This window comes from Crinia signifera, chromosome 6 (assembly GCF_055691185.1).
Source record: "Crinia signifera chromosome 6, ASM5569118v1, whole genome shotgun sequence".
NCBI classification, from domain to species: domain Eukaryota; kingdom Metazoa; phylum Chordata; class Amphibia; order Anura; family Myobatrachidae; genus Crinia; species Crinia signifera.
Window position 1 is genome coordinate 286,824,161 of NC_139222.1, and position 65,552 is coordinate 286,889,712.

Here is a 65,552-nt window from a genome sequence, read left to right on the forward strand (position 1 = left end):
CCAAATTTACCACTAATTTGAAGTACAATGTGTCACGAAAAAACAATCTCAAAACCACTGGGATAAGTAAAAGCAAAAAAAAGTTATCCCCACTTAAGTGAGACATGTCAGATTTGAAAAAAAGGGCTCTGTCAGGAACGCAAAAACTGGCTCTGTCAGGAAGGGGTTAATGAGGAGAGTCACTGCAGCTGAACAGCCTGACACACAAGGCAGAGTGCTAATGGTCTAATTATGTGACAGGTGAGACTGCACACAACACATAAAGAAGACAGGCTGCAGTTACACAGACCCACCAGAGGTGGCTTGTAACAGGTATGATCTAGGAGCAGGGGTCCCCATCAGACAATAAAAATAATTACAGGACCCAAGCAAGTTACTGCAGAAGGTCGTCACATCACACGTCACACGTGTAGGCAGCAGACAGCACATACATGGCAGCATTTTGGAGGCACAGAGTGATGGGAGGAGTCTAATATACCATAACCCATCACATCACAGGTGTAGTCAGCAGACAGCACATACATGGCAGCATTGTGGAGGCACAGAGTGATGGGAGGAGTCTGATATACCATAACCCATCACATGTGTAGACAGCAGACGGAACATACATGGCAGCATTGTGGAGGCACAGAGTGATGGGAGGAGTCTGATATACCATAACCCATCACATCACACGTGTAGTCAGCAGACAGCACATACATGGCAGCATTGTGGAGGCACAGAGTGATGGGAGGAGTCTGATATACCATAACCCATCACATCACACGTGTAGTCAGCAGACAGCACATACATGGCAGCATTGTGGAGGCACCAAATGATGGTAGGAGTCTAAAATAATAGACAATGATTTTCAGACTCCTTGAATCACTGACTGAGATTAGAACAGTCATCAGCCTGATGGTCAGCAACATGGAATCGTGACCCCACGATGAGGAGGCCGGGACCCACAGTTTGAAAACCGCTGATATAGAGGAAATGAGGTCGCTAGGACAGTCCTGAACTCCGTAGTGACAAACGTGTAGGTTGTGGCCTAGTGAAGACTTGGTGTAACCTGCAATCTGGAGGATTTGGCTAGTCATGCAGATAATTAATATTCACATGCCAATTTATGATGATACAATTCACCATTGGTATGTGATACTTAATCTGTTTTTATGATTGTTTCTAAATAAAACTTTTATCAATTTATGCACTATTTATTTATATTAGGTAAAAGCCTGTCAAAATGACAGCATCTGCAATCTACAGTACTTTCACTTTGAGTTGTGACAGGTTTAAGTTCACTTTGAGCTGTGAGTTTTAAGCCCACAAACTCTCCAACCCTACCCAGTCCCCATCTGCCCCTACCTCCAATCTCTGTCTTCACAGCTCCCTCTCTATATTCAGCAAGTTTGAAACATTTGAAACATTTGCGAAAATTGCTTTCACTTTCTGTCATGACATCTTTTAGCACACAAAAGAGTCATTTGGTCAATCTAGTGGCCTCTAGTGGTCACTGGAGGTACTTCACCTCATAGAGGTGAGGAGTAATTTAGTGTTTTATATAAATATATATATATATATATATATGTGTCCCCCCAAGTGGTATATTCAGGGGCACTGAGTGCTGCATATCCTACAATTGTCTGTATGTATGTATATATATATATATATATATATATATATATATATATATATAAACGGTGCCACGGCCCTGGGACCACGCTATTCTTGGTGTGTGTAGTAGTAACCTCCTGGTGCTGATGACGTATAATTCCCAGACAGCTCCCTGTGGATCAGGAAGGCTTTAGCAGGGGCTGATCTCGGAGACGCTGGGCCCAGCTCAGGACAGCCAGGGAGCGGATGTGTGTCGCTCTTATCTGGTGGTCACAGGATACCAGGCAGATGCAGGAAGGATGTTCATTAGCTCCAGTGAATGTGCTGTAAGGACGGTGCTAGACTTACACACAGCGCACATGTTCTGCAGGAGTCCGGATGATCCCCACTTTCCATGGGGCACTGCTGTGCTATAAATACCCTTATCTCTCCATGTGCCAGCGGGGGTAATCCAGCACCGGTCCCCCTGACCTATCCAGGCTGATGCGCGCACTGGACCACCATGGATGAGGACCCCCTGGCACCACAGGAGGCTGGTACCCACAGGGGGGAACCAGAGCAGCATCCAAACACTGGAGAGCCCCGGATACCTGCGGTAATGCCAGGGTAAGTGTAAGCATCATTTACAAGGACATTTTCATATAAAACATGTGTAACCTGCGCACATTACTGTGCCCGCTGCTCAGTGCCGCTCATTAAATGAAACTGAATCTTTTCATGGAAAACGAGTGGTTCGTTGGCATGATGGGCATATAAGGCGCAGGTACCCGCTCAATGGGCCCGATACAGACCAGGTTGTAGTCTAGCACATACTTGCTGATTTTTCTTTACTCCTCTCTGGGAGAAACCCGGAGAGGAGACCCAATAATAGTGTGTCAGGTGGGCGGGGTGAGGCGGATGTCACCAAACCCCACCCCCGTGACAGTCACTGGATCCAAATTGGGGGGTGCGGGGGCTGTGGGGCCAATGTGGGAGGATTGCCCACCTTCCCGGGGGGCCAGGAGGGGGTTCCAATTTTCATGAGCCTCTTGGGAATTCCGGGAGGGTAGGCAAGCCTGGTTTAGCGAATCGTACCCAACAAAGTGCTTGCACAGGATACACAGTCCTGAGTTGGTGATGAGGTCACATCAGAGCTTTGTTCAGCTGGTACCTGCTCCACAGTCCTGAGTAGGCTATGAGGTCACATTAGAGCTTTCTTCAGATGCACAAGCTCCACAGTCCTGAGTGGGTGATGAGGTCATATCAGAGCTTTGCTCTGCTGGTACCTGCTCCACTGTCCTGAGTTGGTGATGAGGTCACATCAGAGCTTTGTTCAGCTGGTACCTGCTCCACAGTCCTGAGTAGGCTATGAGGTCACATTAGAGCTTTCTTCAGATGCACAAGCTCCACAGTCCTGAGTGGGTGATGAGGTCACATCAGAGCTTTGTTCAGCTGGTACCTGCTTCACAGTCCTGAGTAGGCTATGAGGTCACATCAGAGCTTTCTTCAGATGCACAAGCTCCACAGTCCTGAGTGGGTGATGAGGTCATATCAGAGGTTTGTTCAGCTGGTACCTGCTCCACAGTTCTGAGTAGGCTATGAGGTCACATCAGAGCTTTCTTCAGATGCTCTATTTTGGGGGGGATTCCTGCACCTGGGTGCAGGGAAGAAAAAAAGACTGACTATGTCTTTTCTGGGGCACTCTTTATTGTTTAATTGTAACAATTAAACAATAAAGAGTGCCCCAGAAAAGACATAGTCAGTCTTTTTTTCTTCCCTGCACCCAGGTGCAGGAATCCCCCCCAAAATAGAGTTTTCCTGAACTTATTCTGGGAGCACCACCAACCCTGCGATTGACACCATATATGTCCCTAATGAATGTTATGTTGGTTTATATGAAATGATCTGAGATCAATTTCTCTGATTAAGTGCGGACTCACACCCAGTCTTGTATACTTTCTTCAGTTGCACAAGCTCCACAGTCCTGAGTAGGTGATGAGGTCATATTAGAGCCTTGTTCAGAAGCACAGGCTCCACAGTCCTGAGTGGGTGATGAGGTCATATCAGAGCTTTGTTCAGCTGGTACCTGCTCCACAAACCAAAGTGGGCGATGAGGTCATATCAGAGCTTGTTCAGCTGGTACCTGCTCCACAGTCCTGAGTGGGAGATGAGATCACATCAGAGCCTTGTTCAGATGCCCAGGCTCCACAGTCCTCAGTGGGTGATGAGGTCACATTAGAACCTTCTTCAGATGCAGAGTACACAGTCCTGAGTGAGTGATGATGTCATATCAAAGCTTTGTTCAGATACACAGGCTCCACAGTCCTGAGTGGGTGATGAGGTCATATCAGAGCTTTGTTCAGATACACAGGCTCTACAGTCCTCATTGGGATATTAGGTCATATCAGAGCCTTGTTTAGATTCACAGGGTCCACAGTCCTGTGTGGGTTATGAGGGCATATCAAAGCTTTGTACAGATGCACAGACTCCACTGTCCTGAGTGAGTGCTGAGGTCATATCAGAGCTTTGTTCAGATGCACAAGCTCTAAAGTCCTGAGTGGGTGATAAGGTCATATCAGAGCTTTGTTCAGCTGGTAGCAGCTATACAGTCCTGAGTGGGTTATGAGGTAACATTAGAGCCTTGTTCAGATGCGCAGGATACACAGTCCTGAGTGGGAAATGAGGTCATATCAGAGCCTTGTTTAGATTCACAGGGTCCACAGTCCTGAGTGGGTGATGTGGTCACATCAGAGCCTTGTTCAGATGCACAGGCTCCACAGTCCTGAGTGGGTGATGTGGTCACATCAGAGCCTTGTTCAGATGCACAGGCTCCACAGTCCTGAGTGGGTTATGAGGGCATATCAGAGCTTTGTACAGATGCACAGTCTCCACAGTCCTGAGTGGGTAATGAGGTCATATCAGAACCTTGTTCAGATGCACAGTCTCCACAGTCCTGAGTGGGTAATGAGGTCATATCAGAGCCTTGTTCAGATGCACAGGCTCCACAGTCCTGAGTGGGTGATGTGGTCACATCAGAACCTTGTTCAGATGCACAGACTCCACAGTCCTGAGTGGGTGATGAGGTCATATCAGAGCTTTTTTCAGATGCACACGGTCCATGCAGATGTGTCCCGAACCACTCTTATACAGCAATAACCACAGCTTTCACCCACGGAGTGGCTTTTCCCACTGGAGAGTGACACCCAATGCTGTCATGCAATTAAACTCCGCCACCACTTTGTTCTCTGTGGCGAGAGGCACAGGCCTGGCTGCACGTACTGCGGCAGAGACAGCCTCAATTAAATGCATATGATAGGAGACTGGGAGTTTCCCAATGCTATTACATATAAACAGGTCAGCAAAGTCTTTTAAGTCTGAGCCATCCTGCTGAACGATCTGCAGATCATCACAAAGTTATTACTTACTGTCCGACTATCCGAGAAGCAGTCTGGCGTTACTATCCGACTATCCGAGAAGCAGTCTGGTGTTACTATCCGACTATCCGAGAAGCAGTCTGGTGTTACTGTCCGACTATCCGAGAAGCAGTCTGGCGTTACTGTCCGACTATCCGAGAAGCAGTCTGGCGTTACTGTCCGACTATCCGAGAAGCAGTCTGGCGTTACTGTCCGACTATCCGAGAAGCAGAGGGGCGTTACTGTCCGACTATCCGAGAAGCAGTCTGGCGTTACTGTCCGACTATCCGAGAAGCAGTCTGGCGTTACTGTCCGACTATCCGAGAAGCAGTCTGGCGTTACTGTCCGACTATCCGAGAAGCAGTCTGGCGTTACTGTCCGACTATCCGAGAAGCAGTCTGGCGTTACTGTCCGACTATCCGAGAAGCAGAGGGGCGTTACTGTCCGACTATCCGAGAAGCAGTCTGGCGTTACTGTCCGACTATCCGAGAAGCAGTCTGGCGTTACTGTCCGACTATCCGAGAAGCAGTCTGGCGTTACTGTCCGACTATCCGAGAAGCAGAGGGGCGTTACTGTCCGACTATCCGAGAAGCAGTCTGGCGTTACTGTCCGACTATCCGAGAAGCAGTCTGGCGTAACTGTCCACTATATGAGAAGAATGCAGTGGGATATTTGGAGATTGCTCATGGTATTGATTACCTGGCCACCACAATCGTGATTCACGGTGTCAGAGCAGCCAATAGTGAAGTTCATGTCTGATGTCATCATTACATCGTGATGTGATGTCTGGGGAGTTTGGTGCGGGGGTGCTGGTGGAATGTGCAGAGCACAGATGTCATCAGCTTTGGCCTGGGACCTGTGACCTGATTCAGACCTGTGCACTAGGCTGGGTATGTTTGTGGCCTAGCGAACAGGTCAGTGGCGCCTGCAAATAGATGTTTACACAAAACATCGATTTGCATGCTTGCAGGGATATTCGGCGGGCATTCATGCAGGCAGCAGGTGGCGCTTAGATGATGCGAAAAGCTGCGAATTTTGACAATTGCGCACCACAACTCACTTTCTTTCTTGTTCACAAAGTCTACAGTACCTGGGGTAAAGGGAAACGCCATCTATCACCTGAGTACTGCATCATGCACCAGGTGATAATAGAATCCATTTATAGCTGGGATTCCAGGTGGTAATATGCTGCGCATGAGAGCGAGCGTCTGCCACTGGGTAACCTGGGGGGAGAGACACTGAATAAGTCCTCACCTGTATGTATGTGCTGAGCAGATCACACTGTTATATGGATGTACAGGGCAAAGTCCTGCTGTAAAGCACAGTCCACTTTCTGTTTTATACCGTAAGTGTCATAAATACTGTGTCACGCAGGTGTCGGAGAGTTGTCACTGTCACACTGTGAAAGTCACCATCTGTGGACTGAGCCACACCGAGTCCAGGCTTACAGTTACAGATGTGTCCTCACACACACTGCTCCTCACACACTGCTCCTCACACACTGCCCCTCACACACTGCTCCTCCCTCACACACAGCCAACGCTCCTCGCACACACACTGCTCCTCCCACACACACTGCTCCTCACACACACCCTGCCCCTCACACACACCCACCGCTCCTCACACACACACCGCTCCTTACACACACACTGCTCCTCACACACTGCCCCTCACACACACACTGCTCCTCACACACTGCTCCTCACACACACACTGCTCCTCCCACACACACTGCTCCTCACACACGCCCACTGCTCCTCACACCCACCCACCGCTCCTCACACACACCCACCGCTCCTCACACACACACCGCTCCTCACACACACACTACTCCTCACACACTGCTCCTCACACACACACTGCTCCTCACACACACAATGCTCCTCCCACACACACTTCTCCTCCCACACACACTGCTCCTCCCACACACACTGCTCCTCACACACACCCACCGCTCCTCACACACACACCGCTCCTCACACACACTATTCCTCACACACTGCTCCTCCCTCACACACACTGCTCCTCACACACTGCTCCTCCCACACACACTGCCCCTCACACACACCCACCGCTCCTCACACACACACCGCTCCTCACACACACACTGCTCCTCACACACTGCTCCTCCCTCACACACTGCTCCTCCCACACACACTGCCCCTCACACACACCCATCGCTCCTCACACACACACCGCTCCTCACACACACACTGCCCGTCACACACATTGCTCCTCCCTCTCTGCTCCTCACACACTCTGCTCCTCACACACTCTGCCCCTCACACACTCTGCCCCTCACACACACACCGCTCCTCACAAACACACACCGCTCCTCACACACACAGGGGGTTATTCTGTTTGGTACGGTGAAACGTACGTACGGTCCGTCACACTGTGCGTTTTCCGTCCGCCCACAGAACAGCTGCACACGGACGGTCACAAACACCGTCAATGGGGAGTGGCGTACACTTGAGCGTACACCACCGTGCATGGACGGATCTCCCTCTTAGCCACCGATACCTGGCGTACATCTGAGCGTACGCCACAGTGCACGGACGGATCTCGTCCGTTTTTTCCACCGACACCTTCCGTATATCTGAGCGTACGCCACATGCAAACATGTTCTACTATTGTTCAAAATAAGACTTTAGAGTGTGATAGGCAGATGTTGGGATCCTTTGTTAGAGAGATGTGATTGCAATAATGTGCTTGGTGTATGTAAGATACAGAGGGCGAGATTTAGTGGGTTTATTTTTTTCTCAAATCACCCTATATCGCTGTTTTTTAAAATCGAATTTTTGCTGCGAATTCGCATATTTAATGAGGTGCATATTCCGGCATGAAAAGTGCGATAAAGTGCGATATAGGGCGATTTTAGCCATGAAAAAGTGCAATTTTTTTTGTCATGAAAAGGTGTGATTTTGGTAAAATGTGCGATTTTGTGATAAAAATAAAAAATAAAAAAATGGCGTGAGGTCCCCCCTCCTGTACATAACCAGCCCCGGGCTCATTGAGCCGGTCCTGGTTCCAAAAATACAGGGGACAAAAAGCGTAGGGGTCCCCCGTATTTCTGAAACCAGCCCCGGACTCTTGGACCCGTCCTGGTTCCAAAAATACGGGGGACAAAAAATCTGGGGTTCCACCGTATTTTGAAAGCAGCACCGGGCTCCAACAGCCCTCGGTGTCATGCCACAGCCGGGGGACACTTTTTAGATAAAACATGAGCACCGTGGCTGGTCAGCCTTGGATGGGGTACCTGGGGGAGTGGGGACCCCCCCAGTAAAGGGGTCCCCCCCCTAGGCTTCACCCATCCATGGCTGAAGCCCGGGGCTGTCACCGGCGTCCGTGGTCAGCTTAGTGTTCCCGCGGCCAGCGTAGTCAGCGTCCCTGTCAGAATCAGCGTAGTGTTCCCGAGGCCAGCGTAGTCAGAGTCCTTGTCAGAATCAGCGCAGTGTTCCCGCGGTCAGCGTAGTCAGCGTCCTTGTCAGAATCAGCGTAGTGTTCCCGAGGCCAGCGTAGTCAGCGTCCTTGTCAGAATCAGCGCAGTGTTCCCGTGGCCAGCGTAGTCAGTGTCCCTGTCAGAATCAGCGCAGTGTTCCCGCGGCCAGCGTAGTCAGCGTCCCTGTCAGAATCAGCGTAGTGTTCCCGAGGCCAGCGTAGTCAGCGTCCTTGTCAGAATCAGCGCAGTGTTCCCGTGGCCAGCGTAGTCAGTGTCCCTGTCAGAATCAGCGCAGTGTTCCCGCGGCCAGCGTAGTCAGCGTCCCTGTCAGAATCAGCGTAGTGTTCCCGCGGCCAGCGTAGTCAGCGTCCTTGTCAGAATCAGCGTAGTGTTCCCATGGCCAGCGTAGTCAGCGTCCCTGTCAGAATCAGCGTAGTGTTCCCGCGGCCAGCGTAGTCAGCGTCCTTGTCAGAATCAGCGTAGTGTTCCCGCGGCCAGCGTAGTCAGCGTCCTTGTCAGAATCAGCGTAGTGTTCCCAAGGCCAGCATAGTCAGAGTCCTTGTCAGAATCAGCGCAGTGTTCCCGCGGCCAGCGTAGGCAGCGTCCCTGTCAGTATCAGCGTAGTGTTCCCGCGGCCAGCGTAGTCAGCGTCCTTGTCATAATCAGCGTAGTGTTCCCGCGGCCAGCGTAGTCAGCGTCCTTGTCAGAATCAGCGTAGTGTTCCCGCGGCCAGCGTAGTCAGCGTCCTTGTCAGAATCAGCGTAGTGTTCCCGCGGCCAGCGTAGTCAGCGTCCCTGTCAGAATCAGCGTAGTGTTCCCGAGGCCAGCGTAGTCAGAGTCCTTGTCAGAATCAGCGCAGTGTTCCCGCGGCCAGCGTAGGCAGCGTCCCTGTCAGTATCAGCGTAGTGTTCCCGCGGCCAGCGTAGTCAGCGTCCTTGTCAGAATCAGCGTAGTGTTCCCGCGGCCAGCGTAGGCAGCGTCCCTGTCAGTATCAGAGTAGTGTTCCCGCGGCCAGTGTAGTCAGCGTCCCTGTCAGAATCAGCTTAGTGTTCCCGCGGCCAGCGTAGTCAGCGTCCCTGTCAGTATCAGCGTCGTGTTCCCGCCCGTTCATGGCTAGCCGGAGATTACACAGTTAGTGTAGTCAGTCAGCGCTTGTTACATTGTGTGGGAACCGATCATTTTAACCTGCCTGACATGACAGGTGTGAATGTGTTCCTGAAACACCCCCACTATCCACGTCGACCCGAAGCATGGCGAGCACAGCGAGCCCCACGAGGGGACACGGTACCCGACCTCCCGACCTGTTCATACCCCCACTATCCACGTCGGCATGGAGTTGATTTTATAAAGAGTGGCGAGCGCGAAGTGTGGCGAGCGCAGTGAGCCCCGCGAGGGGGTGCAGAATACACGTCAAGTAATCTGCGTGCGCTCGCCACACTTCATAAAATCATCTCCACACTGATGTGGATAGTGGGGGTATGAACAGGTCGGGAGGATGCGTACCGTGTCCGTTCGCCACGCTTCGGGCTGGCATGGATAGTGGGGGTTTGAAATAGAGGCATTTGCCAGTATGTAACATGGAGCACTGGCAAATGCGTCTTTATTGTGCAGGAGACGCACGTGCTACCAAACCCCTAACCCTCTCCCTGAAGCGGACACGGGCAGGCTTGCCGTACCCTGGAATTACTGAGATGCATAAGATTCTGAGATGCTCGTCCATCTCAGACAGATGGAGCGCCTCTCCGCCAGCACCCGCCTGATCGCTTCTCCACGGTGTCCGCCAGCGCTGGGGATCTGGAGGTTACCATCGCTGTGTGAGCTTGCCAGGGACGCCGGGGACAGTACGGTGACTACACTGCCTGACGGGGACACTGCGCTGAAATCGTATCGTAGCCTGCTGCTGTGAAACTGCACAAGTACCAATTTTTGTTAGGCGCTAATTAACCTACCAGTATATTTTAGGAATGTGGGAGGAAACTGGAGCACCCGGAGTAAACCCACGCAAGCACTGGGAGAATATACAAATTAGGGCCATGGTGGGAATGCAACCCATGATCTCAGTGCTGTGAGGCAGTAATGCTAACCATATTAGTCCAGTGGTTCCCAAACTGTATGGCTAGGCACCCTGGGGTGCCTCGGATATTTGCAAGGGTGCCTCAGGTTGGGGGTTTACAACCCAAACAAATTATTTTTGCTCAAAGTGATCGGCTGTCAATCATACAATGTATGGACACTTAGAACCACCGCTGCTCCCCCCCACAGACCTGAACCCGAGGGGGACAGTTCAGCACAATTTACTTTATTTATCCATAAGACACTTTTTGACTAGGGTGCTTTAATAAATGCTGATATTCTCGGGCATCCCGGTCATCCCCGACCAGGGCACCCTAGAATATCAGCGAGGGAACCACTGAATTGGCCAATTCTAGTCCCCTGTAGCGGGGAAACAACAATAGTTATGGCACCGAGCGATATCTGTGGGACAGGGAAAACAGTGTTTGCGATAAAGCTCTGTCCCTGCGATGAATCGCCGCAGCCCTATCATGTGCTGTGTATGCACCGTCGACATCATACCGTCAAAAGGTCGACCCAAGCAAAAATGTCAACGCACCTATGGCCAACACATAAAAAGGTCAACACGTGTTTTCTGGGTTTCTTCCTACCTCACTATGACTTTTTTACGTGTCAACCTTTTCTGTGTCGACTTTTTACTTGTGTTGACATTGTGCATGTTGACCATTTGGCGTCGACTTAATAAACCACACCCACCTTTAACAACACTAAGGGCCCCGCTCCCGCCTGCACGTCTCATCCAGGCCCCCTTCCCACTGAACGCTCTCTCCTGACACACTGCTGCATCTGTGCCTGTCCTTGCCTGTCTACTGGGTGACGTCTCATCCTTGTAGGTGTGTCTCACCTGCGTTCCCTCCCCCCACACGCCTCTCTGCTGCTGTCCCTGACGTAGGTGGGTGTCTCACCTGGCCTGCTCCAGTACAGGAAATACCTTCATTGTGGTGGGACGAGAGTGCAGCTGTCACATCCCACCTCCGCACCTCGCGCCTCCATCAGAGAAAGAAGAATGTGAGGTGCTTTCATCCCCCTCCTAATCCTCTACAGGTAGCAGGTAACATATATATATATATTTCCTACCTCATTGTATAATTCACCTCTCTCCCCCCCCCCCCCCCTTCCCTCGCTCGCAGCCTTTGTCCCTGTACAGAGCAGTCAGAGTAACCTTTAAACTCTTTAAATGGCCTGAGCAGTGACAACTGTCCGCCCTGTGCTACCACTTCAGGGGCCTGCAATGATTTAGCAAGGCAGGCTTTGATATTTCCTAAGACCTACTTGTGGGCCCTGCACCAACCTGGGGGGTGAGGAACGCCTTATAAAGTCCAGATAGGAGCCAGGCAACTATTCGGTGATCTATAACTTTGGTGTAATGTTTAACTGTGCGGTGAGCTGGGGATCTGGTGCCGGGGAGGGGTCTCCAGGTTCTGCCAGACTTGTTGCAGCTGAAATGATTTTGCTTGTTGACACCTGTTGGAGCTGAGTGTGCTGCTCGCTGATTCACACCTTCATGGTGACCAGGCAGCAGTCAGTGCGAGAGATCCAGACCCTGCAGACTGCAGCAGGGAGTTACCCGGGGGGGGGCAAAAGCTTTGGCACCTTGACCGTGGCTCCGGTGATCACCTGTGAGCGCTTCAACGCACCTGAGATGTTTGGTGGGTGGGGGGAGGTGATGTTGACGGTGATTTTGCCAGTGCTGGCACTTTGCACTTGGTCACAGTTGTTATGATTCATAGCCCCAGACGTGTCTGGTTTATGGTCCCCAGCAACTGCAGATTAGTTGCGTACCTGCCGACGGTGCGGCGACACACCGACGCTGCTTTTCCCACTTGTTTTCCACCGACAACTAACAGGCTCGATTAATTTAGCAGAATTTCAGCTAACCAATGCAGGCCTGTCCCATCTGCGGCTGTTGTGAGACTACAAATCCAAGCATGCCTTTACTAACTGGTCTGTAGGAGGGTGTGCTGAGACTTGTAGTCTTACAGCCGCCGGTGAGATGCAGGTTGGCCACGGCAGCTTATAAAGAAGTGGGAAAAGCAGAAGCTGAATTCTGTGGAAAGAGGTCAGATGGGCAGGTGTGCTCGGCACTGATCTCTAATGCACCCTAGGCTGTACTTCCAGGCCCAGCAGCCACTGACTAGGACAGGAATAAATGCCACTGAACTGGTTTTATGCTGAGCATCTGCACTAGACCTGTGTTCTTATTCTGATTATTATTTTGCTAATCATTGGGTTTGTAGACTGCATTTTGGATTGTCGGGTTTGCAATGGCTAGTCTGTCACGTTCCTTATATATATGAGTTAGACCAATACAGCCGGGGTTACTCTGTCACTGGAGAGTACCACCCTAGCTGCAGATGCCTGTGCATGTAACCTACATGAACGCAGGTGGAGTATGCCTAATTGCAGCTTAGTGACACTCGCTGATGACAGGGCATGGCTAAATTGGGCTACTCTGTCCCTTCAGAGGTTAACTGAAAACTCCTGCCGGCCCGGTGTAGCTGACGTGCGGATCTACTGCTCAGATACTCTTCAAAGTTGTCAATACTCAGTAAATTTACTGACAGCCATGACCGGGGAGAGCAGCATGCTTATGATATGAGGTTATGTCGGTTCCTCTCATGTCAAACACTTGCCGACTCTATTGCCCATCCCTCCCCCCCTCCAGGAGAAGCTGTAAGGGGTGTTGCAGTGGGTCGCGCAGCCCCTCACACTGCACAAGCTGGGCATCGTCTGATCAGGCGCTCATTAGATTTGCGCAGGCTAATCCCGGAATCCCAGGTTTGGAAGCTCCAATCCCGGGATTCAAATCCTAAACAAATCTTGGGATCCCACCTCTTCTTCTCCTGGGATTGGCAGCCCTGGCACATATGCCCAAAAGACTGTTTATATCGCAAGGACCTGTTCATCGATGGTCAGTATACACCCGATGAAGCCTCCAATCCGGAACCGCTGGGTGCATTACACATACCGCCACCATAGAACATAGAATTTGGGTGGTTTTTGGCCCAACTAGTCTGCATTTTTTTTAAACTTATTGTTAAGGCGCCCATACACTATGCGATTTTTACCCAATTTCAACCGATTTCTGAGGGATCGGGCCGAGAAATCAGATGACATCAGGCCAAATCGCACGTGTTTGACATCCACTTCATTCTGGTGCGCGGTCCTGTGTGCATCGGGTTGGAGTTGGAGGCGGCACAAGCTGCATATAAAATCGTATGTGCAGCCATCGGCGGCGCGTCGCACCCACGATTTAAGGTGTCCGACTTCCCTGGAGCTTCCCCAGAGTCCTTTTTACATGCGATTAATTGCGCCCACCTGGGGAGCTCAAGGTAAATCGGGATCTGGTCATTAGGAAGACCTTATTAATGTCGACATGCATTGCGTCGACTACTGAAGGCCAACAGACACCTGAAATAGGTTGACATGAGTAGGTTCGGAAGGTGGACACAAGCATTATGTCGACAATCCAGTATTTCATGCCCTTCCATCCACTACAGCATGGGTCTTCAACCTGTGCCCTCCAGATGTTGTGAAACTACATGTCCCAGCATGCATTGTCACATTTTTTCCTATAAGAGCATGCCAAAACGGTCAGGGCATGCTGGGATATGTAGTTCCACAACATCTGGAGGGCCACAGGTTGAAGACTTGTGCACTACAGCATGGTGGGAGAATAAACTAGTGTGCCGAGCACGGCGTGGCACCATGCCCGGAGCATGGTGAGCACAGCGGTACACTTAGACGGTGCCCATGTCGACTGTGTCGACACCTGGGACCCCAAAAAACGTGAAAAACTCCTCTTTTGACTATCCACCTTCCCATTGTCAACCCAATGTTTTTGTCAACCTTATGAACCTGTCGAACTTACCCATGTCGACTTAATTCAGGTGTCGACCTTCAGTCAAGTTGGACTAATGAATGGGGCCTTTTACCTGAAACCCACAACAATCCTGAATTTGCCCATCTCTGCTGACAGCCCACGTAAATCTCTGTAGTTGCCGCCATCTGTGCAGCGTGCCGGTCGCACTTGTACCCGAGTTCTGTATTACACCATTGGCATTGCCAGCTTTGCAGTATCCCTGGCAGTCACGCCCTGTGAGGTGGGGGCGAGACGCTAGACACAACTTTCCCCACGAATCGGATAAAATGCCCAGCGCACAAGGTGATAGGTTAGAAAGAAAGACATTATATTGTTATATTATACCAAGAGGCCGCAATAAAGTCAGTTACAAAAGCCTGTTATATTCTACTGCATGTATACAGGGGTCTATGTACTACACCTGGGAGAGAACTAAAGTAGAGAGAGAGAGATAAAGTATCGGTCAACCAGCTCCTAACTCACTTTTTAAACACAGCCTATTGCATGGCAGTTAGAAGCTGGTTGGTTGGTACTTTATCTCTCATAATGTTGTTCCTCTCCAAGCTATGATTATCACCCTGAAGTTTTATTATAATAGTATATTTCCTGAAGACAATTTCTGCTCTCCTTTCTGTAGCTTGATATACAGTATAAACACCTAGATCTGTTCTCTCACATTCCGAGACTCTTCAGCTTAAGGGGGCTACACAGTGTGTTTGTGAATCAGCAGTGACTGTAGCAAATCTCTATGAAATGTGTGGAGAGAGATCTGTCCTAGTTCAGCAGCCCCCTCTGTGTTTCTTTCTTGGTGCCCCTTTGACAGCTGGAGCCTGGGGCCAGTGCTTCCAATGTCTCTGGATTTATGCAACTTGCTAATCTCATTCTATAGGGGGTAGATTTTAGCAACAAGTCCGTTCCTATACATTTCATTTAAATGACTGTGATACATAGGCGCATTCCCCCCAACATTAAATTAGTCCGCTGGGACTCCCACGCACTCCTGAAAAGGGGCACGGCCTCAGTTTAAGGGGTTGTGTCATTGCAGGAATTGCGGCTATCATGAATCACCCCTCCTGACATAATTATCGGGGCATTCCCAGCGCCTTCTGAGCAATGAGTCTTTTGACATTTATCTCTCTCCAAGATGTGATACAAACCCCACTCAAATGTTGCTTATTCCTGTATTTGACTGTTTCCTTGAACCTGTTTTCCTTTTCTCTTTATAGATGTGGCAACCATGGAAAGTGTTATAAAGACAGAACCTGAGGGGGACAGTATGAACCTTCAGAGAACTTTAATATCTACCTGTAAAGGCACAAACCAGTTGGACCCTTATGAGCCGCCAGTGGAAACGAAGGTGGACTTACCGGATAACTCGCAACAGATAAGCCTAGGATCACCTGACCCCTCTCCGTATTATGCTACCACAGACAGGCCACCGGACGCGGTCAGTGTATTAACAGAGACAGTCACACAGGACAGACATGTGGACATCAATAAGAGACATTTGAGTAAGGAGGCAAAATTGAGAGACCTGAAGGAGCCGGGATGCTTGGAAACATCCAGTGACGAATGGGAGACCGCCAGTGAGGACAGCACTGCATTTGAGGAAAATGTTAATAATGATGATATAAAAAATGAAAATACTGATGGAAAGCAACAGTGTGACCACAAGCAGCAGGCAGATGGACCCTCGCTCAAAGACATTTCTAGAAAAAATATTGAGGGTAAAGAGACGTTCAGTGAGCAGATTATGCCTTCTGGCAATATGGCTTCCGGCGAGGAGACTCATGGTAATGAGGCCATAAATAAAGTGAGTGGACCTCATGGTAAGGATACCGTTGGTGAGGAGGCTGGGCCTCATGGTAAGGACACAGCACATGAGGAGGCTGGGCCTCATAGTAAGGAGACTGCCAGAACGGAGGCTGGGCCTCATAGCAACAAGACTGCAGGGACTGAACCTCATGGAAAGGAGACTGCTGCTAAGGAGGCTGGGCCTCATGGTATTGAGACTGCCAATGACGGTAGTGGTCTTCATGGTAATAGTGAGACAGTCGCTGAGGAGGCCCAGCATGACCATAGTGAGACAGTCGCTGAGGAGGCCCATCCTGACCATAATGAGACAGTCGCTGAGGAGGCCCAGCCTGACCATAGGGAGACAGTTGCTGAGGGGACACTGGCTGGACATAGTAAGACAGTCGCTGAGGGGACCCAGCCTGACCAAAGTGAGACAGTCGCTGAGGGGACACTGGCTGACCAAAGTGAGACAGTCGCTGAGGGGACACTGGCTGACCAAAGTGAGACAGTCGCTGAGGGGTCGCTGGCTGTCCATAGTGAGACAGTCGCTGAGGGGTCGCTGGCTGTCCATAGTGAGACAGTCGCTGAGGGGTCGCTGACTGACCAAAACGAGACAGTCGCTGAGGGGACGCTGGCTAACCAAAACGAGACAGTCGCTGAGGGGACGCTGGCTAACCAAAACGAGACAGTCGCTGAGGGGACGCTGGCTAACCAAAACGAGACAGTCGCTGAGGGGACGCTGGCTGACCAAAACGAGACAGTCGCTGAGGGGACGCTGGCTGACCAAAACGAGACAATCGCTGAGGGGACGCTGGCTGACCAAAACGAGACAGTCGCTGAGGGGTCGCTGACTGACCAAAACGAGACAGTCGCTGAGGGGTCGCTGACTGACCAAAACGAGACAGTCGCTGAGGGGTCGCTGACTGACCAAAACGAGACAGTCGCTGAGGGGATGCTGGCTGACCCTAGTGAGACAGTCACTGAGGGGACGCTGGCTGACCCTAGTGAGACAGTTGCTGAGGGAACACTGGCTGTCCATAGCGAGACAGTTGCTGAGGGGACGCTGGCTGACCAAAGCGAGACAGTCGCTGAGGGGATGCTGGCTGACCATAGAGAGAGTGTAGCTGAAGGTAGAGAGACTGTATCTGATGATACACAAACTGAGGGCTTAGAGACTGGAGACATACAGGATGACCATAGAGAGACAGTGGCTGAGGGGACGCTGGCTGACCATAGAGAGACTGTACAAGAGATAGACAAGCCTGGAGATAAGGAGACCTATGAAGGGAAGGGAGAGCTCCAGGACGAGGACATTATCTTCATAGAAAGTGTCATAACTGAGCCAACCAAAGAAGAACTGGTCCTAGTGAATAAGAACCCAAAAGAGACATCCAATGAGGAGAGAGTATCAGAAAATTCCAGCGACCTCTCTAGTGAGACTGCTGATAACATTGAATTAATGAAAGAGACATCGGATGAAAAAGGGCCAACTGGGACTATAGATAATACATGTATAGAAAGTGAGAGACAACTGGAGAATTGGGGAGATGCTGACGCATGTGAGAAGGACAAGCTAGAGACCAGTGAGGGTCTTTCTGGGGTCTGTCTCACGATGACCAATCTTGGCCCTACACTTGATGATGGGATCTCATATAAAGCCTACGAAACCAACAAGGGATCTCAGGAGGCTACTAGTGGACAACTTCTCTTAGAGGTATTGATTAATGATGAAGGACATGGGGACAAAGTGATGCGTTTCGATGCTATTGCAACCACCGAAAACTGTACTATGCTGTCCGAGTCTGGGAGACCTAAGGATCCTCCAGGTGAATCATCAGATCTACATGTACACGTGGAGCATGAGGTCAACAGAACATTAGCTTATAGCCAGGACCTCAATGAACCTGACCTTCAGGATATGGAATCAACACGTACAGAAGAAAGCGCACCCAACCAAGACACCTCCAGCTTCCAAAAACACATAGAGCCACACAAGGAAGACCTCGGGGCAGAGGATATTGTGGTCTTTCAAAACAGACCAAGTTCTTCATATCTGTTCAAAAATCCTCAAGAACTGGATGAACCTGACTGCTATGGCAAAGACTTATATCCTTCTATGACCTTCAAAGACCTCAAAGTTGAGTATGGAAGTATAGCAAAGCTCTTCTCACTCACCGCACAGAGTTCTTCCATGGAGAACACAAGCACCAGTATAGGAGAAGAATCCTCAGAAAGATTACTACCAGAGCTGCCGGCAGTAACGTTTTCAAGAGATAGCAGTTCACCAGCACACCCAATGATGGCTTGTGACCAGGACCCAATCGGGTCTGAGGAAAGGTCAAACATTAATAAAACTGATCATTTTCAGTATCCCGATCAATGGGGAATTACCAGCGTGCTACCGAGTGATCCCTACTATGTGGGGTCTACTGGTGATAGATTGCAGAGTGACTCCCTTCCTTCTTCCTTCATCGCTACCTCACCTCAAATATTTATTGAAGATGAAGCTATGGATCTTAAAAGAGATTCCTCTTTCTATCCAATGCTGGATGAAAACATAAGTAGCACAAACATTGGTGAGGATTTAGCATCAAAAAAGGAAAACACTTTTGCCCCAATTCAGATATTTAACCCCGTCCTGCTGCTAAGTACTAGCCCTGAAGTATCTGGTTTCTACCAGGATGACACTCTTATACAAACCAAAGCAGAAGAGCCTTCTCCTAGCTTCTTACTCCCATCACCTCGGGAAAACCACATCCCCCGGAGAAGAAGTGAACTTGACAACATAACTGAGAATTATGAAGGTTCCCCCATACCTGTAGAGGAATCTTCTAACTTCAATCTGCCAGTTGCCCCGGTCTGGCTTCCACCCCGTCGCTCACGTCAGGTAGGAGAATCTTTTGGGGCAAAAGATTCTAAAACCATCAGAACCCCACAAATTCATTTGGTGAGAAGGCCTACCATTCGACACAAGAGGAATTCTCAGGCAGCCGATAAGCGAGTGTCTATGACCAACTTGCCTAAAATTCCACAGCAAGGGCTCCCGGAAGAGCTCAGAAGGCATCTGCCAAAGAAACCACAACTGGCGGGCACTAATGCCCAAATTGGAATGCAAAATAGGCAACTGCCTCGCCAGCAGAATATAGCTGAAGAAGAAGCTGCCCAGCCCAGAAACATCACTTCCATGGACAGATTGGCTGGTAAGTGCGGGTGAAGTACTGTATGTATGCTCTTCTAGAAATGTCACTTATGAGTGGACTGTATTGTAGTATAGAAACCACTGTTGGTGGAAAATGGGCAATGGTCTGTCAGACCGATCTAGCTAGCAAGAATAATCGCTTCTTATACAGGGGGTGATGTATCAATGTTTGGGGAGAGATAAAGTACTGATCAATCAGCTCCTGTCATTTTCCACACACGACCTGTAACATAGCAGTTAGAAGCTGATTGGCCGGATGTCACTGTTTTTTTACCCGAATGTTGACACAGTCGACATGGACACAGTTGGAAGTCAACCGCAGCCCCTCACATCGCTCGCTATGCTTCGGGCACACTATTTTATTCTCCCACCACGCCCTAGTGGATGGTAGGGCATGTAATACCGCCTATCGGCACATGTTGGCTCAAAAAACACTGAAAAAACCCATGTCGACCTTGTGACCTGTCGACCTAAAACCATGTCGTCCTTGTCCTATGTTGACCTAGACACCTGTCGACCTAGAACCCTGTCGACCTTTATCCATGTTGACCTAGAACCCTGTCAACCTAGTTGCCTGTCGACCCAACGGTGTCGACCTAATGACTGCCGACCTAAGTCGGGTCGACAATACGACCGTATCCCATTGTGCAGCAGTGACCTGGGGCCAAGCTGCCAGACTTGTGGACAGAAGGTATAGTGCAGACCAGCAGCATTGTTCCATATGGTTTCCACTGGCGATTGCTTTGTTGGAGACGGACAAGTTAATAGTCTGAGCTTTCGTTACGTACAGAGACGGTGACATATTTGCATATCCAATATTCAAATCTGTCACCTGAGTGCCGAACGATGTGTGGGAACCAGTTGGGGGGGGGACAGGAAAGACCATAATCCCATTACTCCTAATGTATGTCAGGAGTTACATTGGATATTTCATATATAATATATATAGAAACATAGAATGTGACGGCAGATAAGAACCATTTGGCCCATCTAGTCTACCTCTTTTTTTTTACCCTTCAGGTAAACTCAACCCTTTTTAATCCTTATTTCTTTGTAAGGATATTCATATGCCTATCCCAAGCATGTTTAAATTGTTCTACTGTCTTAGCCTCTACCACCTCTGATGGGAGGCTATTCCACTTATCCACTACCCTTTCTGTGAAGTAATTCTTTCTAACATTTCCCCTGAACCTACCTCCCTATAGTTTCAGTGCATGTCCTCGTGTTTTATTACTTGTTTTCCTTTGAAGAAAATTTCCCTCCTGTACTATGTTAAAACCCTTGATATATTTGAAGATTTCTATCATGTCCCCCCTTTCCCTTCTCTGCTCCAAACTATACATGTTAAGATATTTTAGTCTATCCAGGTAAGTTTTGTGATGTAGGACATGAACCATTTTAGTTGCCCTTCTTTGTACACTCTCCAATGTATTTATATCCTTCTGAAGATATGGCCTCCAGAACTGGACACAGTATTCCAGATATATCATGTTCTACATTTATTACGTGTTAATACACATAAACATACTGATATTTTCCAGAATCTGTGTTCAGCATGGATTGCAAATGAGAGAAAATGCTTTTTATTGAAACTGCGCATGCGCGTCCATGAAAAGCGACTGAAAATGCAAGCGCTTCGCAGTCCAGCCGTAGTTTGACTGACAGGAAGCCATCGTTTGTGGTGAAACATGCCATTTTCTGGGTGTGGTTAGAAAAACGCAGACGAGAGGGCCTGTGACATCAGCGCTGAGCACTTCCAGCCCGTGTCAGTCGTGGATTGCTGGCAGCCTCAGACTGAATCACATTTGCACAGACAACGAAGACTCTTCAATGTTCGGGGAATTGGCATTGTGGTTGGATAGCGGTTACTGATCCAATTTTGCATGGGTCATTTTTCAGACTGGGCAGCGGATTCCTTCTCGCAGTTCACTGCGAAATCTCAAATTAGTGATCCAAGCTGAATTAGGCCCTCTATTACTATTCCAAGGGGCTACGAGGAAATGGCTGCCACATTAACTTACCCCAGATTATTATAGTCTGGGTTGGTGTGAGGCTTCTTTGGATCCTAGCCAAAAGTCAACCTACAACGCCACCCCCAACACTGCCACCGATACTCACTTTCCAGACCCTCAAGTGAAAGTGGCGTCTTCAACGTTCCACAGCCACCGTCTGTGATAGGCAGACTCGATGTAACTGACTATAGTAGGCAAGTCCAAACTGTGGCCCTCCAGCTGTTGTGGAACTACACATCCCAGCATGCCTTGCAATAGTTTTAGCATTCCCTAATGGCAAAACTGTGTCAAGGCATGATGGGAATTGTAGTTTCACAACAGCTGAAGGGCCATAGTTTGGACATGCCTGGTATAGGTACTCTGGTCACTGAGCTCCGCGTCCAGCCAGAAGAGTAATCCTAGGTCCAGCAGCCCGGGGCATTGCGCAGTGCACAGCAGATTACGTAGCGCTCTGTACATTATATGGTGATAATATTATATATAAGATGTGTGACTGTCTATAGAGGGATGTTTTCTGTTGCTGCAGAGGAAGATGAATCCGCTGAGCAGGACCGGACTTCCCGAGGCCCAGAAGCCGTGGTTCTAAGGTGAGTCCTGCCGAATGGCGGGTGTTCTACATTCTCATATGTATGTGCGGGTTGTGGATTGATGGTTCTACAGTGTCCATTGGTCGACAGGGACAGGTGGTCGACATGCATACCTCCACAGCATCTATTCCCGGAGGCAGAGGGGCAAAAAAAATTCTACTTTAATGACCAATCTGTTAACTTTGTTTTTTCTTTTTAAAGACCGAAGCGCTCCCAGGTTCGTCCCCCGTCTCCGGATTTATCAGGCGGTATTCGCCGACGCTACTCCACGCTGATGAACTCCTGTAAGTCGTACTTCTCATCCAGGAGACCCCAAATAGGGATAAACACGGGACCCATTTAGTGACTTCTTTACTACATACAGTGTTCTAGATTTTAGCTGGTTTCTGTTCTTTCTGAGAGGGTTTCCGGAGAGAGGTATCAATTGATCTGCAGATATATCTACTAGTGTGTACCCAGTATCAGGGGAAAACGCAGGATTTTTAGAGGGGGGTGGTTTCCAAATGCGATCCAAAATCTCCCACTCCGCAGCATATTGGAGTAAGTACAGGAGTCTGGGGGAGTGGTAACAACCCTGAAATTTGGTCTTCTTATACACTGGATACTGTATGGAATACAGTATTAATATTTCACAGTACAGATGTCTATATATAGTATAGGCTGTTTCAAACATAAATAAGATAAGTGGTCCGGAAAAGGTTAAACATATCATAATAAATAAATACACACACATAACAGAATCAGTCCTGCACTTTTTAAGCTCACAATCTCCGACTTCATTGGTATACCTGCGCACTAAGTGTTTCTGTTATGAACTAGCTGCAAAACACTAGAAAGGTCTGACTGAACCTTCCTGTTAAAGAGTACATAGAAAAGAATTGTTTTTTTGTGTTGAGCTTCGTCCCTATGTGGAATTTAAATAGGATACAATGGGTAAATATGGGGGTAACTTTACTTGGTAGGATCATATATTACAGTGCAGGGTATGACATCTTAATGCCAAACAAATTTACAATAATGATATGAAAAAAATACAAAGTAAAAAACAATCTAGAGTGGTACAGTAGCGAGTGCTAGTGTATTTATTTATTTATTTATTTATTTATTTACAGTTTCTTATATAGCGCAGCAGATTCCGTTACAGCGTCTTATATAGCGCAGCAGATTCCGTTACAGTGTCTTATATAGCGCAGCAGATTCCGTTACAGTGTCTTATATAGCGCAGCAGATTCCGTTACAGCGTCTTACATAGCGCAGCAGATTCCGTTACAGTGTCTTATATAGCGCAGCAGATTCCGTTACAGTGTCTTATATAGCGCAGCAGATTCCGTTACAGTGTCTTATATAGCGCAGCAGATTCCGTTACAGGTTCTTATATAGAGCAGCAGATTCCGTTACAGTGTCTTACATAGCGCAGCAGATTCCGTTACAGCGTCTTACATAGCGCAGCAGATTCCGTTACAGTGTCTTATATAGCGCAGCAGATTCCGTTACAGTGTCTTATATAGCGCAGCAGATTCCGTTACAGGTTCTTATATAGAGCAGCAGATTCCGTTACAGTGTCTTACATAGCGCAGCAGATTCAGTTACAGTGTCTTATATAGCGCAGCACATTCTGTTACAGCGTCTTATATAGCGCAGCAGATTCCGTTACAGTGTCTTATATAGAGCAGCAGATTCCGTTACAGTGTCTTATATAGCGCAGCAGATTCCGTTACAGCAAGGGTGTAACTACCATAGGTGCAAGAGGTGCAGCTGCTATGGGGCCCAGAGCTGAAGGGGGCCCATCTTTGCTGTCTAACTAATATGTTTTACATACATTTATCACCATCAGTTGCTAAATAGGGGTCAATTACAAACCTTTGCTATGGGGCCCACTAATATCTAGGTGCGCCTCTGCGTTACAGCGTCTTATATAGCGCAGCAGATTCCGTTACAGCGTCTTATATAGCGCAGCAGATTCCGTTAGTGTCTTATATAGCGCAGCAGATTCCGTAACAGTGTCTTATATAGCGCAGCAGATTCCGTTACAGTGTCTTATATAGCGCAGCAGTTTCCGTTACAGTGTCTTATATAGCGCAGCAGATTCCGTTACAGCGTCTTATATAGCGCAGCAGATTCCGTTACAGTGTCTTATATAGCGCAGCACATTCCGTTACAGTGTCTTATATAGCGCAGCAGATTCTGTTACATTGTCTTATATAGCGCAGCAGATTCCGGTTCATTGTCTTATATAGCACAGCAGATTCCGTTACAGTGTCTTATATAGCGCAGCAGATTCCGTTACAGGTTCTTATATAGGCAGCAGATTCCATTACAGTGTGTTATATAGCGCAGCAGATTCCGTTACAGTGTCTTATATAGCGCAGCAGATTCCGTTAGTGTCTTATATAGCGCAGCAGATTCCGTTGCGCTTTACAATAGTAGACAGTGATAAGACAAACTGGGTAACAACAGACAGACTTGGAGGTTAGAGGGCCCTGCTGCAAGCTTACAATCTATAGGGATATAGGGGGGAAACACAAGGACAGGCACCAGTAATAGCATAGCAGTCACACCAAGTTACAGGTCCAGAAGGGAAGCTATATAATACATAAGTGCCTCGGAGGGTTATGCATGTAGAACTTAAATATGATAGGCTTGCCTGAAGAGGTGAGTTTTCAGGGAACGCTTGAAAGTTTGGAGACTGGTGGAGAGTCTTAATGTGCGTAGAAGGGCATTCCATAGTGTATGTCCATAATCAGTGCCAATTCTCTGAATTTGAGCGTCAGGCTTGCAGCCCGTCCTGTCAAACTTGGGAGAACGGTCTCCTGGTTAATCTACATTGCTGTAGGTCTGCTTATCATCCTTATGTGAGGGGGATGAGATTTGTCCAATTAGTTAGTCCTTGTCTGATTGCGGCGTCCCGCGGATCAGATTGTTAGTGGTAGGATGCAGTTTATTCGGGTACCCCTTTGCAGACGTCAATAGTGAGTGTCTCGGGCTTTCGGGAGGGGGATTGGGAGGTGCAGCTTAGGGGTGCCAGTAACGTTGGAGTGTCCAGTGAGGTGCGGTGCTGCACACGTGTGATTCACACAGTGTGCCGCAGCGGTAGTCCGTCTGGAACTCCTCCGGGTGTTGTAACAGGAGGTGGAAGCACGTCGCCGTAGTCAGGTAGCTGACTTGTGCGCCGCGTCCACCGTGCTGCCTGGGATCCCTCCTGCCTCTCGTCGCCAAGCCCCGCTTCCTACTTACCGATTATCCACGATTGGTGCGTCCTCTGCTTCGCTCCCGCTGGCGGCTTCTGACAGGTCCCGCTGACTCCTCGGTCTCTGCTGTCGGGGGAGTGGATGGTATGCTGCCCGGGGTAGTTGCTTTAAATTGCTTCTTAGTGTACACATAGCCACGTCCTGGAGTATAGCTGTCGCTGACGATGTCCTCAGATTTAGTGACATGTACAGACGACAGAGGATGTCGCTAGCTAACGATATAGCGCTGGCGATATAGTGTGCACACACTGGATGATGTGTTGTTTACAAATGCTCATAATCTACAATATTGATTTAAATGTCATCTAGTGTGCACCCGTCTTTATTGGAATGCAGTCCCTATTTTTAGCTCGCCATTCTCCCTGTTTAGCTGCCTCTAACACTGTCTCTCTCCCACCTCAGCCAACCTCCTATACCAGGAATACAGCGACGTCGCCCTGAACCAGGAGATCCAGAGACAGAAGCCGGGTCATTCCCCTGCCGAGGAGAAGGATCCCAGCTCCCCGAGGCTTCGCAGGCGGATCCTCTCATCCAACGAATCCTACCTGCAGCGTCTGTCCATCTCCTCCGCTGACTCCCTGTGGCAGGACATCCCCAAGATCCGAGAGAGCTCCATCTTCCTGTCCATGACCCGAGATGAGCAGAAGCTGCAGGAGGTCAGTGGCTCCATACATCTGACCATTCATGGTCAGCAGTCATCAGTGGCTTCCTACCCATGGTCAACGAAGAGCTCAACCTGTTTTCTGTATGGCACATTAGCAGCCTTTGGGATCAATGTACTAAGCCTTGGAGAGAGATAAAGTACCAGCCAATTAGCTCCTAGTTGCCATGTAAGGCTGATTGAAAAATGGCAGTTAGGAGCTGGGTGGTTGACACATCCGTTCCATCCACTTCATCTCTCTCCTAGTACTAAGTCTTTATTCATTACACCATTGATGGTATTATCCCCGAGGGGGTGAATTCTCAGCTGTGTCTGATGTCTCTCCGCTCTGTCTCTCACTGTCTTTTTCTCTCTCTCTCTCTCTCTCTCTCTCTCTCTCTCTCTCTCTCTCTCTCTCTCTCTCTCTCTCTCTCTCTCTCTCTCTCTCATATTCTTTGCTGGGGTGATTTCTCAGCTGTGACTGATCTCTCTCCGCTCTCTCAGGCTAAGTTTGAGCTGATCATGTCGGAGGCCCTGTACCTGCGCAGTCTGAACATTGCAGTCGACCACTTTCAGCGCAGCCCCGAGCTCCAGGAGGTGGTGAGTGCCCAGGATCGCCAGTGGCTGTTCTCCCGCCTCTCAGAAGTCCGTGACGCCAGCTCCGAGTGAGTGATTGCAGCCACTGGAAACTAGTTTTAGGTTTCAAGAACTGTTTCACATAAATTCAGCCTCTAGGTGGCGCTGCTTGGCCGATGTTTCCTTGTGTTTGCGTTATGACCTGCACTAATATAGTATTCACCCACTGCCCACACATATCACTAGTCTACACTCCTCCACTTTCTTCACTTCTTCAGCTACCCACAGCCAGTGTTTATCTGAGTCCTGAAGGGCCCACACTGGGGAATGAAGTTATAGTGCCCACTTTAGGGGTGTGAACAGTCTCCAGAGGGGGTGTGGCCACCTGCCACAGAAAATAACTCCCCTCTAGCTAGCCCTGACATTTGGGGGTGTGGCATCTCATACTGAGGGCATGACCTATTATCACATCACTCTCACAAGGCCACGCCCCATTTTCAGTGCTACAGGACAGTTAGGAGGTATGCATTATAGGGGTAAATACCGCTCGTGCACACGTTATAATGTACAGCAATGCACTGTGGAAGATACACCATAGTCTTGTACAGTATAATGTAACCTATATATAATTCACGTGCAATCTGGGACCTGCTCCCTATAATTGGAGGTGATGCCATCCTAGGAATGCCCGATCTGTCTGCAATAAGCTGGCATTCCTCCGTGACCTATTTATCTCTTACTCCCTTAACCTCCTTGCCATCGAAGTTGGCACTTATTCCATTGCTATATTCTACAGAGGCTAATTCGTTGTTGACTCCACCAGACCTGGTAACCACCCAGGTGATGTCATGGACACCCGACCGACTTCCAGCTGCACCTTCTGGGACAGTCTCTGTGAATCCTCCCACTCATTATACTCCTTTTGTGGTCCGTGCTAAATATCTTTTTTCCCTGTCCACCATCAACTCGTGCCCTCTGCTGCCCACCGGCCTGCCTTCCCCTGTCCCTGTCTTCTGAATCCTAAACCATTCCAATATACCCACTAGCACCCCCTCCGCCTCCACAGAACACCTGTAGGGGTGTGCGTTATACTCCTTCTCTCCTACTACAACCCACCAACTCCCTTACTAAACAAACCTTTGTCAAGTCTCTAATTTACTAATCTTTTAGGTCCTACTAGGTCTTCACCACCACAGTGTAATCCGATCTGAAATCGATCAGGCTCATCCCTTCCTATATTCTCCATGGTAACCCTTCTAGACCTCTTTGCAAGCTTTTACTCCATTGACTACTGATCTATACTGCCTTCTTATCACTACCTTGACCTTCCAAGTCCTGCCTGGTGAAAGTGGAGTGCACAACTGCTGACTCCATATTTCTGCTCCTCCAGGGAAGCTTCATTCCCTGTACCAAGATGGCCACCAAGGCTACTAAAGGTACCATCTTGGGACTGTGCATGAGCGTCACACCGTGGACGATGGTGGCACCTGAGCTTACCTGCGATATAAATGCTGTTCCAGATCCCTGCACTGTTACCCAGTACCTACATTCCTACAGGCACTGACTGAAGAGGAGGATGTCTTTATTTTTAGAAAGTATATCCGAGTATTGGGAGCAGAGGTGGCCCCAAACCATTTAGTCTGGGAGGAAATTGCATTGTGTTTGGTATTTTAGAAATATTTTTGAATTACTTAAATTGCTATTACACTACTTCATCTTTTTAAATCCTATACAGCATTGAAGGTCAACTGCGCCAGTAACTGTGTGCTCATGTATCTATTTTGGGGGGTCTGGGGCTCCCCTCGTCCCGGCTGTCTGCCTAGATCGCACCTCTGCGCAGTTTCTTATTCTCCAGTCAGTGCCGTATGGCTGCGTATTATTTAGCATTGCTGGGAGTGGCCTAATTTTTATTCAGCGAGAGCATAGCATTGCAGTGTATCCTGATGATAAATAAGACGCATGTTGATTATATTTATCTCTCTCATCAGTTTCCTCTTTGACTTGGAAGAAGAATTTGAGAACAACATGTACAACTTCCAGGTGTGCGACGTGGTAATAAATCACGAGCAATATTTCCGCAGGGTTTACCTGCCGTACGTCACCAACCAGAGCTACCAGGACCGAACCTTCCAGAGGCTGATGTAAGGAGGCCTGTCATATCATCTGTCCAGTGCCTGTATATCAGGGGCTAGGTTTCCTCAGTATAGACCATGTTCTGAGGACACTAAAGGATTTTGTGTATTCTAGTTAAGATCCTGTGCATTGTTGCACCTCCTGTATATTATGGATTTGTGTATCTTATGTTAGAACTTGTGCATTGTTGCATCCGTGGATCCATAGTGACCCACGTATCGGGGGTGGTGTGTGGTCCGTTCCTCCAGACCCTCCTTTTGTGGTGCCTAGCCTCCTGCAGCAGCCTTGTACCTCATTAAGACCTGGTGATACCGGAGTTGGGGCGGACCTAATTTACCCCTTCAATTATGGCTGTTATAGGCAAAGCCTTAGTTTGCAGGAGGCAGAAAGGACTGCTGGGCATCAGTAGCCGGGTCACCACATCACTCCTAACAGCAAGTGAAAGGTCCAAGGATGAAAAGTAGATTTTGAGAATCATCAGCATAGAGATAATGAGTTCATCTAAAGAGGACATATAGAGAGAGAAAAGGAGAGGAAGTTGAAGTGGGGAGGAGATGGAGCCATGAGAGAAGATAGAAAAGTAATGGTAAATAGCCAGAAGAGAGCAATATCATGCAGACCAAGGGAGTGAAGGATTAGCAGAAGGTGAGGGTGGTGCAAAGTGTCAAAAGCAGCAGAGAGGTCAAGAAGCAGAAAGTAGTGGCCCTTAGATTTTGCAGCATATAAATTGTTGCAGACTTTTGTGAGGACAGTTTCAGTGGGGAGGAGTGGAGTGGAGTGGATGCCAGACTGGAATGGGTTAAGTAGGAAGTGGGAGAAGAGAAAGGCAGCAAGGCGGTTAAAGACCATACGTTCAAGTAGTTTGGAGTCCAAAGGGAGGAGATGGGTCAGTAGTTGGAGAGGGTGCTTGGATCAAAGGTATCTTTTTTTTTTTTTTCTTTAAGTGTAGGTTGAGGTGAGAGTATGCTTGAAGGCATTGGGCTATGTAGTAATTTTGCTGACGCTGGCCTGGAAATGAGCTTGTCTTTGTGTGGTAGGAATCTCAACCCGAAGTTTCAGCAAGTTCTGGCCAAACTGGAAAGTGACCCCGTGTGCCAGAGGTTGAGTCTGAAATCTTTCCTCATACTTCCCTTCCAGAGGATCACTCGTCTTCGTCTGCTTCTACAGGTAACATTTCTCCACCTTTACTGTCGTATGTAATATCTGGTGATGCGTTTCACCAATTTGGCCAACCAGATCTGCATGGTTGATGTTGCTGGTGTCATAAGCTGCCTGGATATCCTAGCAGGTGTAGCTCATGCAGTTGAGGAAAGTTCTCTTGTCCAGATAAATGGCTGTCCACAGGGCCGTTTCAACGTTTAGGTAACTCCCCAATTGACTTCCCCCGGTTTTCTTCCCCACTATAGAACATATTGAAGAGATCAGCGCCTGGGTCTAATGAGGAGCTACAAGCAACCGAAGCGCACAATGCACTGGAGAAGGTAAAACAATACGGTGTATTCTGCTACTTAGGATGTTGCCTTGTACTGGATTTAGCATTGGCCTTCTCTGCACTTCCTGTATTATACTAGTATATCAGCCCTTTCTCTGCCGCTCCTCCCTTGTCCAATACTTAGGCCAGTGGTTCCCAACTCTGGTCCTCAAGTACCCCCAACAGTGCACATTTTCCAGGTCTCCTCACAGAATCACAAGTGACATAATTATCTCCAACTGTGGATCTTTTAAAATGTGCCTGAATAATGAGTGCACCTGCTGGGTGATCTGGAAAACATGCACTGTTGGGGGTACTTGAGGACCAGGGTTGGGAACCACTGACTTAGGAGATAAGTGTTTGAGCTTCATTGGAGAACATGCGTTGTGTAGTCATCGATCACCTGGGTGGGCCCCGGGGCTCTAAATTCAGCATTGGTTTCATTCTGAGTTCATTTAATTTTTCCTTTCATGTTGTTGTTATTATCAATCAAACCTTACAAGCGGTTTCTTGCACTGCAGTCGCACACATCCCGCCAACTGCGACGGCCTAGAAATACATGCTAACTAAAGCTTTACTATATCATGCAGGGGCAAATTTAGGATTCCAGCCACCCTAGCTTTATATAGATGTGCCCGCCCTCCACATACTCAAAATAGGAACAGTGTGCCACATAATCGTGTCAAAGTAGTGCCTGTTATTCACATTACACCACATAGTAGTGTCAATTGTCACATTGCACCAGGTAGAGCCCTTCATACCCCTTTCAGATCACATTTATAACCTGCGTTATTGCTGGGTCGAGGTATGATATGAAAGCACCAAACTGAATAACCCAGGTCGACCAACCCGGGTTATAAAAAGAGTTAAACACAAGTCGCCCTATAAATGTATATAACTGGCAACACGGGTTTCGTGTGAAATGGTCGAACCCGAGATCAAAATCCGGGTCCAACCCAGGATAGCAATCTGAAAGTGGTATTAGATGCACTGTGCCAGGGCAGTATGGATGGTGTAATTACTGCTTCACAGCAGGTAAATGAGGTCATGGGTTCGATCCCCACTATGGCCCTAATTGTGAGGAGTTTGTATATTCTCCCCGTGTTTGCGTGGGTTTCCTCCGGGTACTCCGGTTTCCTCTTACAATCCAAAAATATACAGGTAGGTTAATTGGCTCCAAACAAAATAAACCCTAGAATGTCTGTGTGTACATGTGGTAGGGAATATAGATTGTAAGCTCCACTGGGGCAGGGACTGATGTGAATGTTCAAATATTCTCTGTAAAAGCGCTGCAGAATATGTCTATGAACTATATCGATAACTGGTAATAAATAAAAATAAATATATTTATGAACACGTAGTGCCCATTACAAGTTACGCTGCACATTGTAATGCCCATTACACATTATACTGCACACTGTATTGCCCATTACCTATTATGCCACACGCATAATTCCTTTTACATATTATGCCACACTCTGTAATGCCCATTACTCATGATGCTGCACATTGTAATGCGCATTACACATTATGAACACATTGCCCACATTAGTGCCCCTTACAGAATTCCCATATTTGTTCGTCAGAGGATTGCAGAGCAATCCCCGCCAGGGCTCTGTGTGGTGTGCGCTCAGCTCCGTTGCTGCTGAGCGGCTCACACCAGCCCCGATGGACATTTGCCGCTGGCTTGTGAGACAATCGGAGCTCGCAGTCCAGCAGCCAATCGCTAACTGCAGCTGGCGTTCTGCAAGCTCTGATAGGCTGGCGGGCCAGCACCATTTTTCAAATGGTGTGAGCCACTTAGCAGCCAAGAAGCTGAGCACGCAATACAGAGGGCCAGTGGGGTGGGTGGTGGCACGCAGTGAGAGACCATGTATGCTCTGCACCCCCCCAGGACCCAGCGCTTTAGCCTATTGGTTGTTTAGGCCCTGATAATATGGCTAGTAAAATGCATGTTAAATGACTTGTTGAGGATAGCATTGTATATGAAGAACGCAAGAGCTTGTTCTGTGGTGTTGGTCTGTCTCCAGAAAACATAGGGGCCAAACCAGCCACAAAGATTTCCAGAAAGGGTGTGGTGCAAAGTGAAAATGTTAACATTCTGAGAGCAAATCTTCCGGAAACAAATCCTCGGGCCCCGGGGCTATGCCTAGTATGTATGGAATCTTGGCAACAATTTGTAGAATTTCAATAGATCCTATTTCACCCTCCTAATTCACCATAAGATGCTGTATGTTGTGGAAATGTTTAGGCATATATGCTGTAAGGGCTGGAAAACATCTCACATTTACCATGGACTTCTATTCTAGCCTCTTAATTATAGGTTAAGCTACTTGTCACCCCTGCCCCCCCCCCCCCCCCCCCCAACACACACACACACACACACTCACACACCTAACTTGGAGCCACCCTGACTATATATAGATAGATATACAGTCCAGGAAAACAAGCTGAACGTGACTCACCTGTCTGATCTGAAGGTTACAGCGGAAATTTAAAAGAATTCATAACATAAGCAAAGTGCTGTTTTGCTACTGTACTAAGTCTCCCCAGGCCAATTTTATTAATAAGATATATATATATAATTATTATTATTTTTTTTAATAAATAAATAAAATGTTTTAGCCAATTACTATTAACCCTAATCGTGTCAATATCTCTGTGAGAGATGTTCAAAATATCTGCTTAAAATTCCAGCGTTGCTCACATTTATTATATAAATTTAAAAAAAAAATGTGTCAAAAAAGATTATATTTCCTACTGTATATAAGGTGACAATACAGGTCACTATGATGACTAAAAACTAGACGTTATAACTAGTGCTATACTTTCCTATCGACTAATGCAACAATTTATATTATATAGAGCCCTTTCTCCATCATGACTCATGGCGCTTGACATATGACATACATCAATAATAATGCACATAATACAGAGGATTTGGGGAGTACAGCAATAGACAAGTCACACAGACCTAAAAAGAAACCCTTGAGTGAGTGCACTTAGCATAATGCAGGAGTGGGGCAGGTATTTTTGACCATGGGTTGTGTATTCCAACATAGCAAGGTACCAGGTGAGGCAGCCATCTTGGGCGTACTGCATGGATTACCCTGGGTGGAATAGGTTACCCCTAGAGGAAATTACCCAAAATTAAGTGATTTCTGTGATCCCAATAATACCCCATTTCCAATAGCAACCTGGATCAGACCCGGTAATTAGTCCCGGTTCAATGCTGGGTTGGACCTGGGTTTAAGACACATTTCCAGTGCTACCCGGTAAATTGCCGGATCAGCCCCGTTTACACTTAACCTGGGTAAAGCCTGTTTTTTCCTATAAATGACATAAGAAAACGCCTTTTTAAAGGGCTTTACTAAGGGGGAGGTCACAAAACAGGGCCACCATGACCCAAAAGGGGCCACTATTAAAGAAAACATAAAACCTTTCCTGATTAAAGAAGAGACCACAAATATTTATAAAAAAAAAATGTGTGCTTTTTAGTCCCAAATATTCAATCTGAAACGCCATAGGTGCCCCTAGACATGTAGAATGTGCACATAAACATGTACAAAATGCACATAACAATGCCACAGAAGCTCCAATCAGCTCTGCAATTCAAATATACCGGGTTGGGAGCATTTCCACTACCCCTCAACCCGGTAGCATCCCGGGTTTTACCAGTGGCGTAACTATAAAATTTGCTCCCCCAAGCCAAAAAAGTTTCCTTTTTCCCAAAAACACAACCCATTGCATTCTGGTGAAACAACCAGGGCTGTTTCTAGACAATACGGCTCCCAGTGTTAACAGTAAAAATGTGCCCCACATACAGATATTTTTAAAACAAAGAATGCGCACATTTCAAAAGGTTTGTGCGGCCTTGCTTCAAGGGGTAATGCCTAGGGGGCTAGGGGGCACAGGGCAGGGCTAGGGGGCACAGGGCAGGGAAGGCAGGGTTAGGGGGGCACAGCGAAGAGAAGGCAGGGCTAGGGGGCACAGGGCATGGAAGGCAGGGATAGGGGGCACAGAGCAAGCCAAGTCAGGGCTAGGAGGGCACAGCGAATGGAAGGCAGGGCTATGGGCCACAGGGCAAGGAATGCAGGGCTAGGGGGGCACAGAGAACAGAAGGCATGACTAGGGGGCACAGGGCAAGGAAGGCAGGGTTAGGGGGCACAGAGAGAAGACAGGGATAGGGGGCACATGGTATGGAAGGCAGGGCTAGGGGGCACAGGGCATGGAAGGCAGGGATAGGGGGCACAGGGCAAGGAAGTCAGGGCTAGGAGGGCACAGTGAATGGAAGGCAGGGCTATGGGCCACAGGGCAAGGAATGCAGGGCTAGGGGGGCACAGAGAACAGAAGGCATGACTGGGGGGCACATGGTATGGAAGGCAGGGCTAGAAGGGCACAGGGCAGGGAAGAACGCTGGAGTAAAGTAAGGCTGTAAGAAGGTATGGCATTGAAGTGCTAGTTCTTCAACAGCCACTTCAGCCAACTTACTTATGTCTCTTGTTGCCATGGGGCCGGGTTCCTCCTGCAGCAGAGATCATGAAGGAGCCTGCAGGCACACACGCTGACAGCTCCTCCCTGCTCCCAGTAGTGCTTTGCAGGAGGCGGGTCTCACACACACACACACACACACACACACACAGCAGCAGCACTGCCTTATGGAGAGGAAGCTGAGCTCTCTCCTCCTCTGCAATCTGCTGCTGTCTCTCCCCAGCGGTGTCTCTCACAGGGACAGATTCTCTAAGCTTCAAAAGTGATACAATGGAGAGTGATAAACAGCCAGCCAATCAGCTCCTGCCTGACATTTTTCAAACACAGTCTGTGACATGTCAGGTAGGAGCTGATTGGCTGGCTGTTTATCACTCTCCATTGTATCACTTTTGAAGCTTAGAGAATCTGGCCCAATATCTGTTGGGGCAGGGAATAATCGCTAGTAACACACAGCTCCCTGATGCTGCTGTGTGCACAGTGTGAGGAGCCTCAGGGAGCTGTGTGTTACTAGCGAGCTTCCTGCCTCCTCCTCCCCCGGGACATGACAGCCGGCACAATGGTATCAGCAGTAACACCCCCCCACCTGATTGCGGCCTACCACAGACCGCGCTGGCGCTTGCTCCTCCAAGCAGCCGCGGGGTCTGCCTCACGGCGGCTACGCCACTGGATTTTACCCTGGTAATTACCTGGGTTGGATTGCCAGGGTATCCAAACCGGGATATTTGACAAGAGAGCATTTCCAACAGCTGAAAACCCGGGTCGATGCTCATCCCCACGTAAAGTCTGCTAGTGGAAAAGGGGGTAAAGTCATGTCCGTGTATTTCTCATCCCATCCACAAGTGCACCAGGTGAGGCAGCCATGGCGGGCGCACTACAAAGGTGACAATGGGAGGTGAGCCATATAAGGTGCGGGCTGTGTGCTAGCGCAGAGGCTGCTGCTGCAGCTGCCTCTCTCCCCCGCACATCACATGGCACTGAGCAGCGTGTGCTGAGTGGGGGAGAGAGACTGTGCTGCTGCCGGTGCTCCCTATTCCCACTGCCCAGTCTCTGAAATCGGGGAGGGGGGCATGGGACCCGGGACTCTCAATCAGGCCCGTTTAAAAAGTATATGCCCCCCCCCCCCTCACGATGGCACTGGCAGCAGAACCCTTGTGGCACCATATAAATAACAACAATATATGATTACAATTCCCTGTTACCAGACTAAGGTGCGCTGTTTACCTGCGTGCGGTCTCGGCTAGTGACAGACCTATCCCGCAGGAGACCTGCATACAGACAGCTCGGGGCTCAGTAACCAGATGGGAAGAGGTATACCTGCGTGGGGTCTTGGCTAGTGACGGACCTATCCCGCAGGAGACCTGCATACAGACAGCTCGGGGCTCAGTAACCAGATGGGAAGAGGTATACCTGCGTGCGGTCTCGGCTAGTGACTGATCTATCCCGCAGGAGACCTGCATACAGACAGCTTGGGGCTCAGTAACCAGATGGGAAGAGGTATACCTGCGTGCGGTCTCGGCTAGTGACGGACCTATCCCGCAGGAGACCTGCATACAGACAGCTCGGGGATCAGTCACCTGACGGGAAGAGGTATACCTGCATGCGGTCTCGGCTAGTGACGGACCTATCCCGCAGGAGACCTGCATACAGACAGCTCGGGGCTCAGTCACCTGACGGGAAGAGGTATACCTGCGTGCGGTCTCGGCTAGTGACGGACCTATCCCGCAGGAGACCTGCATACAGACAGCTCGGGGATCAGTAACCTGACGGGAAGAGGTATACCTGCGTGCGGTCTCGGCTAGTGACGGACCTATCCCGCAGGAGACCTGCAAACAGGCAGCTCGGAGCTCAGTAACCTGACGGGAAGAGGTATACCTGCGTGCGGTCTCGGCTACTGACGGACCTATCCCGCAGGAGACCTGCATACAGACAGCTCAGGGCTCAGTAACCTGACGGGAAGAGGTATACCTGCGTACGGTCTCGGCTACTGACGGACCTATCCCGCAGGAGACCTGCATACAGACAGCTCGGGGCCCAGTAACCTGACGGGAAGAGGTATACCTGAGTGCGGTCTCGGCTAGTGACTGATCTATCCCGCAGGAGACCTGCATACAGACAGCTCGGGGATCAGTCACCTGACGGTAAGAGGTATACCTGCCTGCGGTCTCGGCTAGTGACGGACCTATCCCGCAGGAGACCGGCATACAGACAGCTCGGGGCTCAGTAACCTGACGGGAAGAGGTATACCTGCGTGCGGTCTCGGCTAGTGACGGACCTATCCCGCAGGAGACCAGCATACAGACAGCTTGGGGCTCAGTAACCTGACGGGAAGAGGTATACCTATCCCGCAGGAGACCTGCATACGGACAGCTCGGGGCTCAGTCACCTGACGGGAAGAGGTATACCTGCGTGCGGTCTCGGCTAGTGACTGATCTATTCCGCAGGAGACCAGCATACAGACAGCTCGGGGATCAGTCACCTGACGGTAAGAGGTATACCTGCCTGCGGTCTCGGCTAGTGACGGACCTATCCCGCAGGAGACCGGCATACAGACAGCTCGGGGCTCAGTAACCTGACGGGAAGAGGTATACCTGCGTGCGGTCTCGGCTAGTGACGGACCTATCCCGCAGGAGACCAGCATACAGACAGCTCGGGGCTCAGTAACCTGACGGGAAGAGGTATACCTGCGTGCGGTCTCGGCTAGTGACGGACCTATCCCGCAGGAGACCTGCATACAGACAGCTCGGGGCTCAGTCACCTGACGGGAAGAGTTATACCTGCGTGCGGTCTCGGCTAGTGACGGACCTATCCCGCAGGAGACCTGCATACAGATAGCTCGGGGCTCAGTAACCTGATGGGAAGAGGTATACCTGCGTGCGGTCTCGGCTAGTGACGGACCTATCCCGCAGGAGACCTGCATACAGACAGCTCGGGGCTCAGTAACCTGACGGGAAGAGGTATACCTGCGTGCGGTCTCGGCTAGTGACGGACCTATCCCGCAGGAGACCAGCATACAGACAGCTCGGGGCTCTGTAACCTGACGGGAAGAGGTATACCTGCGTGCTGTCTCGGCTAGTGACGGACCTATCCCGCAGGAGACCTGCATACAGACAGCTCGGGGCTCAGTAACCTGACGGGAAGAGGTATACCTGCGTGCGGTCTCGGCTAGTGACGGATCTATCCCGCAGGAGACCTGCATACAGACAGCTCGGGGATCAGTCACCTGACGGGAAGAGGTATACCTGCGTGCGGTCTCGGCTAGTGACGGACCTATCCCGCAGGAGACCTGCATACAGATAGCTCGGGGATCAGTAACCTTACGGGAAGAGGTATACCTGCGTGCGGTCTCGGCTAGTGACGGGCCTATCCCGCAGGAGACCTGCATACAGACAGCTCGGGGATCAGTCACCTGACGGGAAGAGGTATACCTGCGTGCGGTCTCACCTAGTGACGGACCTATCCCGCAGGAGACCGGCATACAGACAGCTCGGGGCTCTGTAACCTGACGGGAAGAGGTATACCTGCGTGCGGTGTCGGCTAGAGACGGACCTATCTCGCAGGAGACCTGCATACAGATAGCTCGGGGCTCAGTAACCTGACGGGAAGAGGTATACCTGCGTGCGGTGTCGGCTAGAGACGGACCTATCCCGCAGGAGACCTGCATACAGACAGCTCGGGGCTCAGTAACCAGATGGGAAGAGGTATACCTGCGTGCGGTCTCAGCTAGTGACGGACCTATCCCGCAGGAGACCAGCATACAGACAGCTCGGGGCTCAGTAACCTGACGGGAAGAGGTATACCTGCGTGCGGTCTCGGCTAGTGACGGGCCTATCCCGCAGGAGACCTGCATACAGACAGCTCGGGGATCAGTCACCTGACGGGAAGAGGTATACCTGCGTGCGGTCTCACCTAGTGACGGACCTATCCCGCAGGAGACCGGCATACAGACAGCTCGGGGCTCTGTAACCTGACGGGAAGAGGTATACCTGCGTGCGGTGTCGGCTAGAGACGGACCTATCCCGCAGGAGACCTGCATACAGATAGCTCGGGGCTCAGTAACCTGACGGGAAGAGGTATACCTGCGTGCGGTGTCGGCTAGAGACGGACCTATCCCGCAGGAGACCTGCATACAGACAGCTCGGGGCTCAGTAACCAGATGGGAAGAGGTATACCTGCGTGCGGTCTCGGCTAGTGACGGACCTATCCCGCAGGAGACCGGCATACAGACAGCTCGGGGCTCAGTAACCTGACGGGAAGAGGTATACCTGCGTGCGGTGTCGGCTAGAGACGGATCTATCCCACAGGAGGCCTGCATACAGACAGCTCGGGGATCAGTAACCTGACGGGAAGAGGTATACCTGCGTGTGGTCTCGGCTAGTGACGGACCTATCCCGCAGGAGACCTGCATACAGATAGCTCGGGGCTCAGTAACCTGATGGGAAAAGGTATACCTGCGTGAGGTCTCGGCTAGTGACGGATCTATCCCGCAGGAGACCTGCATACAGACAGCTTGGGGCTCAGTAACCTGACGGGAAGAGGTATACCTGCGTGCGGTGTCGGCTAGAGACGGACCTATCCCGCAGGAGACCTGCATACAGACAGCTCGGGGCTCAGTCACCTGACGGGAAGAGGCCTCTTGAGCTGGTAAAACACTTGAGTTGTTGGATCTGGCTGACGAATGTAAATACAGCGCCACTTAGTAATGTGTCAGTGATGGACGTCGTCATTAAAGTGAACGCATAATAAACCGCAGACTACAATGGTCTCATTCTTCCAACAAAGTTCACATATTGTATAACAATGACACAGATCAGCTGTATTCTGGTCATCTCCTTCTCCGCACACGGAGATCTATTTTGAGGGTACAAATCTGCTCCATGCAGTATATGGTGTAAAGTTTGCAGCCAATCCGTTTCTTGGTGGCATCTGTCTGTCCTGCCCACTATACAATGTTATTTATCTGATGTTGTGTCTGTCTCTCTTAGCTGATCAGAGACTGTAACGAGAGCGTCCAGCGGATGAAGGACACAGAGGAGCTGATCCTGCTAAACCAGAAGATTCAGTTTGAATGCAAGGTGAGTCCCCAAGGTGGTCCCTAGCCTGATGTTTCCTGGTCCTTGGTGCCACCACAGTGCTCCACAGCGCCACATGGTGGGGAAAACCGGGACATAAAAGGTTGAGGAGGTCAGTTCAAATATGAATAGAAATGATGTGGAGGAACCTGCTTGTAGCTACGTGTGAGGGTGTACCAGTGGGAGTGTAGGGTAGGTGTGAGGGTGTACCAGTGGGAGTAGGGTAGATGTGAGGGTGTATCGGTGGGAGTAGGGTAGGTGTGAGGGTGTACCAGTGGGAGTAGGGTAGATGTGAGGGTGTATCGGTGGGAGTAGGGTAGATGTGAGGGTGTACCAGTGGGAGTAGGGTAGGTGTGAGGGTGTGCCGGTGAGAGTAGGGTAGGTGTGAGGATGGGAATTGGGTGGGTGTCAGGGTGTACCGGTGGGGGTGGGGTAGGTGTGAGGGTGTACCGGTGGCAGTTGGGTGTGTGTGAGTGTGTATCGATGAGGGTGGGGTAGGTGTGAGGGTGTACTGGTGGCAGTTGGGTGGGTGTGAGTGTGTACCGATGGGGGTGGTGTAGGTGTGAGGGTGTACCAGTGAGAGTAGGGGAGCCAGTGTGTGGATGTGCAGAGTGCTGTGGTGGTGTGAGGATGGGAATTGGGTGGGTGTCAGGGTGTACCGGTGGGGGTGGGGTAGGTGTGAGGGTGTACCGGTGGCAGTTGGGTGTGTGTGAGTGTGTATCGATGAGGGTGGGGTAGGTGTGAGGGTGTACTGGTGGCAGTTGGGTGGGTGTGAGTGTGTACCGATGGGGGTGGTGTAGGTGTGAGGGTGTACCAGTGAGAGTAGGGGAGCCAGTGTGTGGATGTGCAGAGTGCTGTGGTGGACGAGTAGCTGACACGAGGTCCATTTTACTGCGACGCGGAGGAGGAGGAGTAGGAGCCAGAGGAGGAGTAGGAGCCAGAGGAGGAGTAGGAGCCAGAGGAGGAGTAGGAGCCAGAGGAGGAGTAGGAGCCAGAGGAGAAGTAGGAGCCAGAGGAGGAGTAGGAGCCAGAGGAGGAGTAGGAGCCAGAGGAGGAGTAGGAGCCAGAGGAGGAGTAGGAGCGGAGGAGGCGTAGAAGCGGAGGAGGAGTAGGAGCTGGGATAGATGAGAAGAGAACATTGTGTTATTAGAGGATTGATTTGATGAATGAAAGACACTGAGTTTTAGGTTTGGTACCTCTACCTGAGATCAGAGCTGGATCACATCTGCTCTAGATAGATCTCGGCACAGGTTGTTCTAACATTAGAACATTCTATAACATGGGTGTGGAAGTCGCTGGCATGTCAGCTATCCGTGTCATTGTATTTGGAGGCACGCTTATGATTACCAGTCCTGGAACGATCTGAAACATGATTTGTATAGCGCAAAGGTTTATATGTGATATGCGACATTATCCCCGACAAAACCACCTATCAGAAGAAGCGACACTGTGTGTCCACGAAGCGTTTATCCGCGGAATGTGATGACACGTCTCACAGAGAGGATGAGCGTCGGTTTTCTTGTCTCTTTCAGATCTTCCCCCTGATCTCACAGTCTCGCCGTCTCGTGAAACATGGAGAGGTCACATGTCTAGAGTTCAATTCTCTCAGCTTCAAGTGGAAGGTCACAAGTCGGCCTGTCTACCTGCATCTCTTCAATGACTGTCTGCTGCTGTCTCGTGTGAGAGAGTGAGTCTAAATCCGGGTCTGTCAGTCTGGGTTCCGCTTTATGTTCTCTTCAGCGGTTACTGTGTACATTATGGAGTGCTACTTGTGTGGTTCCTCAGAGCTTGTAGTAGTGAACATATAGGGGAAATCTCTTATATATTTAGCCAGATCTGTCACTCATCCCATGTGTATATAACGGAGCTGGATACACAAACCGCAAAAAGAAGGTGGAGCGCTATAAAACTGATCAATTGGATATTACAATAAATTTATTAAAAAAGATAATGATAATAATAATAGGTTTTAAAAAAAACAACAACAATGACAATTAATGTATGTATATATGGGGACAAGGAAGGTATACTTATGTATCTGAAATGCTGCTGAGATTGTCCAATATGGAGAGTGTGCTCCTGGATCCAATGGATGTAGGCCTTTGGAAGATAGAGGAAATATGGTGCCGTCCTGGAATGCAAATGATGTCGCTGGAGGAAGACCTTTGATAAAGTCGTAAGGCTACGACGAAACATGTTAGGCAGCACTTGCTAATTCCAACTTGGACTCTGAAGGATCTCTGAATACTGCCATTTCCACCTCCCGTTGGTCTTCGGATCCCTTATTTGCCTCCCCAATTTCGGATTGCATCCTTCCCTAGCATTGGGACCTTTTTACCAACTCCACTGTGGACCTACAAATTCCGCATAATCGTGAGGACATTTCCTGAAACCAGGAATTCGATCATCCTCCAGCGTGAGACCAACCACTGTGGATTACAACTATCGCACATGGGCCCTTATTCTGGTTGGTGCGGTCGAGCCGCATATGCGGCTCCGACCGCACCAGACGAATCCCCGCCCACCATACGGTTCGCCACGGCCGTCCGTACACGGACGGCTGGCGAACCGCACGAAAATGGTGGAGGCGTACGCCTCCACCATGCTGGGAGCTGCCCCCTGCATTCGATGGTCGACGACCATCGAAGGCAGGACCGCACGCCGCGGCAGCTCCCGCAAGCTGAGACCACACGGACAATCGTCCGTGTGGTAGCTTGTATGGGGGCTGAAAGCTGACATCCGGCGACGTCAGCTTTCCGCCCCCATGAGTGGCGTCATGCCCTCATTACCATGCGTACGCCCCGCGTTTGCATGGGAACGCCCATGAAACGCGGGGCGTACACATAGGGAAATGAGGGGATGAAGCCCCTCACGCCCCTATACGCCCCCTTTGCGGCGTCTAAATTTTTAACACGGAGAATTCCCCTGCACATGCGCAGAGTGACCTCTGCGCATGTGCAGAGAGAAAACATCGGCGGTACGGCCGCACGCGGGCCGTACCGAGCCGATTAGAATAAGGGCCATTGTGAGGACCCCACATCAATTTGGGTATAAGATCTTCCTCCAGCGACATCATTTGCATTCCAGGACGGCACCATATTTCCTCCATCTTCCAAAGGCCCATAGCCATTGGATCCAGGAGCACACTCTCCATATTGGACAATCCCAGCAGCATTTCAGAGACATAAGTATACCTTCCTTGTCCCCATATATACATACATTAATTGTCATTGTTGTTGTTTTTTTAAAACCTATTATTATTATTATCATTATCTTTTTTTAATAAATTTATTGTAATATCCAATTGATCGGTTTTATAGCGCTCCACCTTCTTTTTGCACTTTACCCCCTTACAGAGGGCTGACACCCCTCGAGTCGGAGCAGCTTGACAATACACCCCATGAGGCGCCTGTTCCTACTCTGAGTACCCCATCTCGAGTACACACACCCCCCCCCCCTTTTTTCTTGGATACACAAACCCCCAGGAAAAAGTGTTCTATGTGTAAAACGTTCTACACACCCCACCCCCTTGACATCACCTCCCCCCCGCCCAGCCAGCACTACAGTACACGCCCACCATCCACCATTACTCCTCAACGACCATCCACCATTACTCCTCAACGACCATCCACCATTACTCCTGCACCCCCCTCCCCCCCCCCTGCGATTTGTTGCACCCCCCACGACCCCCCCCTCCCGCGACTCACGGGCCCCCCCGCAACCCCCCCTCCCGCCAGCGATTCGCGGCCCCCCTGTGCCCCCTCCCGCGATTTGTGGACCCAAGCCCCCTCCTGCGTTTCGTGCCCCCCCCCTCCCGCTATTCACGGCACCCCCTGCGACCTCCCCTCCCGCGATTCGCTACGTCCCCCTCCCGCGATTTGCAAACCCCCGCCCCTGCAATTTGCGCCCCCCCCCGAGACCCCCCTCCCGTGATTCCCACCCCCTCCCGAGATTCTAGCCCCCCCTCCCCCGCGCGATTCGTGCCCCCCCCTGGAATTTGCGGACCCCCTCCCGCGATTCACGGCCTCCCCGCGCCCCCTCCTGCAATTTGCGGACCCCCTCCCGCGATTCACGGACCCCCACTGCACCTCCTGTGCCCCCCCTCCCGCGATTCGTGACCCCCCCTCCCCCGCGATTCACACCCCCTCTCCCGCGCCCCCTCCTGCGATTCGCGGACCCCCCCTCCTACGATTCACGCCCCCCTCCCACAATTCACGGTACCCCCCCTGCCACGATTTGCGGCCCCCCACAACCCCCCTCCCGCTATTCATGACCCCCCCTCCCGCGATTCGTGGACCCCTGCGCCCCCCCCCCCTCCCTTCATTCACACCACCCCCCGCTCCGCTGCCGCAATTCACGGACCCCAACAACCCCCCCTCCCGCAATTCACTGACCCCCACAACCCCCATCCTGCGATTCAAGGCCCCCGTGCCCCTCCCGGGATTTGCGGACCCCTGCCCCCTCCCGCTAATCACAGATCCCCGCACCCCCCCACCTCCCGCTATTTGCAGACCTCCCTGACCCCTTTCCGGCAATTCCCCCCCGACCCCCCCCAGCAGACCCCCGCGACCCCGCTCCTGCATTTCACATACCCCGGTGACAATGGGGGATCCTGTACCGCCACAAGCAGGTGCCGCCCCTATGTGGGAAATCCGGCCCTGGCTGCCGCACTGCAGGTTCCCCCACTGCCAGAAGTGTCCCCACGGTCCTCTGCACTAGCGCCACAACTTTTATCAATGTCTTCCCACATACCACTATTATACAGCCTCCTGCTCTCATGCACCCTCACTCCCTCCCAGTGGGAGGAGACGCTCACCCACTGCCGGGAACTGCATACCCCCTCTTTATAGTTGTCATTATGGGACCCAGCGGTGCTAGTGCTGTCTGTCTGTCTGTTGGCTAGAGTGTACATAATGAATTGTTACAGACTCCTCTGTTCATACATGACCACATAATCCCATGTCCTCGCTGTGCTCTAGGGGAGGACGCTTCGTGGTGTTTGATCACGCCTCTGAATTCCGGGTGGAACGATGTGAGATTAAGCTTCACTCCAACCAGAAGAACATTTTCCGCGTGTTCCTACATGACAGCGCATTGAGGGCCGCCCAGGACGTACGAGAGACGGAATACATGTTCCGGACAGAGACCCAGTGAGTGTTTGTTCTCTTACTTTATCTTTCCCCAAAGCTTAGTACATAGACCCCCAAGTCCACTGTTCTTCCTATCTGTGTGTCCCAGCCCTGCATGTTTTCTGGATCTCCTCATAGTAGCGAAGGTGGTTGTAGAGGACAGGCTGTACCAGCCATTTGTGCATGTGGAATCATTATTATATACGGTATACAGTAGCAGATTGTGGCCAGCAGTTAGATGATCCACTGTAAAAGATGGCGCCAATTAGGACTGGGCGTGCTTGTTGCCGTTACCCCCCTCCCTTGATTCCACAACCAATTACTGTCCTAGTGATCTACTGGTCTGACTGAGCAGTGATAGCGTGCATGCATAATTACTGCTGAGAAGAGGGATCCGAACAGATCCCGCTTCGCATCTCCCATAGGAAAGAGCAGGGAGCTAGTAACCGACATCTGAAGATGGCGGAGGGTCCACTCAGGCAAAATGTCAGTGTTTGCCGAATAGCGTCCCATTGTAATGAGTGGGCCCATCACATAATACGTGCAGAAACTAGTATGTGTAACAGCCCATAAGTGACATAACTGGAGGAACCTTCTCTGTCCCCAGGAGCCAGAAGCTGAGATGGATCTCTGCGCTATCGCCCCCTAAAGAGGAGATCGATGTCCTGCAGGATCAGGGTGAGTTGAGGATTGTTTTGTATCTCCAGCCTGGGGAACAGATGTTGCATTCCCCTCCTGTTGTACATCAGGATTGCAGGGACCCCAGTCCCAGATATTGAGTGGGGGTCCGCCCAAGATTGGTTTTGGTTCACTGCTGATTGCACAGACCGGCGGCCATGGGAAGCGCCGGTGGCATTTTGAAATTGGATGCTGGAAGCAAGCCAATTGGAGCTTGTGGACTAGCAACCAATCAGGAGCCATCACAGGAGGGGCCTTGCCTATTCCTTCAGTTCCATGCCCCACAATTTCTGATGGCAGCCCGGTTCCTGTTTGTTGCAGGAGTAAAAGGGTCTGCTGATTGTCCCCAACAATTCATATTAAAAACCCTACTCCTAAAACAAAGTAATGAATTAGTTAAATAAAAATGGTGCATTATTTCAGGGTTGCCTACCCTCCTGGAATGGCTGGGAGGGTCCTGAAAATCGGGTCCCCCTTCCGGTCCCCCGGAAAGGTGGGCAAAGCTCCCAGTTTCTGGGGGACCCCCGCTCCCCCCCCCCCCCCCCCCCTGATTGCGGCTAAAACTCCCCCGCCGCACCATTTAAATAACCCGATATGCTTATCTCCAATGAGGGGGCGGGGGCTAAAGTGTCATAATCGCGTCACGTTCAAGCCCCGCCCCCACAAACTCCTGCTGAATGTCTCCTCTCCGGGCTTCTCCCGGAGAGGAGATTTAAAAAGTTGGCAACCCTGCATTATTTATAAATGTATTATTGTACCTAGTCTAGGGCCTTATTTGGATGCATTCGCTCCCCTGCGCGGAGTGCGGTCTGAAGGGTATAACTGTAGTAGCAGGGTAACCCCTCATTGGGACACTGTATGCGGTGGCTGTAGTTAATGTTTTTTTTTCTTTTTTAATAAACTTTTTTATTGAGACATTGCTTTACATGTTAACAATATAACTTTACGGCTGTAGTTAATGTATCTGCAGCTGGCTGTCTGCTTGTCTATGTACAGGAGGCTCTGTCTGTCTTAAGGTGCGTACACACATGCAGATATTTCTGTCCAATCTATCTGGTGGGAACAAAAACCTGGAAATGTCTGGGAGCAAATGACAATCAAAAATCTCCTCCCAAATGCAGGAAAACAGAAAAAATATCTGCTTTGATAAATTTGTTATATCAGAATGATTTAAACAATTTGTCGGACTGATCACTGTCTGTTTTAAAGCGTTTGGGAACAATGTTTTGATTGTCATATGCTCCCATACATTTCCAGGTTTTTGTTCCCACCAGATAGATTGGACAGATACATCTGTACGTGTGTACGCAGCTTTACACAGGGCTGCAGGTGTAGGAAGGGACTCACAGCCCCACACAACCCTCTGCTGCTCCCTGTTTTCTCTACCTGGTACTGCACCCGGGTCTCTGCTATTTATTATTTATTTATTAACAGTTCCTTATAAAGCGCATCGATTCCAGCCTCTTGCGTACTCGGTCTGTGTGGATTTTTAAATTGACAGGGGAGAAATTTACTAAGATGGGATGTTGCTATGGGAAACCAATCCGATCCTATCTATTATCTTCTAGAAGGTATTAAATAAATAAATCCCATCTTAGTAAATTTCCCCCACATTGTCTAGGTCGACAGGGTCCAAATGTTGACTTGAAAAAGGTAGACATATGAAAAGATCGACACAAGTTTTTTTCCTTTATAATCACATATGTACATTGCAATAATTATGATTTGCAACAAAAATTACAATTCAAAAGGGATTGCAAACCGATATAGAGATGGAGCCGCCTGTCAGCCAGCCTGCAGGATCGCCAGATGTCCTGAGCTGGCGGACAGGAGCCCCACCTGACGGGGACGTGCCAGCATCTCACACGCAAGGCAGCGAGGAGTGGCTTCCCTGCCCGTCTCCGCTTCAGGGAGATGGGCAAGGAGTGGGGGCTGCAGGGAGGTGCAGGGGACCGGTGGCGGAGGGCTCTGAAGGAATGGGCCGCACGTAACTGTGCACTGGCGCGGGGCGGCGATTGGCGATTCTATTGCCAGGAGCAGCTACACTGAGCTATACTGAGGAAAGGTGGGCAACCCTCCCGGATACCGGTGGAACCTCCTGAATCTCTCTGGCCGCAGCGGTAAATTACCGCAATTCACAGATTTTTGGGGAGAGGTGAGGCTAAAGATGCAAATTGCAGCGGCAAATTGCGGGATTTGCAGTACTGGGGGCGGGGCTTGATGACGTCTACGCTGCTGACATTCTCCTCAGCAGCAGCAGTAGGCATCCCTGGGTTAGGAATGGGATAGCCATCTTTGCACCGTATATAAACACTTTGCACCGCACCTGCGTACTGTGATACTGTAAGAGACCTTGCTCATTGCCATGTTTCCCTACACAGGACTGCCACAGGTGCAATGCTTAAAGTCCTATAAATCACGTGAAAATGACGAACTGTCGCTGGAGAAGGCTGACATCCTGATGGTGAGGCAGAACAGCGATGACGGTAAGCATGCATCCAGGCCGCACGTTGTAGGTGCCGCGTCTGTGTTGTTTGCACCTGTTTCTGTGACCGTATAAGTTCTCCTGCTCACGATAAAAGCATTTGGAAACTATAAGTAATGGCTACTTACCCGCATCTCCTTGTGTTTGCAAAACACTTTCATAGAGATGGTTATCGTCTGTGTAGACATTTATCAGGGGCACCGACGCAGAATATTAGTATTAACAGTTTGTTATATGGTGCCAGCACATCCCATTGTGCTTTGCAGTTGGAAACATTAGTAATAAAACAAAACTGGGTAATAACAGACACACATAGAGGCAGGAGGAGCCTGCTCGCTTACACACTGTAGAGAAATAGGCATGATACCCAAGGATAGGCGTGATCTATTGCATAATGATCACCAGATTGCAGAGGATCCTGGTGGGATGTATGATACGTTGATCCAGAAATGTTTGCCGGGGGTCAGAAGGAAGGGACAGTGAGAGAGGCAATAACTGAGGATGTGTGTGGCCTGTACGGTGGGGATGTGATTGGACAGGAAAGGTTTATTAAGGTTAAGTGGCTGGTTCTGGAATTTGATCAGCTACCTGAAGAGGTGAGTTTTCAGGGAACGCTTGAAGGTTTGGAGACTAGAGGAGAGTCTTATTGTGCATGGGAGTGGATTCCACAGAGTGGGTGCAGCCCGAAGAAAGTCCTGAAATCGGGAATGGGAGCGAGTAATGAGTGTGGATGAGAGACGTAGATCAGAGCAGAGAGGTCAGGATGATGGGAGATACTATGAGATGTACAGGTGTGTCCTTGTACATCGTACAGCCCAAATGTGGCAAACATGACGCGGGTGTCCGTGGGCTGTGGCTGCACCCGTGATTTATAGGTATTTGTGGTGCCTACACTGCCATGTTTATATTGAAATATTTCATGATTGCAATCACCCGTGACCTGTTTGCGGGTAAGGAGAACGTGGGCATATGTGTAGATTGGTTAATAGCCTTATGTGCTTAAGGAGTCAAATGATTTTGTAAAGAACATGTAGGATTCAGGTAACCAATGGAAGGACTATGAGCGCGGATCTGCACCAGTGTTATGTGCTGTGTAAATGCAGGTAGGGACGCAGAGGTGTCATGCCAAATGATATTATATATACAAGCAGTTTACATGCAATTGATAGCATCTAGAATAAGGGAAGTTATACTATGCAGTGACATTTATGTACAGCACACACAATAAGATCAGTTGTACTGTGCAGGCATGTTTGTATACACAATAAGATCAGTGGTACTGTGCAGGCATGTTTGTATACACCATAAGAGCAGTGGTGCTGTGCAGGCATGTTTGTATACACCATAAGAGCAGTGGTGCTGTGCAGGCATGTTTTGTATACACAATAAGAGCAGTTCCGCTGTGCAGGCATGTTTGTATACACCATTAGAGCAGTGCCGCTGTGCAGGCATGTTTGTATACACAATAAGGGAAGTGGTGCTGTGCAGGCATGTTTGTATACACAATAAGGGAAGTGGTGCTGTGCAGGCATGTTTGTATACACAATAAGGGAAGTGGTGCTGTGCAGGAATGTTTGTATACACAATAAGAGCAGTGGTGCTGTGCAGGCATGTTTGTATACACAATAAGGGAAGTGCTGCTGTGCACGCATGTTTGTATACACAATAAGGGAAGTGGTGCTGTGCAGGCATGTTTGTATACACAATAAGGGAAGTGGTGCTGTGCACGCATGTTTGTATACACAATAAGGGAAGTGGTGCTGTGCAGGCATGTTTGTATACACAATAAGAGCAGTGGTGCTGTGCAGGCATGTTTGTATACACAATAAGGGAAGTGGTGCTGTGCAGGCATGTTTGTATACACAATAAGAGCAGTGGTACTGTGCAGGCATGTTTGTATACACAATAAGGGAAGTGGTGCTGTGCAGGCATGTTTGCATACAGAATAAAAGCAGCGGTGCTGTGCAGGCATGTTTGTATACACAATAAGAGCAGTGGTGCTGTGCAGCAATGTTTGTATACAGAATAAGAGAAGTGGTGCTGTGCACATGCCCATGTATAGAATAAGGGAAGTGGTACTGTGTATGTGTGTGCATCATACAGAATATGATTACATACAGTATTGAGAAGTAATCTCCTAGGAAATTAGAGATATTGTGAAGAACAAGCCCAAGGCATTGAGCCATGCTGCTGTTCCAGTTTCTACCAGTAGAGGGAGCCCTGTGCATGTACAATGAAGTGGGCTCTCGACACTCAGACACAGTGTAGAATGAAATTGCCAAAATGTTCCTGTGCCAGAATCTCTCCCGTTTCCATATGAACCATGTTTCCTAAATAAGAGCCGGGCAGGAAAATCCATTTGCGTTTAATATTGTAATTGTGACCAATCAATTTATGTTAAAACTATGGCTACATGGGTGTTGTCCTGTACCCAGGATCCTTTGCTGAAATCGCACCAGGGGGTCATAGTGTAGCGGCACCTCCATTTTTGTTTTATAACAGGGTTGCCTACCCTCCCGAAATGGCCGGGAGTCTCCCGAAAATCGGGTCCCCATCCCGGCCCCCCTGGAAGGGTGGGCAACCCTCCCAGATTCAGGGGGGACCCCCACTGCGCCCCCGATCGTGGCATTTAAATGCCGCAATCCGCGGGTCTCAGAGGAGGGGGCGGAGCTAAAATGGAAAAATCACGTCATTTAAGCCCCGCCCCCTCCATGGAGATACGCAAATTCACCTATTTAACATCATGGGGGGCGGGGCGTAGTGACGTCCCGCTCAAGCCCCGCCCCGAGCAGCTGCTGAAACTCTCCTCTCCGGGCTTCTCCCGGAGAGGAGAATATTAAAGTCGGCAACCCTGATTTATAACCTGGACGGTTATATTCCAAACTGTAACCTGGTGTGAGTAAATGGGGTGTAAATCCCCCACTGGACAAGACCAGATCAAGGGCCAGATGTATCATGCTTCAAAAAAGTGATAAAATGGAGAGTGATAAACAGCCAGTCAATTAGCTTCTACCTGGCATACTACAGGCTGGGTTTGAAAAAAATGGCAGTTAGGAGACGATTGGCTGGCTGTTTATCGCTTTCCATTTTAACACTTTTTGAAGCTTGATGCTCTAAGACTGGGGTAGCCAACCATAGTCCTCGAGAGCTACCAACAGTGCATGTTTTGCAGGTCTCCTCACAGAACCACAAGTGAGCTAATTAGCTCCATCTGTGTATCTTTTAAAATGTGTCAGTGATTAATGAGTGCAGCTGTGCAGCAGCTAGGTTGTCTGGAAAATGTGAACTGTTGGTAGCTCTCGTAGGCTAGGGTTGGCTACCACTGCTCTAAGAGATATGAGCCTGCTACTGGAAATGATCAATGGCCAGTGGCAGGGATGCCGGATGACTCCCCGACAGTCGGGATTCTGGCGGTCATTAGCCCAACAGTCGCAATCCTAAATTACACAGGATATTTTCCCTCGTGGGAGTCCACAACCCAGTGACAGTCTTTATCTAGAGCATGGGTCCTCAAACTACAAATCCCAGCATGCCTTGCCACAGTTTTCCTATAAGGGAGTGTTAAAACTGTGGCAAGGCATGCTGGGAATTGTAGTTTCACAACATCTGGAGGGCCGCAGTTTGAGGACCCATGATCTAGAGGACTGAAACCCCCCAGATAAAATCCGCCACCTCCTCAGCGTTAGTGAAGCCAGTGACTTCCGATTGGAAGTCCAACCTGCCAGTCACCTGCATGACAGGCAGTCCCATTGGGAGGTGTTCCCACCCTCGGGGGCTGCCAGTCCAGGCTGTGATCATCAGGGAGCTGGGTTCCTGTAAGAAGCCACCCCCTGCCTTATCGTGCAGCCGTAGCCAGCTTCTATGGTCTGCAGCTGACGCAGCCCATAGAAGCCAGGCTGTTGCACATGCGTATTACCGCCGCTGGTACTGTGAATGTGTCGGGCATGGTGGCAGCCCTGGTGCCTGGGAACCTGACAGCAGGAACCAGCAGAAATCCAATAGGGACCGGTGGCGTTGCAGCCCACCTACTACCCACAGGTAGGAGCCACCGCTGTCGATTTGTAAGAAGTGGAGGAGGTGTGGCTAGTGACATGTAGGTGTGGTCAGAGATGTGTGGGCGTGTACATCCCACTTCATTATCAGTCCCATGTAAAAGTAGAAAAATTGCATCACTGTGTAATAACATATTAACATGCAAAGAAATGTACTAAGCTTTAAAATAGATAGTGGAGAGAGATAAAAAAGCAACCAATCTGATCCTAACAGCAATGTTAGTTTGTACTTTATCTCTCTCCACTTTATCGCTGTTTTGAAGCTTAATACATCTGGCCCTGAATGTTACATGAATGCACATCTTCTAAGCTAATTTTTCACATCTCCTTCCAGGATGGCTTCACGGCTTACGGCTCTCCGATCTGCAGCTGGGGTGGTTTCCGGTGTCTAACGTCCAGCAGATCAGCCGAAACGCCTGCATCCGGAACCTGCAGGAAGAGAAAAGGCTACGGAGCGCCCGGGCTAAGCTCCACCCCAAATAACTGCAAGCTCCTCGTGGGCGGGTACTGCCTGATCCGCTCAGTCTCTGCTGCCTGGTGCTTACCTGCTCCTGTCCCTGATTGGTTATCTATTATGGTTTACACCCACCAGCTTCTCCGCTCTCTCGCCTCTGGTGACTATTTAAGGAAAGGTGGAAGTAATTTAAGTGACTCGATGTCTCTCTGTAAATGCATCTGATTCATAAACGTGTCCTGAGCGCTGGTGATTTCTCTCTCACAGATAGATGTATTTATATTTTTAATAAAAGAACAAATTTTCTAGACCCCTTACTCACTGCGGAGGCCGGATCCACACATAAAACATGTGCTTCACGGAGAACCCGCCGGCGGTTACTTACAATTTACTGACACGTTGTTCTATATTCCCTCTCCGCCGGAAGCGTCAGTGCATCTAGAAGAAGAGGGAAGCGGTGAAGGGGTTATAAGCAGGTTTGGTTCCAGGGTGGGGTATAATAACATACAAAGAGGTCAAATTACGGAGAGAGAGATCAAGTAAAAACCAACCAGCTCCCAACTGTCATTTTTCAAACACAGCCTGCAACATGAGCACTAGGAGCTGATTGGCTGGTACTCTATCTCTGTTCACTTTGTCTGTCCAAGCTCTGAGATATCTCACCCAGAATACGGAACATTTTTACCGACACGAACTTCACTTCTGTGGTGGAGAATCAGGCCCATAGGCCACTCTGATAAATGACAGAAGCTGATTTGGGGTAACTGCTCCACTTTATCTCTCTCCGAGACTGGATACGCCTACCCTAGGGTGAGATCTTTGAGCTAGAATTGGACGCTGATACTGAACGAGACAAAGTAAGTAAGAAACAAAGACGATGCTGTAGAACATTCTAGATAAATGAGACTACATTCCCGGTGTCACACATGTGGCTGGCACGATGCTGGACAGTTAGGAGCTTACAAGGGGGCGGTTGGACCCTGCGACAATCAGTGTCTGACTATTGATCCTTTCACATGAGAGACTTATGAGTGTAGGCACTAAGCCTTGGTGAGAGATAATTATATGGAGATCAAGTATCGGCCAATTCGGCGGTCGCGTTAGACGCTGTGTGATAAATAGCTGCTGGCTGGTTGGTTGGAGCTTTATCTCTCTCCAATCCTTAGTTCCTACACACAAGGCGACCCCCGACGATGCCAATATTGAGGGCAGTGGTTTTTTTTGGGCAGGGGCGGATTGGTAAAGAGATCTGGCCCGGGAACAATCTGTAACCAGCCCGGGGGGTGTTTCGGGGGTGCTCGTGATAACGATACTGCCGGTGGGCGCTACTCACCGATGCCGACTCCTGCCACACAGGGTCTCCCGGGCAGCTCCAGGTCCTCGCTGATGCATGAGTCAGGTGACGTCATCCTATGCGGCCGCAGCATAGCCACATAGGATGACGCCAGCACCGGCCCTGATAGCAGGGTCGGCAGCCCGGCCAGGTGGCAATCTGGACCGGCCCACAGGGAGTATGGCCCGGTTTCCCGGCGGGCCATTCCGCCCCTGGGTTTTGGCATTGGCAGGTGCATACATGCTTACTGATGCCGGCTCCGAAGTGTGCAGCGGTGGGGGAAGCGAAGGCCGAGCTGCCGTTGCGGTATGGCCAATCGCCCCCATGCAGAGGATACTGAGGGAGAGAATCTATCACAAATATTGAACATCTTGTATTCCCGTGACGTAGCACTTAGGTGACGTGGAGAATAAGAATATTTCTGCTTCGATTCCACAACTCTGCAACAGAGACGGACTAATCGGGGCTGGTGCGGACGTCACAGACCCTCCCCGATCACGCCTGCATTTCTTCTGACACTCCCACAAAATGGGCGGTTACCACCTCCCAAACGGCAGCTTCCTGTCAGTCAAATTGTGATCAAAGCTGAATTAGGCCCATGGGACGGCGCTGAGCAAGTGACACCATAAATCGGTCGCATACGGATCCCTGTGCTGTGTACACGTTACTGGTGTATATATAATAATGGGAAGTTCTACAGCACTTACAGGGCAGAGACTCCGTTACGTCATGTATTATTGTGGGTGGTTCCAAAACGCATGAGATGTACCAAGCCCTGGAGTGGAGAAAGATAAAGGAACAATGATTCAGCCTCTAACTGCCACTTTATAGTCCTGAGAAATGACAGGAGCTTTTATTGGCTGGTCATTTGGGGTCTGTGTACTACTAAGCCTCAGAGATCTATAACATGGAGAGAGATAAAAGTGGGAGAGATAAAGTGGACTGACATAAAATGCCAACCAATCAGCTCCTAACTGTCATGTAACAGGCTGTGTTTGAAAAATAACAGGCGCTGATTGATTGGTAGTTTATCTCTCTCAGACTTGGTACATCTGCCCCTATAGAGAGGGAAACAAGAGTGAGAGTGACAGGGGGCAGCTAACGGGTAACCAGTGACATACAGATGTGGCCACATGCACCCTCTCTGTGCCGCGTAGTACATGACGCATGGCATGACTCAGACGTTCTGCTGCGGCCTCTCCTATCTTCTGAACCGCGTCTTATGATGTCATAGTGACATCACGTACAGTGGCTGCGGCACCTGGGTTTCATATTTTTACCACAAAGGAAAAATAAAGATCCAAGCAAGATGAAACGCGGCACAATGCGTGGATCATTCATTATAGACTTGTGTCGCTTTATCCAGGCTAGCATCAGCTCACCACTACGTGCCTGTAACCAACCCCGCCAGTGTCTTACAGAGACGTACACCTCTAGCATCAGCTCACCACTACGTGCCTGTAACCAACCCCGCCAGTGTCTTACAGAGACGTACACCTCTAGCATCAGCTCACCACTACGTGCCTGTAACCAACCCCGCCAGTGTCTTACAGAGACGTACACCTCTAGCATCAGATCACCACTACGTGCCTGTAACCAACCCCGCCAGTGTCTTACAGAGACGTACACCTCTAGCATCAGCTCACCACTACGTGCCTGTAACCAACCCCGCCAGTGTCTTACAGAGACGTACACCTCTAGCATCAGCTCACCACTACGTGCCTGTAACCAACCCCGCCAGTGTCTCACAGAGACGTACACCTCTAGCATCAGCTCACCACTACGTGCCTGTAACCAACCCCCCCAGTGTCTCACAGAGACGTACACCTCTAGCATCAGCTCACCACTACGTGCCTGTAACCAACCCCGCCAGTGTCTTACAGAGACGTACACCTCTAGCATCAGCTCACCACTACGTGCCTGTAACCAACCCCGCCAGTGTCTTACAGAGACGTACACCTCTAGCATCAGCTCACCACTACGTGCCTGTAACCAACCCCGCCAGTGTCTTACAGAGACGTACACCTCTAGCATCAGCTCACCACTACGTGCCTGTAACCAACCCCGCCAGTGTCTTACAGAGACGTACACCTCTAGCATCAGCTCACCACTACGTGCCTGTAACCAACCCCGCCAGTGTCTTACAGAGACGTACACCTCTAGCATCAGCTCACCACTACGTGCCTGTAACCAACCCCCCAGTGTCTTACAGAGACGTACACCTCTAGCATCAGCTTACCACTACGTGCCTGTAACCAACCCCGCCAGTGTCTTACAGAGACGTACACCTCTAGCATCAGCTTACCACTACGTGCCTGTAACCAACCCCGCCAGTGTCTTACAGAGACGTACACCTCTAGCATCAGCTCACCACTACGTGTCTGTAACCAACCCCGCCAGTGTCTTACAGAGACGTACACCTCTAGCATCAGCTCACCACTACGTGCCTGTAACCAACCCCGCCAGTGTCTTACAGAGACGTACACCTCTAGCATCAGCTCACCACTACGTGCCTGTAACCAACCCCGCCAGTGTCTTACAGAGACGTACACCTCTAGCATCAGCTCACCACTACGTGCCTGTAACCAACCCCGCCAGTGTCTTACAGAGACGTACACCTCTAGCATCAGCTCACCACTACGTGCCTGTAACCAACCCCGCCAGTGTCTTACAGAGACGTACACCTCTAGCATCAGCTCACCACTACGTGCCTCTAACCAACCCCGCCAGTGTCTTACAGAGACGTACACCTCTAGCATCAGCTCACCACTACGTGCCTGTAACCAACCCCGCCAGTGTCTTACAGAGACGTACACCTCTAGCATCAGCTTACCACTACGTGCCTGTAACCAACCCCGCCAGTGTCTTACAGAGACCTACACCTCTAGCATCAGCTCACCACTACGTGCCTGTAACCAACCCCGCCAGTGTCTTACAGAGACGTACACCTCTAGCATCAGCTCACCACTACGTGCCTGTAACCAACCCCGCCAGTGTCTTACAGAGACGTACACCTCTAGCATCAGCTCACCACTACGTGCCTGTAACCAACCCCGCCAGTGTCTTACAGAGACGTACACCTCTAGCATCAGCTCACCACTACGTGCCTGTAACCAACCCCGCCAGTGTCTTACAGAGACGTACACCTCTAGCATCAGCTCACCACTACGTGCCTGTAACCAACCCCGCCAGTGTCTTACAGAGACGTACACCTCTAGCATCAGCTCACCACTACGTGCCTGTAACCAACCCCGCCAGTGTCTTACAGAGACGTACACCTCTAGCATCAGCTCACCACTACGTGCCTGTAACCAACCCCGCCAGTGTCTTACAGAGACGTACACCTCTAGCATCAGCTCACCACTACGTGCCTGTAACCAACCCCGCCAGTGTCTTACAGAGACGTACACCTCCAGCATCAGCTCACCACTACGTGCCTGTAACCAACCCCGCCAGTGTCTTACAGAGACGTACACCTCTAGCATCAGCTCACCACTACGTGCCTGTAACCAACCCCGCCAGTGTCTTACAGAGACGTACACCTCTAGCATCAGCTCACCACTACGTGCCTGTAACCAACCCCGCCAGTGTCTTACAGAGACGTACACCTCTAGCATCAGCTCACCACTACGTGCCTGTAACCAACCCCGCCAGTGTCTTACAGAGACGTACACCTCTAGCATCAGCTTACCACTACGTGCCTGTAACCAACCCCGCCAGTGTCTTACAGAGACGTACACCTCTAGCATCAGCTCACCACTACGTGCCTGTAACCAACCCCGCCAGTGTCTTACAGAGACGTACACCTCTAGCATCAGCTCACCACTACGTGCCTGTAACCAACCCCGCCAGTGTCTTACAGAGACGTACACCTCTAGCATCAGCTCACCACTACGTGCCTCTAACCAACCCCGCCAGTGTCTTACAGAGACGTACACCTCTAGCATCAGCTCACCACTACGTGCCTGTAACCAACCCCGCCAGTGTCTTACAGAGACCTACACCTCTAGCATCAGCTCACCACTACGTGCTTGTAACCAACCCCGCCAGTGTCTTACAGAGACCTACACCTCTAGCATCAGCTCACCACTACGTGCCTGTAACCAACCCCGCCAGTGTCTTACAGAGACGTACACCTCTAGCATCAGCTCACCACTACGTGCCTGTAACCAACCCCGCCAGTGTCTTACAGAGACGTACACCTCTAGCATCAGCTCACCACTACGTGCCTGTAACCAACCCCGCCAGTGTCTTACAGAGACGTACACCTCTAGCATCAGCTCACCACTACGTGCCTGTAACCAACCCCGCCAGTGTCTTACAGAGACGTACACCTCTAGCATCAGCTCACCACTACGTGCCTGTAACCAACCCCGCCAGTGTCTTACAGAGACGTACACCTCTAGCATCAGCTCACCACTACGTGCCTGTAACCAACCCCGCCAGTGTCTTACAGAGACGTACACCTCTAGCATCAGCTCACCACTACGTGCCTGTAACCAACCCCGCCAGTGTCTTACAGAGACGTACACCTCTAGCATCAGCTCACCACTACGTGCCTGTAACCAACCCCGCCAGTGTCTTACAGAGACGTACACCTCTAGCATCAGCTCACCACTACGTGCCTGTAACCAACCCCGCCAGTGTCTTACAGAGACGTACACCTCTAGCATCAGCTCACCACTACGTGCCTGTAACCAACCCCGCCAGTGTCTTACAGAGACGTACACCTCTAGCATCAGCTCACCACTACGTGCCTGTAACCAACCCCGCCAGTGTCTTACAGAGACGTACACCTCTAGCATCAGCTCACCACTACGTGCCTGTAACCAACCCCGCCAGTGTCTTACAGAGACGTACACCTCTAGCATCAGCTCACCACTACGTGCCTGTAACCAACCCCGCCAGTGTCTTACAGAGACGTACACCTCTAGCATCAGCTCACCACTACGTGCCTGTAACCAACCCCGCCAGTGTCTTACAGAGACGTACACCTCTAGCATCAGCTCACCACTACGTGCCTGTAACCAACCCCGCCAGTGTCTTACAGAGACGTACACCTCTAGCATCAGCTCACCACTACGTGCCTGTAACCAACCCCGCCAGTGTCTTACAGAGACGTACACCTCTAGCATCAGCTCACCACTACGTGCCTGTAACCAACCCCGCCAGTGTCTTACAGAGACGTACACCTCTAGCATCAGCTCACCACTACGTGCCTGTAACCAACCCCGCCAGTGTCTTACAGAGACGTACACTTCTAGCATCAGCTCACCACTACGTGCCTGTAACCAACCCCGCCAGTGTCTTACAGAGACGTACACCTCTAGCATCAGCTCACCACTACGTGCCTGTAACCAACCCCGCCAGTGTCTTACAGAGACGTACATCTCTAGCATCAGCTCACCACTACGTGCCTGTAACCAACCCCGCCAGTGTCTTACAGAGACGTACACCTCTAGCATCAGCTCACCACTACGTGCCTGTAACCAACCCCGCCAGTGTCTTACAGAGACGTACACCTCTAGCATCAGCTCACCACTACGTGCCTGTAACCAACCCCGCCAGTGTCTTACAGAGACGTACACCTCTAGCATCAGCTCACCACTACGTGCCTGTAACCAACCCCGCCAGTGTCTTACAGAGACGTACACCTCTAGCATCAGCTCACCACTACGTGCCTGTAACCAACCCCGCCAGTGTCTTACAGAGACGTACACCTCTAGCATCAGCTCACCACTACGTGCCTGTAACCAACCCCGCCAGTGTCTTACAGAGACGTACACCTCTAGCATCAGCTCACCACTACGTGCCTGTAACCAACCCCGCCAGTGTCTTACAGAGACGTACACCTCTAGCATCAGCTCACCACTACGTGCCTGTAACCAACCCCGCCAGTGTCTTACAGAGACGTACACCTCTAGCATCAGCTCACCACTACGTGCCTGTAACCAACCCCGCCAGTGTCTTACAGAGACGTACACCTCTAGCATCAGCTCACCACTACGTGCCTGTAACCAACCCCGCCAGTGTCTTACAGAGACGTACACCTCTAGCATCAGCTCACCACTACGTGCCTGTAACCAACCCCGCCAGTGTCTTACAGAGACGTACACCTCTAGCATCAGCTCACCACTACGTGCCTGTAACCAACCCCGCCAGTGTCTTACAGAGACGTACACCTCTAGCATCAGCTCACCACTACGTGCCTGTAACCAACCCCGCCAGTGTCTTACAGAGACGTACACCTCTAGCATCAGCTCACCACTACGTGCCTGTAACCAACCCCGCCAGTGTCTTACAGAGACCTACACCTCTAGCATCAGCTCACCACTACGTGCCTGTAACCAACCCCGCCAGTGTCTTACAGAGACCTACACCTCTAGCATCAGCTCACCACTACGTGCCTGTAACCAACCCCGCCAGTGTCTTACAGAGACCTACACCTCTAGCATCAGCTCACCACTACGTGCCTGTAACCAACCCCGCCAGTGTCTTACAGAGACCTACACCTCTAGCATCAGCTCACCACTACGTGTCTGTAACCAACCCCGCCAGTGTCTTACAGAGACCTACACCTCTAGCTTCAGCTCACCACTACGTGCCTGTAACCAACCCCGCCAGTGTCTTACAGAGACCTACACCTCTAGCATCAGCTCACCACTACGTGCCTGTAACCAACCCCGCCAGTGTCTTACAGAGACCTACACCTCTAGCATCAGCTCACCACTACGTGCCTGTAACCAACCCCGCCAGTGTCTTACAGAGACCTACACCTCTAGCATCAGCTCACCACTACGTGCCTGTAACCAACCCCGCCAGTGTCTTACAGAGACCTACACCTCTAGCATCAGCTCACCACTACGTGCCTGAAACCAACCCCGCCAGTGTCTTACAGAGACGTACACCTCTAGCATCAGCTCACCACTACGTGCCTGTAACCAACCCCGCCAGTGTCTTACAGAGACGTACACCTCTAGCATCAGCTCACCACTACGTGCCTGTAACCAACCCCGCCAGTGTCTTACAGAGACCTACACCTCTAGCATCAGCTCACCACTACGTGCCTGTAACCAACCCCGCCAGTGTCTTACAGAGACCTACACCTCTAGCATCAGCTCACCACTACGTGCCTGTAACCAACCCCGCCAGTGTCTTACAGAGACCTACACCTCTAGCATCAGCTCACCACTACGTGTCTGTAACCAACCCCGCCAGTGTCTTACAGAGACCTACACCTCTAGCATCAGCTCACCACTACGTGTCTGTAACCAACCCCGCCAGTGTCTTACAGAGACCTACACCTCTAGCATCAGCTCACCACTACGTGCCTGTAACCAACCCCGCCAGTGTCTTACAGAGACCTACACCTCTAGCATCAGCTCACCACTACGTGCCTGTAACCAACCCCGCCAGTGTCTTACAGAGACGTACACCTCTAGCATCAGCTCACCACTACGTGCCTGTAACCAACCCCGCCAGTGTCTTACAGAGACCTACACCTCTAGCATCAGCTCACCACTACGTGCCTGTAACCAACCCCGCCAGTGTCTTACAGAGACCTACACCTCTAGCATCAGCTCACCACTACGTGCCTGTAACCAACCCCGCCAGTGTCTTACAGAGACCTACACCTCTAGCATCAGCTCACCACTACGTGCCTGTAACCAACCCCGCCAGTGTCTTACAGAGACGTACACCTCTAGCATCAGCTCACCACTACGTGCCTGTAACCAACCCCGCCAGTGTCTTACAGAGACGTACACCTCTAGCATCAGCTCACCACTACGTGCCTGTAACCAACCCCGCCAGTGTCTTACAGAGACGTACACCTCTAGCATCAGCTCACCACTACGTGCCTGTAACCAACCCCGCCAGTGTCTTACAGAGACGTACACCTCTAGCATCAGCTCACCACTACGTGCCTGTAACCAACCCCGCCAGTGTCTTACAGAGACGTACACCTCTAGCATCAGCTCACCACTACGTGCCTGTAACCAACCCCGCCAGTGTCTTACAGAGACGTACACCTCCAGCATCAGCTCACCACTACGTGTCTGTAACCAACCCCGCCAGTGTCTTACAGAGACCTACACCTCTAGCATCAGCTCACCACTACGTGTCTGTAACCAACCCCGCCAGTGTCTTACAGAGACCTACACCTCTAGCATCAGCTCACCACTACGTGCCTGTAACCAACCCCGCCAGTGTCTTACAGAGACCTACACCTCTAGCATCAGCTCACCACTACGTGCCTGTAACCAACCCCGCCAGTGTCTTACAGAGACCTACACCTCTAGCATCAGCTCACCACTACGTGCCTGTAACCAACCCCGCCAGTGTCTTACAGAGACCTACACCTCTAGCATCAGCTCACCACTACGTGCCTGTAACCAACCCCGCCAGTGTCTTACAGAGACGTACACCTCTAGCATCAGCTCACCACTACGTGCCTGTAACCAACCCCGCCAGTGTCTTACAGAGACGTACACCTCTAGCATCAGCTCACCACTACGTGCCTGTAACCAACCCCGCCAGTGTCTTACAGAGACGTACACCTCTAGCATCAGCTCACCACTACGTGCCTGTAACCAACCCCGCCAGTGTCTTACAGAGACGTACACCTCTAGCATCAGCTCACCACTACGTGCCTGTAACCAACCCCGCCAGTGTCTTACAGAGACGTACACCTCTAGCATCAGCTCACCACTACGTGCCTGTAACCAACCCCGCCAGTGTCTTACAGAGACGTACACCTCTAGCATCAGCTCACCACTACGTGCCTGTAACCAACCCCGCCAGTGTCTTACAGAGACATACACCTCTAGCAATAGCACAACTTCAGAATCCCAGCAACTCCATTCCCTAAGACCCATGAGCTGACACTCCAAATGAACTTTCTCAAGAGATTACACCCCCAAAGTATAAATAGTATCCGGAGGGCATAGCGGTTGAATTGAGCCATGTGATGGTACGCACTATGCCAGTGGTCAGGGAACTCGGTCCTCGTTACCCCACGCAGGGCATGTTTTGCAGGTCTCCTCACAGAATCACAAGTGAAATAATTAACTCCACCTGCGGACCTTATAAAATGTGTCTGAGTAATTAGTACACCTGTGCACCTGCTGGGTTACCAGCAAAACATGCACTGTGTGGGGTAATGAGGACCGAGTTCCCTGACCACTGACCTATGTTAACTGGGGTCCATGTCAACAAATGTCGACACTGACACTGACAAAATGTAGGTAACGCATGTTGACCTGTCATGTGTCTACCTTTTTTTCCTTTTTGAACCTTTACTTGTGTCAATGACGGCTTTGTACTTGTTGACCTATTGATTGTTGATGTAGACTGTGTCGACCCTTGGAACCCTACCCAGATAATTATAGAATTTATGTCAATGAAATACCATCGCTTTTCATCATTTTGAATATCAAGTTGCATCAAATTTGCCCCCAAAAAGTGACACTTTGTAAGAACGGCTACGGGTCATTGGATCGACGACATAGTTGACATGGCCACCGTGTCGGTGCACCGCTGCCCTCGCCATGCTTTGGGTACGATGCCTCCCTAGGCTCGGCACACTATCACATTCTCCCTCCGTGCCCTGGTGGATGATCGGGTATTAAATACCTCCAGAAAAGTATAAAAAACCCATGTCAACCTTTTAACTGTCGTCCTAATGATTGCGTCCATCCATATAGAGCTTAAGCATGTCGACTTATTTCAGGTGTCAACCTAAGCCATGTAGACCTTTGGTGTGTCGACCCAATGACCATATACCGTAAGAACAACCACAACGTTCCTTAAGGCCACCAACCGCCTCCGAGGAGATTCTGCTGATGAAGTGGTCAGTTATTTTGAGTCCTGGAAGATTTGCGCATATTTCCCCAAATTTCATATTCTAGATCCCCCTCCACACCACGAGCACCACAAACTGGCATTTATCGGTAATGCGCACATGTGCGTAGCCTGCAAGTCCCAGAGAACAAGCCACCGCACAGAACGCACACCTCCGGCTAATGAGGAAAGTATGAATTAAATCTGTAGGGGCAGCCTGGGTTTTTAAAAATCCTATATAAGAAAAAGAAAATGCTGCTCCTCACCTCTACAGGGGGAATTCAAGTGATATGCTCGTGGGCGGCCATTAGCTGGTGTCCGATGGACCAATTCAAGTATCGCTGCGTATGGGCCGCCAGTGCTGACATTAGGACTATGCGGTTCCATCATTCTGATGGGCTGGTAGCTGGCACACAAGGAAAGTTGTGCAGGAAATTGTAGAATTAGGCCCATATTCTGTGTAATGATTTGTACACTCAGGTGCCGCACGTGGCTGACACTATTACATGCGCACTAAACCTAGTCATGTGTTCAGGGCCGGCGCCACCACTAGGCAGCTCTAGGCATTTGCCTAGGGCGCCGGCACCTGGAGGGCGGCAGTTCGCCCATCACCCCCAGCGAACTGTGGAAAAAACTTGCACCCCGGCGTCCCTGCAGTGCTGCTGGAGCGGTCAGGGGTGTCCGTGCCGTAGGGGTACCTGCGGCGCCGTCATGTGTATAAAGCTGGCTGCGGCCGGCGGGGTCCCTGTAGTGAATAGAAAATAACTAGCGCTATGCGCGCGGCGGCGCCGGAAGCGCTAGTTATTTGCTATTCACTACAGGGACCCCGCCGGCCGCAGCCAGCTTTATACACATGACGGCGCCGCAGGTACCACTACGGCACGGACACCCCTGACCGCCCCAGCAGCACTGCAGGGACGCCGGGGCGCAAGTTTTTTCAACAGGTACCACCCCCCCTCCCACCGGCACCGGGGCGCCCCCACCCCGACTCGCCTGGGGCGCTCCGGTGCCTTGCACCGGCCCTGCATGTGTTTCTTTAAATCCTGCTCATTAAATCATACACACACCTATAGGTGGAACCTTTTCTACATGTGCAGGTCACAGAGATCTCCCTGTATTCCCAGACACCTGGAAGGTGATTCTAGAGCTGGGGTTCTCTAACTCAGTCCTCAGTTCAAGTTTTCCAGGTCACCCAGCAGGTGAACAGGTGCACTCATTACTCATTGACACATTTTAAAAGATCACAGGTGGAGCTAATTATTTCACCTTTGATTGTGTGTGGAGTCCTGGAAAAAGTGCACTGTTGGGGGGTCCTGGGGGCCAAGGTTGAGAACCTGTGTTCTAGAGGACAATCTCACAATATAAACACTTTGGGCTCAAACCTGAAACATTTCGGAAAACACAGCAATTAACAAACCTAAAAGCACAAAAATGGTGCAAAGTCATAACAAACTACTACTATTATTATTATTAATCACCTCCCTCTATATAAAAGGCTAACTATTCCTCCCCTCTATGAGGACCAAATGACTCCTTTGTGTGCTAAAAGAAAGTGAAAGGAATTGTTGTAGGGACACTGATCTGTTTCAATCTCGCTGGATATGGAAAGAGGGAGCTGTGAAGACAGAGATTGGAGGTAGGAGCAGATAGGGATAAGGGTTGGGGTGGAGGGAGGGTTTGTGGGCGAAAAACTGTCACAGCGCAAAGTGAAAGTGAAAACAGTCATAGCTCAAAGTACATTGCAGAAGCCGTCAATTTGATGGGCTTTTAACTAGTAAATAATAATAAAAATCAATGTGAACAAGCATCTGTGTACAATGCAATACTCCAGGCAGAATACATTGTCCGGTGTGATGGCCACATGTCAGACACCAACCATCAGACCTGCCCAGTGTAATAATATCATGTTAATAGGGGACTTGCAGCTGCACCTTGCCGGATCCTAATGACGACCCTTCCCCAGCTGTCCTGACTGAGCAGCTCATCAGGAGTC

The 65,552-nt window shown here is 50.2% G+C and overlaps 1 protein-coding gene across 3 annotated transcripts; it reads left to right on the plus strand.

Annotated features, from left to right (window-relative positions):
- The first annotated feature begins 1,892 nt into the window (after positions 1-1,892).
- Positions 1,893-52,696, plus strand: LOC146009461 (uncharacterized). 3 transcript variants are annotated; one of them, XM_083149868.1, is made up of 15 exons: positions 1,893-2,202; positions 15,592-19,362; positions 21,900-21,960; positions 22,162-22,244; positions 25,611-25,864; positions 26,353-26,513; positions 28,413-28,565; positions 29,595-29,724; positions 29,964-30,038; positions 39,502-39,591; positions 41,121-41,275; positions 44,568-44,738; positions 45,325-45,395; positions 47,777-47,881; positions 52,267-52,696. In XM_083149868.1, exons 2-15 carry the CDS (start codon positions 15,603-15,605, stop codon positions 52,413-52,415), a joined length of 5,418 nt encoding a protein of 1,805 aa, XP_083005994.1. In that variant the 5' UTR covers positions 1,893-2,202; positions 15,592-15,602; the 3' UTR covers positions 52,416-52,696. The 3 variants fall into 3 exon arrangements, with proteins under 3 accessions (XP_083005994.1, XP_083005995.1, XP_083005993.1); XM_083149869.1 differs by lacking the exon at positions 1,893-2,202 and adding an exon at positions 11,146-11,547; XM_083149867.1 differs by lacking the exon at positions 1,893-2,202 and adding an exon at positions 11,147-11,554.
- The last annotated feature ends 12,856 nt before the right edge of the window (positions 52,697-65,552 follow it).

Coding starts and splice junctions, on each gene's coding strand:
- LOC146009461 (XM_083149868.1), top strand. CDS start 15,603: ATGGAAAGTGTTATAAAGACAGAACCTGAGGGGGACAGTATGAACCTT. Junction 28,566..29,594: donor CGAACCTTCCAGAGGCTGAT/GTAAGGAGGCCT, acceptor TTTGTGTGGTAG/GAATCTCAACCCGAAGTTTC. Junction 44,739..45,324: donor ATGTTCCGGACAGAGACCCA/GTGAGTGTTTGT, acceptor CTCTGTCCCCAG/GAGCCAGAAGCTGAGATGGA.